This window comes from Cydia splendana, chromosome 3, assembly GCF_910591565.1.
Source record: "Cydia splendana chromosome 3, ilCydSple1.2, whole genome shotgun sequence".
Classification (NCBI taxonomy): domain Eukaryota; kingdom Metazoa; phylum Arthropoda; class Insecta; order Lepidoptera; family Tortricidae; genus Cydia; species Cydia splendana.
In genome coordinates, this window is record NC_085962.1 from 14,130,030 (window position 1) to 14,194,564 (window position 64,535).

General features: G+C 38.5%; 4 protein-coding genes and 1 non-coding gene across 5 annotated transcripts; all 5 read right to left on the reverse strand.

The window, feature by feature from the left end:
- Window positions 1-4,755: 4,755 nt before the first annotated feature.
- On the reverse strand, window positions 4,756-10,986 carry LOC134806734 (lipoprotein lipase-like). The gene is made up of 5 exons (XM_063780055.1): window positions 10,976-10,986; window positions 10,245-10,402; window positions 7,036-7,284; window positions 6,418-6,763; window positions 4,756-4,860 (listed from the first exon to the last, which is right to left on the reverse strand). Exons 1-5 carry the CDS (start codon window positions 10,984-10,986, stop codon window positions 4,809-4,811), a joined length of 816 nt encoding a protein of 271 aa, XP_063636125.1. The 3' UTR covers window positions 4,756-4,808.
- Window positions 10,987-20,303: 9,317 nt separating this feature from the next.
- On the reverse strand, window positions 20,304-26,114 carry LOC134806278 (pancreatic triacylglycerol lipase-like). The gene is made up of 6 exons (XM_063779500.1): window positions 25,987-26,114; window positions 24,512-24,602; window positions 22,631-22,779; window positions 21,961-22,206; window positions 20,910-21,261; window positions 20,304-20,462 (listed from the first exon to the last, which is right to left on the reverse strand). Exons 1-6 carry the CDS (start codon window positions 26,033-26,035, stop codon window positions 20,411-20,413), a joined length of 939 nt encoding a protein of 312 aa, XP_063635570.1. The 5' UTR covers window positions 26,036-26,114; the 3' UTR covers window positions 20,304-20,410.
- A 5,491-nt stretch (window positions 26,115-31,605) lies between these two features.
- LOC134806735 (uncharacterized) lies at window positions 31,606-33,050 on the reverse strand. The gene is made up of 2 exons (XM_063780056.1): window positions 32,898-33,050; window positions 31,606-32,430 (listed from the first exon to the last, which is right to left on the reverse strand). The coding sequence occupies exons 1-2, from the start codon at window positions 33,048-33,050 to the stop codon at window positions 31,606-31,608; spliced, it is 978 nt and encodes a 325-aa protein (XP_063636126.1).
- Window positions 33,051-37,223: 4,173 nt separating this feature from the next.
- Window positions 37,224-37,295, reverse strand: Trnaa-ggc (transfer RNA alanine (anticodon GGC)). The gene has a single exon. It is a non-coding gene; the product is annotated as a tRNA-Ala (tRNA).
- Window positions 37,296-62,393: 25,098 nt separating this feature from the next.
- Window positions 62,394-62,942, reverse strand: LOC134806736 (uncharacterized). Its single transcript, XM_063780057.1, has one exon. The coding sequence runs from the start codon at window positions 62,940-62,942 to the stop codon at window positions 62,394-62,396; it is 549 nt and encodes a 182-aa protein (XP_063636127.1).
- Between the last annotated feature and the right edge of the window lie 1,593 nt (window positions 62,943-64,535).

A 64,535-nucleotide genomic window follows, 5' to 3' on the forward strand; every position in this document is an offset into this window, starting at 1 on the left:
AGCATGGAATGTATTTCTTTCGGTTAGTTCTTTGGATAGCATTACATAATTTATGTAATCTGGTGGTAATTTCATGATTTTGAATAAATTATTTTGTTAGTACCAAAGAAGGGATGTGAAGGAACAAAAATATAATGAGTCGATGTGAGGCCAATACTTTTTTATTTTTATATGGAATTCGTAAGATATAATATTATGTTTAAATTCAAGATTTCCAAGAAAACCTATGCGACGTGCAGAGTGGACTGCTATTATAGCAAGAGATAGGGGTGATGCAGTTTTAAACAAGGCAAAACGGCACTTGTGTGTTCGGCGCATTTCCCTGTTTCCGACATATACACGACCAATAAGGGCTTACATCGACTAACTGTAAATGTTAAACCTGTCTGAACACAGTGACAACCACAGGATTTTTTTGATAAAGACCATAAGGGGCTGTCCATAAATTACGTCATCGATTTTTGACGATTTTGGACCCCCCCCCCCCCTATAATCATCCAAAAATCATGCATCAAATGACCCCATTTCCTCCTACTTCATGCTACCGTCATCCGATGTCCAGACCCCCCCCCCCCCCCTAATTTGAAATGACGTAATTTATGAATAGCCCCTAACCAATCAGTACCAGTAGCGACCTGAATGTCCCCGTGCACTATATTGCAAAGAACGAAAGTGTGAAGAGTATTATGTAGATCTAAAATACACAGTTATTTAATAAGTTGAATTTATTTCAAGGAAAATATAATAAATTTATAAATTTATTTTATGATAACTTACACGGGTTGTTACCATGAATTAATTTTATTTGAACTCCCGATCAAATTAAATTTGTTTCATTTATTACTTCGGTTTTTCTGTACAGTAATACCTATTAAAATGTACCAAAGGGACTCCATTCGTTCATTATTCTCGTTTGACGTTGTTTGACGTAAATACAAAGGTGAAGTTACGTTTAGTGCCATCGTACTTAAAGTTTTAACAGTGTTGGTAATAATGTTTACAAATTTGACACTTAATGCTTACGACAGTAAGTTCTTTTTCGTACAAAACATTTATCTTGACTCAAAATTTACGTAAGCGTTTTTATCATCAATGCAAATTTGCAGCTAATGTCATTCTGATCCACATTTTGTTGACATTTTTGTTCCGCTCTGTGTGTCTATTTCTAATATTAAGTCAGTGTATCCCTGCCATAGAGTTATATATTTGACAGAGGGAATGTCACTTAAGACAAACTGTGACACTGCAATGGCGGACGGTTTGAAAGTGTGCGTGTAGACGAGTGATAACCATGTAACACAAATTCTCCCCTAATGGTGAAACAATTATTTTCAATATCGCCCTTGTTTTCAAATATTAAAATAGGACAGTTTTACGTTAGACAATAAAAAAGTGTGTACCTAACTGATTTTATAGGTCTTGAAAAATGCGCATTGTTGCACAATTACTTTGTGCAAATATTATTTTCAATACCTAATGATATTTAACTTGTAACATATCTGGTTTTAAACAAAAAATAAATATAAGGTTAATGTACTAGTGCTCGACATGTTAATGCCCAATAGATGACAACTTGCTGTCACCTGTATTGACAATGACTTCAGTTTCAAGATGACATGTACTGGACTGTGACCGCGTCGAGCACCATGAGTATGGTTTACCTTACATAACAAATAAACGTTAACTATCAAACATTATTCATGTAAACGTCTTTAATCTCCTTATTATCGGGAAATTACCATACCGACCTAGTTTGAAATGCAAAATCAATAATTTAGCTATTTACCTAAATATCCTAAATGATCTCTTATATACATAATGATTTAATAAGAAGGGCATCAATTACCCTACTTTCGGGAAATTACCCTATTCAACTTACTGGCCACACTCCTGTTTCGCATTTATAAACAATGAAATATGGAGATTTTATGTACTTACCGTGATAATTGATAAAATTAGCTATGAAAAGTTATTCCGTCAATTTTTTTCTTTCGATCGGTACAATTCTTGCAGGGTTTAACTACGCATGCCGGCATATTTTACATTTTTCTTGGATAAATTTACTTCACTGACGTTTCGATCCGTCTGACGGCAAATTGGTGGATGAGGGCATTGAGATAACTGTCAATGTGTGTGTGTCACGCGTAAATACTAGGAAATTGGTGGATCATGGAATCACAGTTTTTGTCTTAGCAAAACTACGTCCGTAGTATTCTAGGTCCATGATCCCTGGTATATCTTATATACTACAGTGGCGACGAGGATGGCGATATAACAACCGGCAAGCAGGACGCAGCGCTGGGCAGTAATTTTGTCAGCCTATGACTATGAGATTGAGTATATCAAAAACGAGCGTGTTGAGCACATATTTACACCACCTTACCATCCTGCGTCTAATGGGGCCGGGGAAAATGCAGTAAAGACCTTAAAGAGGGTAATTAAAAAGGCTTTGACGGAATCCAAGGATGTTGATATGGCTTTACATACCTTCCTAAAACACTATAGGAATACTAACCATGCTAGTACTGGTGAAACTCCTGCCGCGGTTTTGCAGAAAAGACACCTTCGTACGAAGTTGGATGCTCTTAAGCCCGACTCAAACTTGGGAGTCCTAAACAATTCGCCTAATAGTGAGAGGTCGGGAGGTAGGACCTTTTCGGTAGGTCAAGATATTTGGTTCCGCCAATACCTTAAGGGGGAGAAGTGGCTACCGGGTAAGGTAAGTTGCTCTACTGGACCAAGCGACTATGCGGTATCCGATATAACAACCGGCAAGCACATTCATAGGCACGTCGACCAGCTGAGGAGGCGTGTAGGGACTCAACCCGTAACCCGCCCAGATACCGAGTGTCTCGCGTCGACGAGTAGGTCGCTAGCTATCAATCAATCAATCAATCAATCAATCAAAGCATTTATTTTCAGGCTACTAAGGCCCATAGATACATACCTTACAAACTAACATATATATACAATAATAAAAAACTTAAATACTAAAAAAAATATTTTCGTGACGCAGTTTCCTGTTGCGGCGTCACTAGCTCTGGTGTAGGATTCGGCAGATTCCCACGGAACCGCCGAAATATCACACCCTTCGGCCAGAAGTCCGTGCTCGCGATGGCTTCCAGCAGCGGCCGCGGCACGCGCACCACAAACGAGCTGAAGTGCACGTAATGTCGCGATCGCAGCTGGAACACTTTCAACTCGTAACGGGTCTTTTTGCGAAGATATTCCACCACATCGTCTGCCGTGGCGGAAACATGCAGGCGCGATACGTATAGCGCCGTATTCGGCGTGGCAGCCCTCAGTCCAGATGCAATATCTGGCTCCGCTGTGCCACACTGGCTCTTGCGAGGCGCCTTGCACGGCCGCCTCTCCTTCGACGCCTGCCCCCTGCCCCCTATACCCTTGCCTGACAGTACTCGCACGGGAACTGATGAAACGGTCCCGCTTAGCCCGGCACCAGCCGCGTACGCCACACCGACGGCAATCACACCATCGCCAGCTGTGCCATCAACTTCATACGGTGTCGCCACATCGGCCAACGAGCCACAGACCTATTCCGTGTCTGACACCCCCGTACCGCCCGAACCTCGCCCAGTTCGTAAATGTCGACTTGATAAGGTTGTTCGTTATAAGGAGTAGTTAGTTTAGTTGTTGTTATCCTTTTTGTTGTAGTATCTGTTAGCTTGGCTTTATGGATATGTCCATGTTATGTCTATGATCTATGTTGGAGGAACTGTAGTGTATGCGACCTCCGGCCGCAGAGCGATTTGGAATGGTTACGTCGTTTTGAAGGATATGTCATGTCAGTCAATAAATTATAAATGGTGAATATCCTGAATGCATCTCGTCTACATTATATGTCTGCTATATCTTATATACTACAATATCGATATCAAATCATTGAAAAATTTTAGCGTTCCAATGCCACGAATAGATTCGTTCAAAATAAGGCAATGCGTCACAATCACAACAAAGATAACTGTCAATATGACTTGTCGAATGTAGTTGCGTAGGTATAGTTGAATCATCGAGAGCGTGGAATTGCATATGTAGTAGTATTGTTTGTTTACAGGCATTCTATATTTGAATTTTCTATTTTCTTGTACTATCAGCATACAACCACTACAAATGCAATTCCATCTTCTCGATAATTCAACTATAGAGGTATTTGTAAAATCTCATCGCGTAATGTCACCTTAAAGTTTGACCTTAAGGGGCTTAAGGTGACATTCGGATGTCAACTGCAGCTGCTTATAGTCCGACAAGAAATTGTAGAAAATTATTGGCGGGCGGCGCCACTTCCTACGTAACTGTCACATTTTTGACGTTAAATGCTTAAACATGGGAACAATTTAGTACCTATGTGATTTTTTAGTTCAATTTTATTTAATTTCTACTATTTTATGTCGCACTATAACTGTTGCGACGTTGATGCTGTCGCTGTATCTGTCAATTTCCTTGATAAAATGCGAGGGATTACATTTTTTTTATCTTTATTTAAAGAGCTTGGTCACCCTTGTGACTATGTCGCTTTACTACACGAACAAACATCTAATGTGTCTATTGAACGTTTAAAATGTTTAAATTGCGGCAGTAATGAGGCTACGATCGTCATGTGTCAGCTGCAAACGTCGACTGTCACGGAAATTGACAGACTCTCTAAAGACTTGTAACAGGCACTTGATAAATATTTTAATTTATTTTCATCTTTATCTAATGTTGAAAAACCATAAATGAAAGACAACATTGGGCACTTAACATTTATTATAACAATTTGGAACAATGTTAATAAATCTCGAAACTTCTCAGGCGTTGTACGGGTACGCTCTGCCCGTATTGACCCGGTAAATTCCAGTTCTGCGAAAGAAAGACAATAAATTACAATTTAAACAATTTAAAGGGATCCTACTACGCAACCGCGTTTTTTTTACCACATTAGGTTTGAATAAATCCGTAAGTTCAAAATAATACCTAGGTATCTATTATGTATTTAATCAATTTCTACCTGAACATCATTTGAACTCAATTTGATATAATTTTGCCATAGGTACTCGCAGCACATCTCGCTCTATTAACTTAATCATGTTTTATTTGATTATTAGGAATTAACTAGGCACAAGATATACCCTCTTCAATGGAAAACTAAGTCACGGCATAAATAGGTAAATAGGTACCTATACAATTAGATTTTAAACTATGTTATGGTTTTGATATTGATATGATTCCATTGTTCGTGCTTAGTGGTGCGTGCGAAATGCACTGCGAGTATTGCGACCGATATATAATTTATAAGATGTCATGTATGGACCGATAGAAATGAATTACGAAAAATACCTACCTTTAATCAACCAAGTTTGTTTCTATCTCCATTAAAACCTACGTCATATCCCATTATAAGAGACTTCTCCAATGACCTAGAAACGTCTAGCCGAATAAGCGTATTCAGAAATACGAGTACCTATGCTATATAACACCAATTACGGATTCTAAATATAGGTAACGGTGAAATAAGTTATAAAATAATTAAGAAAACTGTGAAAAATAACAGGTATTAGGTATTTTTATAGACACACGTTTCCGTATCTTTTGTTTCTGTCTGTTTTACTGCTAAAGTTAACCCTTAAACAGGTAGTGTATCTATAGCTACCACATAGCAAATGTTTTTTTTGACGAGCAGAGAAAACACAACGATCAATAAATGTCATTACCGTAAAGTCTATAAAGTGGGCGATTTCCGAACACATAAAAATGGGTGGTGTCAAAACAAATTTCTTTGACATTTTAGTTGTCTTAGTAAAATATTTGCTCTTAAAGTTTGTGGTCCATATGTAACCTCTGCTCATTAGGGGCACGTACAAGTAGTCTATATGTGACCACTACACTGCAGGGAGTTTACATGACATTTAAAGGTAAGATTATTACTATTAATGAACCCTTCTAGTACAATATTCACCATTTTAAACAGGTATTTATATTTAGAAACTATTGCTTTTAGACCTTATTTAGCAGTTTACTAATGTAAACACGGATAAATGGCAGTATTTTCTTATTTACGTTGTGATTTTATTATTTCATCGATTAATATGTAAAGAAGCGACTAACCCTTAAAACTACTCTGTATGGCTAGCAGTGCAGTGGCTGTATAAGTACCACATGCCACCGTCCGTAACGGGCAGTGGGCATATAAAACTCACAGGGTTTTTTTTAATTGAAATAATTAAACTAAAAAAAAAACAGAAATTAGTTTTCTTTTAACGTTATTATCTACCGGAATCACTAACCAAAAGTAAATAATGCGTCAGGCCTGTTTTAGGGTTAAATATTGAAAGATTTTAGATTTCACATATTATTCGTTTACTGGTTCCAGATATTAATTCGAAACCTATTGATAAAATAATTTTATGAGTGGCTTACCCCTGTTTAAATAAATCATTGGTACCCAAGGAAACAGCGGGAGCACCGACACATCGGTTTCTGGTCATGTCAGTAAGAGAATCACATCCAAGGCCCACCAGGTGGCCACCCATGTCCAGTGTCGCCCCAAACAGCTGCCAGGCCCGGTCGTGGTTGCACTGGTTGTTCGAACAGCCTGGTTGACTTGTGCCAGTGTTAGCGAATATATCCACTGTACCAATCGTCTCGCTAATGCCAAAAGCCCTTGAGCCTGTGTAATCGGTGTGTATGACCTCGACGTAATTAGCGTCGGTGGCTCGTAAACGGCGGGAAAAGGAATCCCAATTTTGCCCGGCGGGAGATAAACCTGTGTAAAACGACATTTAAAATAGATAAACATAAACTTGAATTTTGATTAAAGGTAACATTTGGATTGTAACATTTGTAACTGCTGCAGCAGTGTTGCGTTCCTCACTAGTGTGCGTTATTCCAGAGGACACGTGTAGAACCTTGCGCGTAGCATTAATTTTTTTCATCCCACAGCGCGATTGTTTGAAGACGTTAATTTAGTAGTTCAGTTTACTGTATCTAATCAATGAAATAACTTTTCGTGTAGATATATCCGTATTTAATTCTTACCAGTTATTCTCTGAACTCGTGCACGCGAATCTCTGCTAACAAGTCCAGCAATGTGTGCTCCAATATCAAAGCCCACAATATGAACCAGGTTACGATCGATCTTGTTCGCAGCCTCCAGTTGGACTATCAAAGCGATGATATCGTCGGCGACAAATGGTACAGCGTTGATTGCTGTTGCATAATCCATAGAAGCAACTAAAGCATAGTCCACTAAAATCACTGTCAGCTCACGATCGCTTGATAAAAACGCTGAAAATAAGACACGGTTAATGTAGGTAGTTTAATTAACTTGCGAGAAGTGCTAATTCACCACTTGTAAGGTAAAGGACGTAACAAAGAACCTAGAAGAAGGTCAAGTGTAAGACGATCTTAGGAAAAAACATTACAAAAAGATTTACAATTACCTTATAGCGCGAGTTTTTTTTTTCAAGCAATTGTCTCTTCTAAGTATTTAATACCTACAGCAAACAAAAATACTGTTTGGAAATCCAATTAATTACCTACGTCCTTTTTCAAAAAAGGACGTAGGTAAGAAGTAGGAAGGTAGGTTTCGAGTTTTCCCCAACTAGCAAATCTATGTGCTATAAAAGTTGAGAGCACGTTTTTATTTTCGCTTTTTGGTGTTATAAACGGTGTAAAAACAGTCGAGTAAAAGTCCTGTAAGCGTTTACTCAACGCGAAAAGGCGCACTTATACAGACTAAAAGTGTTATAAAAATCGAGTAAGCGCTGTATAAGAAGCAAATCGATGCTGTAAGAGTTGAGTAAAAGTGGATAAAAGCACTTCTAGTGTTTTAATAGCAACGATAGTGCTTTTACTCGACTATTTGTTCTATAAACATTAGCAATTTACTATTACTCAGTAAAAGTGTTCTATAAAAGCAGCCGCACTGCTTTTTCTCAGCAAAAATGTTTCGTAAAGGTAGGTAGCCGGATTGCTTTTACTCGGCATTTTAAATGTGTAAGAGTGCAGTAAATGCTTTTATTCAACTAATATGTGCTAAAAACGATCTCAGGTAAGCGATTATATTTCAATTATTTAATTAAGTTTGATGCCTAATCGTCTTCACGTGTCTAATAAAACAAAAAGGTAGGTACTTAAGTATTTTTTACTGCTGTCATCCATGACATTTATTTTTACCGTGATTGTGTACATAAGTTTTTACTGTCTGTAAGTACACGTAATACAGTAAAACCCAGCGCGAAAAATACTTTATTGATAAAACCAAAGGCACTGGTTCATATATATTCATGGGCCGCCTATTTTCTTAAATTTCAATAAAAAAATATTAATAAAAATAAGTAAAAATTTGCTTACACGATCTAGTTTCTGTTATATCTCATTAATTCGACTATAAGTCGAGTAGCTGCGTTTACTGCTACACTTATAGCACATGATGTCGCCATGTTTATGGATTTATAGTCCGATGGCCGACTGCATGAAACCCTACCTGATAAAAAAATTGAAAAATCCTACTCTGTAGGGGTAGCTGACTTTTAGCAGCTTCAACTGCTCTTGGTCGGCCGTGGCTTAACTTGGCAAATTTTGCGCAAATGGCAAAAAAGTGGTACAAATATTCATCAAAAAAACAAAAGTGGTCAACTACATCCTGTGTTGGCAGGCTCCTGTGTCCGACCGAATTTGTGGTACCAAGTGAGCTACAATTTACCTCATCGAAAAATAGAATGTCACTTGTATGGTAGGATAGCTGCCATTGACTTTTTTTTTAATGCGGACGGACTGAAAACGCTGTCAGGCTAAGGTGAGGCCGACCAAGACATATGTCAACAAATTTAATGTAGGTATTACAATCAGTTGTTTTGATTCTATTTTTCGATGAGGTAAATTGTAGCTGTCACGTGGTACCACAAATTCGGTCGGACACAAGAACCTGCCAACACAGGATGTAGCTGACCAGTTTTGTTTTGCTGTCCTCAAAGGCAGCTATCCTACCATGCAAGTTTCATTCTATTATACGATGGGGTTTTTTTTTATGAATTTTTGTGCCACTATTTTGCCATTAGCGCAAAATTTTCCAAATTAAGACGCGGCCGACCAAGAACAGTTGATGCTACTACAAGTCAGCTACCCCTACAGAGTAGGATTATTCTATTTTTTTGTCAGGTAGGGTTTCATGCAGTTGGCCACCGGACTATATTGAAACGTCAACATGGCTGACTTGTGCTGTTAATGTAGTTCAAAACTCTTTAAAAGTACTCTAAGCTGAATACATTTTGAATAAAACCTGTAAATACACTTCAGCTCCTATAACAGCGGTTTGAACCCCATTACCCGAATTATGATATAAGCGCGCTGTTACAGCAGCATTGTTGCCAAATGGTTATTTGATTGCTTTTAATAGGCTTTTATAGCAACAGAGAAGAGAGTTAAGTAACAGTTGTATTAAAGCGCCTTATTCAGACAAGGAGCGGTGGTGGCCGAGTGGATATGACGTCCGACTTTCAATCCGGAGGTCGCGGGTTCAAATCCTGGCTCGTACCAATGAGTTTTTCGGAACTTATGTACGAAATATCATTTGATGTTTACCACTAGCTTTTCGGTGAAGGAAAACATCGTGAGGAAACCTGCATACATCTGCGAAGAAATTCAAAGGTGTATGTGAAGTCCCCAATCCGCATTGGGCTAGCGTGGGGACTATAGCCCAAGCCCTCTCGCGCATGAGAGGAGGCCTGTGCCCAGCAGTGGGACGTATATAGGCTGAAATGATGATGATGATGATGATTCAGACAATTAGCTAATCTATAGCTGTTATATGATTTTAATAGAACAATTATGCTGAATAAAAGTGATTTAGTAGCGCTAACTCAGCATTTATTAAAAGGTGGAATAAAAGTGCTAAAAGATAGTGCTATAAACGTTTATACGACATGATTATAGCACTAATTAGCGAAAATTGCTAAATAGTCGAGTTAACCGCTATTATACGATATATTGGTGCTTCAACAACCGTAACTCGGCTGTTATACGATTACAGGCTGAGTAAATCAATTCTTATACGACTATTTTGCTAGTTGGGATCGATTTAGGTCACAAGGAGGCAGACCTTACAACGCATTTGAACGCAAACGGTTCCTATAATATTATAGGTAATCAACTAATCATAGGTACTACAACATACATCTCCATATTGTCTAAGAAAAAATACCTATACCTTAATTTAAATAATTTAAGAAATTTGTAATTCTTACATGATCGTAGCGATTGGCCATACTCGCTGAACGCTGAACTATCCCTCCCGTGAATGACTATAGCGACGTTCTGTGACCCGTCCAGGAAATCCAGTTCATTGACGGCAGATTCTGTGTTAGCTAAATTAAGGTATTCGGTGCCATTGTCGACGAGCTCCCTGTCAATTCATGTCAGTTAAATTTCTTTTATTTATTATAGGAGAATGCCATCGGTTATCTTAAGTTATATTATCTATAAAATATAAAAGTATTTGTAACACTATTTAACGTATGGTCTTTATTAGCAGTTCTTTTGCGAAAGATTCTGGGGCCGACAAAAGCGGAAGACGGGAGGTAGAGAGTCTGGAAGAACTTAGAGATAGACCTGGTGGTTGTACCCAATATTATTGGAGAGAACAAAGCGGCTATTAGGCATCAGTGGCTCGAACACTTAGAGAGAATGGGAGAGGAATCGTGCCGTGAAGAGAGAGTACCTGGGACAACCAAATGGGAGATGCCCAATTGGACGTCTTAGGTATCGCTGGAAAGACGTAGTAGCTAAAGACCTGCTCAACCTTGTCCATAGCGACTGGCAAGAGCTTATAGCAAGACTGAAAGGCATGGCGTGATCTGGAGTCGGAGCCCAGAACTCACTTTGGGTCACCGTAGTAGAAGTAGCAGTAGTATTAGTATTAGCAGTTCCACTTCATTAAATAAATAGTGCTTTACAAGAATAAATGCATTAGTTTCACCAGGGAATCATAGTGGTTTTGAAGGCTAGAAACACCAGCACTACAAACAAACTACAGTCTATAACTGTTCAACACACTTGGCTTTGTCCACAACACAAGCCTTATTGAGCTTACTGTGGGACTAGATCGATCTGTGTAAAGTTGTCCTATAATATGTATTTTTATTTATTTATTTTATTTCCAGTTTATTTTGATCCTTTAATGAGCTTACCATGAGGATACGTAGTATCTGTTGAGAGTTCCTAAGAAACGTGATTCAACTCTTTGGTCCTGGCGTAGTGTCTCACTTTGACATCCTGATACTGAAATCATTAATATTATTCAGAGAATTTTCCGACGATTTTAGGAACATTTCAGGCGAGAAACTAATATTTTGTTCCTGTAAAGTGGTTGAGCTCAGTAAAAATTATTGAACAAAAATCCTACATGTCCTATTGAAACTTTTAAGTTACTTTTTCAGTTACATTTGTTATGTTTTATGAGGGGTATTGTTTCCCAAAAAGTTTTATGAACATCGGTGGCTCGACATAAAAAGACACATATAAATTCAATTTTTTTTAACTTACGAGATATAGCGAGTAGGATAAATACACACTTGTCACTCAACATTTTGAACGAGATAAAAACAATGTTGTTGCGATGACTTACTTCTGTACTTTTATACAAAAGAAAAGAAAGATAATCTATGATAATCCGTTAATCGGTTGTTTCAACGAAATTGTCATTGATAAAATTTGATTATATCAAACAAAATAATGGGAAGCGGTCCACATCAATCGTAATCATAATTATGATCACTGATTTGTCATGATCATAACATGGCTTTGTATAAGTACTAATACTTGTCCACTTATTTGATTTTTGATTATGTTTTATGACATAGATTAATTATTTATCTTTACAATTATGAATCATTCCACCTTCAAAAGAATTTGACACATATCAAATTCAAAACGGTGGATTGATTTCATATGAAAAGTAGTAACCTACCTACCTACATACATACATACATACTAATACGAGTACCTACAAATCGACTAATAATATAGCAGATGAATAAGGGATGGTATTAATCCGTCAATATGGTAGTAGAAATGTCACTTTTGACAGTAGCAGATCATATCCGTAACAAATCCAGATCATATTCATAACCTGTTTTACAATCAGAATACGCCTCTAGGTTTTGTAAAAAAAGTTGCAGCGTCTCTGTCTACTGTCTAAGCTCCTGCAGCGCAAGGCTCTTTCACCTAATAGTAGGTATAATTATTAATTTAAGTTAAAATTAAACCTGAATAAATTTGAGTTGGCACAGAACTTCATTTGTTTCCTTTTTCGTTCGACGTTTAAGCAAAACAAATTCAATCCTATTTTCTAACATTATTGGTTTGGTACCTAGTATGGTGACCAATATTTGTTAAGCACAGTCGATGCGGACGCCTCAACGTGACAACGACCGCTCTGTCAAGAGCGATACGACAGAGAAGAAGAAGTACAGGCGCCATCAGATATATTGGAGCGGCGGAGGTGCTCAAAAATATCTTAACACGCACTTCAACTTCTTGACAGTATCTTAGAGGCATGATCAGATATTTGTGAGCACCTTGGTCGCTCCGATATATCTGATGGCGACTGTACCTACTTAGAACCTGTAGGCTTGCAATAAACCATGTTCATCAAATTAACAATGTCCATAACTTTTGCTATTAAAAGTTTGCTTCGCTTCACTTGTTAACTTTTAACTTGTTGTTCCATTGACCATGCTTTAAAATTATCGATGTCATTCTGGATTTACTTATACTTGAAGTTGGCGATGTTTTAAAATCTTGACAAGCTTGACACACATACACAAATGTATGCTCACAGGTTACGCCTACAAGTATAGTTTGACTCAGAAATACACCGACTTTGCAATAGATGGCACTAAAAATGCCTAGCTTCATCCTGCTCAGTAACGCTATCTAGTCTATTTACAAGGAACTAATGGTACCGGCGACGATAATAGTTTTTAAGCGAGGTCAAAACCTGACTATGGAGAGAGCTCCCTATATCTACTTAATTCTCATTGCTTATACATCCCAGACATGAATGTTTTCTGTGATGTCGTATTCGGCACATCTTCAAATTAATTATGGTTTCGGAAAGGTCAAGTTCGTCCCACTTTAGTCCATTCGGTGTTTTTATTCCTATCACTATTCGACAAACTATGCATTCTTGTGGTACACTTTACGGAAAAACTATCGCACTTATAGGTTTGAAATTTAACATAGTAATATAAATGCATGTCTAGATGTGTTATCAAACATAAAAATATCATTTTATAATCCTAAAAAAATAAAATAAAGGAATAACACTTTGTATTAGGGGTCATCCATTAATTACATCACACGTTTAGGGGGAGGGAGGGGGTCAAGAAAATGTGACATGTTGTGACAAGGGGGAGGGGGGAGTCACAAACTTGTGACGTCACTTTAACTTCATCAGTAACAAAAAATATTTGAACTATTTTATTCGCTGTACGGTTAAAAAACAAGTTATTGGAACGACGTTTTTATTCGTTTAATTTTCTGTCCCAATCAGTTTTGGTTTATAAAATTACTATAGGTATTTCTTTTGTGAAAAATATTTTGATAAAATATTAAATCAATATTTGCCGATATCGTTGAAAAAATGTGACGTCACACCAGGGGGGAGGGGGTCTGCCAAATGTGACCAAGTGTGACAAGGAGGGGGGGAGGGGTCAAAAAACCTAGAAATTAGTGTGATGTAATTAATGGATGACCCCTTACTACTCGCGCCATCTGTTACAAAAATTATGAATTAAAATTCGTGCTAATGTGCTAACAACGATGAATACAAAAAAGGGTTAAAAATTTTGGATTCTGACCCATCTCGCTTCGCTCGGTTTGATTCCCAATTTAGCAATTAAGTTTCTGTGAATACGGGAACATTCGATCTTGCTGTATATTCACTGCGGAGGTCAATTTACTCGTATGTTCTGTTCTGTGACGCCGATGAACTGATCAGTCATGTTGTGTTAGCAAATTTAAATCGGGTATTTTCAGTTCGAGAAACAGTTTTAGTGTTACTATTGCTTCGAACTGCCAAAATTATAAATAAAGATAAGCATATTAGGCTGTCAACCCGACTACAACCCGACTGCAATTTGTATGGAAACTGCACGCCAACTGCACGCCAATTGCAACATCGGCGTGCAGTTCAACAAAATGACCCAGAACCCTGGCAGTACCTAGTGGAACTCAGGTTTGGTGCAACATAGACACATGCTGTTTTAGTAATTCGACACGTCTTGACGAGCACTTGGGTGAGCAGTACTATAGAGCTGATGCTGAACCCTGGCTGTACCTAGCGGAACTCAGGTTTGGTGCAACATAGACACACACTGGGTTGGACATCCGACTCGTCATGATGATCACTTGGTAGAGCAGTACTCAAGATAGCTGATGCTGAACCCTGGCAGTTCCTAGTGGAGCTCGGGTTTAATACAACATATGCACACGCTCTTTTGATCATCCTGTTGCTGAACCCTAGCTGTACCTAGTGGAACTCAGGTTTTGTGCAACATAGGCACACGCTGTTTTAGTCATTCGATACGTCTTGATGGGCATTTGGGAGAGCAGCTGATGCTAAACCCTGGCAGTACCTAGTGGAGCTCGGGTTTGGTGCAACATAGACACACGCTGTTTTGGACATCCGACTCGTCATGATCATGATGATCACTTGGTAGAGTAGTACCCAAGGTAGCTGATGCTGAACTCTGGCAGTACCTAGTGGAGCTCGGGTTTTATACAATATAGGCACACGCTGTTTTGGTCATCCGACTCGTCTTTTTGAGCACTTAGGAGATACTCACGATAGAGCTGTAGCTGAACCCTGGCAGTATTTAGTGGAACTCACGTTTGTTGCAACATAGGCACACGGCACACGCTGTTTTGGTCATCTCACTCGTCTTGATGAGCACTTAAGAGAGCAAATTATACGTAAGTTTATGTGCGGAGCAGCATGATTACTGCCAGTAGGTGTCCAGACGGGATAGTTTTACCAGGGGCGTATTGCATTTTGTTTTCTTCCTTGACTTCTGGGGCGGCGAAACGTGCCAATGCCCTGGGCGCAAAATTTCAAAATACGCCCCTGAGTTTTACGCTCAATTGTGTGGTGTGGACGCATAAATAAATTCAAGGACATTGACTCGCTGACCCAACATTATGTAGGAAAGCCAGTTGGCTTCCTTACAAAAAGTACTGGGCGACCGTGTAGGATGTAATAAGCGCTTATGAATTTTTATTGTATATTACGTGTGGATGATATTGGCAATTTGATTTTGTCGTCTGGACACGTTTTTAATGGATAAAGTAAAAGCTGTAACAGACAGGCGTACCGGACAGCGACCGGGGTCCAATTAGTAGGTATATTTCTTTCTTGCTCTCACTAATAGCTGCGTCCTTAACGGACTTATTACGTACCCACTCGATGGAACAAGCCTCGGACTGGATCAAAGTCGCGGTCCGGTACGTTTAGGTAGAAAAACTCGGCGAGCCCTTACAAAGCTCTGCTTTTTGCTAGTAATTATCACGTTCATAGGTAGGTACTTACTTACAGCACAAAATTTTGAGAAGCCCCCTTTATTTATGTATTATACCTACATGTACAATAGGTACCTATTGTATCACGTCAAGTTATGTTTCACAGACTTTTCAAAGGAATCAGTGAATAAAATACTATATTATTTGGTATAATTTCTTTATTATTTACTGACTTTCGGAAGTACTAAAGGTACCTATTTATATTCTCAAAAAATTAAATCATAATAATAATAATAAGCCCGCAGGGCAGCTTGTGGCGAGCTGTTGGGGAGTAACGACCCCACGGACCCGAGTGCTCCCGAGAGTCGGTCAGGGTCTCCGTCTCCGGCGTGTCTTCGTCGGTAGGAGTGGATCCTAAGGGGACCCGTAGGACTCTCAGCTCTGGCTTGCCTTCATTGGCCGTCCAGAGAGGAGTCGTTAGAGCTATATGCTCCAGGGGTGGAAGTGTTAAAGGGCATAACGCCGCGAGTAACTTCGGAGAAAGCGCAGCACCACCTCTCGACACCCCTGAGCCGCTCACTCCGGTGTTGCGCCTGGCCGTCTTTACGATGGCGCATCAGGTGCCCATTTAACGAGTGGCGAGTCACCGCCTGCCTCGATAACACTGTATAACACAATGTTATGGCAGGTGTCCGGAACTCTTAGCAATAGCCCAGACTTATTTTCCACCCAAATTTAAACCATAGACCAGGACTCTTTCCATTTTTCTATAATAGCTCCCAATGCCTGCTGAAACCGGTTTACGGGTATCTATTTATGTACCCGTGAACGGGTTCCAGCAGGCGTTCTACATGACATCAAAGCTCTCCAAACGGCCTCTACGTGTTGGATCTATATCCCCACGCACGCCTAATAAATGACCGGGCTTAAAAACCCGAGAGTTTGTAACGGAGATACAAATAATAATAATAATTGAAAACCACCGAAGTCTTCAGTAGTGCCATCCACATGGAGTTTGGTGTCGATAAATGTGCGGTTATGCATGTACAGTGGGGAAGGGTTGTAAATTCAACAAATTTACAACTTTCTGAGACAATATATGTCTTTCAGATCTATCTCTGAATCAGAAACCTATAAATACCTTGGTATGTCACAGTCGTTGGGTATTGAGGACGAGGGTATTAGACTGTCGGTGAAGGAGCGCTTTTTCAGTCGGCTCACAAAAGTCCTTAACAGTCTTTTGTCGGGAGGCAACAAAGTGCGCGCCTTCAACGCCTGGGTAATGCCCCTACTCACATACTCCTTTGGCATACTAAGGTGGACTCAGACCGAGCTGGACGCCCTGGATCGGAGGGTCCGATCACTGCTCACCGCACATCGCATGCTACACCCACGCTCGTCAGTTATGAGATTGTACATCCCACGGAAGTGTGGAGGCCGAGGCTTCCTAAACGCCAAGGATCTCCACAACCACGAGGTGTACAATCTCAGGAACTATTTCCTTAACAACGAGTGTGGGATGCATCGTGATGTGGTGGCAGTAGATAGGAACCTCACGCCGCTTTCCTTGGCAAACGAGAACTGGCGCAAACCTGTGGTACTAAGTACTGCGGATCGCAAGGCGGCATGGGAGAGTAAGGTGCTGCACGGGCGGTTCTACAAGGCCCTCACGGGACCCGATGTGGACCTGCTCGCGTCGGTGAACTGGTTACGATTCGGGGACCTCTTCGGAGAAACCGAGGGTTTTGCCTGTGCAATTGCGGACGAAGTGATGATGACGAACAACTATCGGAAATATATCCTGAAGGACGGTACGGTCGACATCTGTCGGGCATGCCGCCGTCCCGGAGAGTCACTCAGGCATATCATTTCCGGTTGCTCTCATCTTGCTAACGGCGAGTACTTGCACAGACATAATCTCGTAGCCAGGATTATTCACCAGCAACTTGCTCTTCTATATGACCTTGTGGACCGCGAAGTACCTTACTACAAGTACTTACCTGCGCCTGTTCTCGAGAATGGTCGTGCCACGCTCTATTGGGATCGATCTATCATCACTGACAGGACTATTGTAGCCAATAAGCCTGATATTGTGATAATAGATCGATCGCAACGTCGGGCCGTGCTCGTTGACATCACCATCCCCCATGATGAGAATCTCGTGAAGGCCGAGAAGGACAAGTCCAGTAAGTACCTAGACTTGGCTCACGAGATAACCGCCATGTGGGATGTTGATTCGACGATCATTGTCCCGATAGTCGTTTCAGTAAACGGTCTAATAGCGAAGAGTCTCGACCAACACCTTGAGAGACTCTCGCTAGGTGGTTGGATCAAGGGTCAGATGCAGAAGGTGGTGATCTTGGACACGGCGCGGATAGTCCGCCGGTTCCTCTCTCTGCAGCCCTGACCACCGGTAGCTTGGGCCTTGCCCCGCTGCTGGCGGCACCCTAGGTTAGGTTTTTTATAATGTGTTTATATTATTTTTTATTGTTTTGTAAGTGTTTTTATATTTTACTTTTATATTCATATTATAAAATAACCTAACTTAAGATGAGAAATAAATAAAGAGAATATAATAATAATATAATAAATATTATAGGGGCATTCTTACACAAATTGACTAAGCCCCACGGTAAGCTCAAGAAGGCTTGTGTTGTGGGTACTCAGACAACGATATATATAATATATAAATACTTAAATACATAGAGAAAACAACCATGACTCAGGAACAAATATCTGTATCATCATACAAATAAATGCCCTTACCAGGATTCGAACCCGGGACCATCGGCTTCATAGGCAGGGCACTACCAACTAGGCCAGACCGGTCGTCATTTAAGCACTGAAGTAAGCAAAGTACTGGGAATTTCCGGGACTTAGATCCAAGCGAAGAACCGGGATTTGAAAATTAAAATCCCGGTACTTTCGGGATTTTCGGGACTAACATTTCCAGTACAATATTTAACTGTTCTGTTATTTAGCTTGAAATATCATGTTTTTTAAAGAAACATATTTTTTATCAATGTAAGGCTGATGCTTATACTTTTACGGCAGACCACATATTAAAATCAAGACAAAAATAGTCAATGGGTTTTACATAGGGAGTTGCAGAACCGGTTTTGTTAAAAGAACCGAGATTTTCGGTTTACCAGGCAAAATGGAATCGGGGTTTCCCGGTTTTTTCGTTACTTTCGGGACTGCCTTCAAAAATCAGTTTATTTACCTCAATTTTCAGTAAATAAAAAGCGTAAAACGACCATGAAACTTTCTCTCAACATCGAGACATTAGAAAAAGTGAGTGAACACGCTTCTTTTTTTGCGATTAATATGTGTCCTCAAGCCTCACAATCATTGCCTACATTAACTGTGATATGGACTGCATCTGCATACTATAGAATAGAGTCTGTTCGAAAGGAGAAGAGTCGTGGAATGTATTGGGCTGCATACATTTCACGACTCTACTCTTTCCGAACAGACTAGTTTCCGTAAAATGGGGTGAGTTGGGTGAAATTTAACTTTCAAACCTCGATAAAATTTTATTTTTACATGTGAAAACTAAATGGTGTATATAATAAGTGGTTCGGACGTTTGTATTTTATTTTGGGTGGTTCCATTTCATAACTTTGACGATAAAGAGGAAAACCCACCTCACCCCGTAGTGCCTCGTATTTGGGGTAAGAGGGTTTTTCATACAAAGGTGATTTTGGAAGATTGTTGGATCGGTTTTTTTTTATTATGAATATTACTATAGCTCCATTTTAAATTGGAATACCTACATTATTTTTGTAGCAGTAGCCTTAAAAACCCACCTCACCCCCCTCTCAATCCTTCTCTTCCCATTCATAACCCATAGCTCCCCGCGAAACCTACTCACCCCGTTTTACGGTACTACTAAATAATTTATAATTTGGTTTAATCTTACAGTATGTGATATTTTTAGTATTTTTACTATGTTTGTTGAAAAACATCGGCAAAACCTAAATTGTGGCTCAGTTACATCATCATTAAATTTATTTTATATGTGTAAGCCGTTTCGCGCTAAAGGTTAAAAATAATCATTTTCGCATGCGTTCCAAATGGGCTGTGGCAGGGAAATCTTACCTACGTACATATAATAACAGAACTATCAATACGAAGAATCAAGAAATTATTCAGCCACAATTACCAATTGACCAAGGACCCGGGCATATCACTGTAGTAGGTATTTTAATTCATTTTACCTGGGAAGGCTTAACTATAATATAATAAATACAAACAAATTTTCAAAAAATCACATAGAGGACAATGGAGAAGTCGGTAGTTTTGTACAAATAATTAAACCATAGACCCTCTAGCTAGACCTGTTTTTACTTTGATCTCGACCAAAAATGGCGTATTCGGCATTTCTTCAAGTTAATTACGTTTTCGATAGGGTCAGACCACCACTTTAAGGCCACTCCGCGCTTATATTGTACATAATTCATAATATTAAGTAGGCACTTATAGCTCGAAACAGTAACAAGGGCCCTCTGTAAAAAGTACGTATCCACCTATCTCACAATACTCATTTCAATACGCCATGTTTGTTATTTATTTATGTTATGGCTTAGGTAAGGTGTATTCGGGTAATACCGAAAGTCGGATACTTCCGAAATTCAGATGTAAATCACCCTAAATTCCATCATAATAAGAGTCTCTTTTCGGAATTATCCGACAGTTTTATTACCCGAGTATACCTTATACAGTTCTCTAATTAAATTATGGAATGGAAAGTGGAATCGTATATGAAAAAACTACATTTTTGGTTTAATTTATTTATTCCCGTTTTTAGAAATACATACAGTTTGAAACTACCAAACCACTACTAATACCAAACTATCAATTTTAATAATAAAATTTCTGATTTCTGCAGTTTTTAAACACTGTAAGGGTAAGTGTTGCCAGTGTTGACTCGATATAGGCCAGTCCTGAAAAAAGTAAAGATTTGATTCAATAACAGTATATTTATTTAATTACACAAACGGGTCTACCGCGATATAATCTTCCCGTGACCACAGCTGGTGCAACTCAGCTGAAACGTCGGAATTAAAGGTAAAAACAATGAAATTATATCGCGGTAGACCCGTTTGTGTAATTAAATATGTGTACAAAACGCGAGAGTTTAAAGTGTTATATAACAGTATATTATCATCGTACGTACATGTAACTAGCTGGATAGCTATTACTTTAACCTCAGGCAAGTTTTAATTAATAGTATTAGAAAATAGAATTGATTTTACTTTGTTATAAAATCAAACGAAACGAACAAACAGAATCGTCTGTTCCATTTAGTAATGATTACAATATCATTGGAGGTTATTAGGACATTGAACTCCAAGAGGTTAAACCTCTGTAAATACCAAAGTTAAACTTACTGCAATTTAATAAGAGTCAATGTTCCCATTGTCGCAGGTGGTGTCAACAAGCAGCGATTGTTGCCAACTTGCGTCATCGAGTCACATCGCATAGCCACCAGGTGTCCACCAGTGTACACGGTCGCCGCGAACAACTGCCAGGCCCTGTTGTGGTGGCATGCGTTGTCGCTGTTTGAACAGCCAGGCTGCCTGGTCCCTCCGTTAGGGTAGATGTCTAAGGTACCTAGGGCATCAGCGGTACCAAACGCTCTAGTTCCGGTTATATCTGTGTGGATTACTTCGACGTAGTCTGCATCAGTCGCTCTGAGGCGCTGGGAAGTAGCACCCCAAAGGACACCAGCAGGGTCCAATGCTGCAACAACAGTTAGACCCTTTGTATCAAAATTTTCTACCATATTATTGTTGCTTATGTTATAACTGGAATTGTCACGATTAAACTGTCAACTTTTGTAATTCGATATGTCTTGCAAAATGTATTCCATGTCGCCACTTATTACTAATGGTGGCCCCACAATTACTCTTCTCTTCTTCCTCGCGTTATACCGGCATTTTTCCACAGCTCATGGGAGCCTGGGGTCCGCTTGACAAGTAATCCCAAGAATTGACGTAGGCACTAGTTTTTACGAAAGCGACTGCCATCTGACCTACCAACGCAGAGGGGAAACTAGGCTTTATTGGGATTAGTCCGGTTTCCTCACGATGTTTTCCATCACCGAAAATCAATGGTCCCACAATGACTATTATTTATAAAAAGTTATATGTACAACATTGTGTGACCGGGATAACATAAAAAAACAGTATCAATACTAAGATATTGTCCCTCATCATTCTCTTGCCCTTGTCCCATTCACTTGGGGTCGGCGCAGCATATACCACAGCAACACAACAGGTACCTAAGCTTGCTGTTATATATAACAGCAAGTGTGGAACCACCATAAAGTAGGTAGTATCTATTTAGTAGCCACATTATAATACTCATAATTTTATTGATTATGTCACAATCTATCACTTTTTCATTAAAAATAGAGGAGCGATATCCTCTCTAACGCACCTGTGATTTTTTTGGCACGAGCAGCAGCATTTCTACTCGCAATGCCTACGACGTGAGCTCCCAGGTCAAAGCCGATAAGGTGAAGCCGGTCAGGGTTCAAGTTAGCAGTGGTCAGTAGCACTATGAAGTCTCTAAGATCCGCAGCGATGTAGGGCACGGTCATCGCAGCTTGCTCGTACGGCGAAAAGGATAGATAGAACCAATCTACCAGGATGATAACCAAGTTTTCTTCCGCCATAGCGAGTGCTGAAATATGGCATTAGTTAAGGTACCCAACACTATACTAATGATTAGTATAGTGTTGGGTACCTTTTTTGAGATACGTAATAAATAATAAATGTTCATTTGATGGAAAGATAAAGATTATTGATATACAAAAAAGCATAAAGTATTTAAGAATTGCTTGTAGCTATAGCTAGATTTAAATATCAGCAAGGAAATGTGAAAGATAATTTAATCCAGAAAAATATGAAACTATTTTTTTCAGCTCATAATCTTTTAAAATATTGTGACCTTGATTAGACATTACGTAATTGCTACCTGTGTCCGATACGGTGTTAGTTAGTAATTATGACTTAGGTACAATTCGAGTTTTAGTTACTAGACCTGTTTCCAATATGATACCTGCTGATCTGGTTCTTAATTATTTATAGGCGTTCCTCGAACTTACTTAATCGGAGTTCGTTTACGAAGTCACTGTAGACGCTGCTCTCTCGCCCGTGCACGACAATGGCTACGTTTGTGTTGGTATCTAGACCAACACTGGTCAGATCAGATTTGTCTACTTCTACCATGTCTGTGCCAGCCACCAGATGTGCCCTGTTAGGTAATTATTAAAAATGTATAATTGTCTTATATTAATATGTAAGATGAAAGTGGACGAACGCCCCGAAATCGTCTTTTCATACAAAAGTTAGTCCCCATTTTCCTTCTGCATATTAACATTGAAAATATTTTGACACAATTTGATGTATATCAACCACAGCTACGAATATGCCCCTTGGTTTGATTTTTGTCGAATTTTTAATTACTATAAGTGTTAGGAGCATTTAAAAAGTATGGAATTAGTTTTTCACTCCTTAATTTTATAATAAACAATAAAACAAAATAAATCAAAGGTATTGCTATGGTTTGTAGAAATCAAATTGTATAAAATATTTTTCTATCATTTTAATATCCAGAAAGAAAGATGGCGCCTAAGTTGGTATGAAGAAGCGGTCGTCCCCTTTCCTCTTTAGCAGTCACGTTTAGCTCCTCCCTGAGTGAAAACAGGTCACTTTATCAAGGAACGTAAAGTTTCACAAAAAGTGTTAACCCTTAAACAGGCCTGACGCATTTTTTACTTTTGATTACTGATTCGGGTATGTAATAGCTTTAGAAGAAAAGTAATTTCCTGTTTTTTTTTTAGTATCACTACTTCGATAAAAAAAACCCGGGGCTTTTTATATGCCCACTGCTCGTTACCGATGGTGCTACGTGGTCCTTATATGGCCACTGCCTTGTTAGCCATACAGAGCAGTTTTAAGGGTAAGGCACGTGCAGATTACATTTGACACTTGCGTCACAAAATGCACTAACTTACAGCACTTGCTTGCCTCGCGCGGATGTCGTGGCTCGTAAGATTGACCGTTGAATAAATATTTAATTTAAAACCCAAAGGAAAATATATTACTTTTGTACTATGAGGGTTCATTTATAAGAATAAATCTTACCCTTAAATTGTATGTAAACTCCCTGCAGGGCAATGGCCACATAGAAACCACATGAACGTGCCCCAGACGCGCAGAGGGCTCATACGAACCACAAACTTTTAGAGCGAATATTTTATCAGAAAACAATAACTAAGGTAAATTATAACTTACTATACATACATTATCTAATAATATACCAAAAAAATACAATATAAAACACAGTATTATTATTTTTTCGGCGTAGCGAACTTTTATAGAGGGAGAGACGTACAAAAACTGCCATTTGTGGTCAATTTGAACTTGACAACTAAAATGTCAAAGAAATTTGTTTTGACACCTTCCATTTTTTTACGTTCGGAAATCACCCACTTTATAGACTTTACGGCAATGACATTTTGCGGTCGTTGTATTCACTCTGCTCGTAAAAAAAAAATCTTCTGTTATGTGGTAAGTAAGTACCTAAGATACACTACCTGTTTAAGGGTTAATTTATTATAAGTATGATAGCGATAGCTACATATGATAATGCAAATACAATGGTGGAGCTATAATTTCGTCAACATTCTTGAGGATTGTTTACCTGGGGCCACTTGCACCATCCCGCTAACCCGGGGTTAGCCGGTTACACCACCCCAGTGTCAAATTATGCTGGTAACCATGGTAACTCCAGGTTTAACCGGTTAACTCTGGGTTAGTAAATGGTGCAAGTGGCCCTTAGTCTCGTTTTAGTGGAAATTTATTTATTTTCGTTATTTGGTATAGTCAGCTGCATTTGTTAGTTTGCAGTCAACTATTCCTGCAGCTGCAGCTAACTTGGACTGATAGGAAAATGATCTTGCATATCTATCAATTTTACTCACCACGACGTTTGGTAGTATCTGACACTGGTTATGCGTGGAGTTCTGGAACCCACTGCTGTGTCTGCTACTGATGCGCTTTCGCATGCTGAAACTGAAATAACACTCTCATAGGAGTCTACTTTGTCGCATGTATGATTCAAGAACGACTTACGCTAGACCGGGCCGGGGCCGGGTCGGAGCTTCCGGCGCTTCGTTTTCTATGGAAAGCACCACGTGAGCCGTCATAGAAAATGACATGTCGGACGCCTGGGCCCGGGCACGGCCCGGTCTAGCGTGAGTCATCCTTCACGCAATAATATTAAGTAACCCTCTTTTAAGGTTCTGAAGTCTTTATGATAATTAGTAAGGGAGTGCCTACGAGCTACGGCAAGTTTACATGAATTACAAACAATGCAGCTATGATATGTAATGAAATGGTTTAATTCCAGAAATAATTTTCATACTGTACGTAAAATTAAACTAAAATCATACTTACATAATTTTTTAATACAAAACTAATAGGCCAGTAAAACTAAAAAATAAAAAAAATAGTATTAGCCGGTTTCGCGGTTCACCCCTACCTCGAGTTATGTATTTATTACATTTTTATATAATTAGTCGTACTCGTACTAGTTATTATTTTTCCAGCAAAAAATACGCTGATCATTTTTATTTTACTAGTAGGTACCTAAATATAATCATAATTCAGCCTATATACGTCCCACTGCTGGGCACAGGCCTCCTCTCATGCGCGAGAGGGCTTGGGCTTTAGTCCCCACGCTAGCCCAATGCGGATTGGGGACTTCACATACAACTTTGAATTTCTTCGCAGATGTATGCAGGTTTCCTCGCGATGTTTCCCTTCACCGAAAAGCTAGTGGTAAATATCAAATGATATTTCGTACATAAGTTCCGAAAAACTCATTGGTACGAGCCAGGATTTGAACCCGCGACCTCTGGATTGAAAGTCGGGCGTCATATCCACTCGGCCACCAGCGCCTAAATATACTTTTTTGTTATACCTATACCCCCTTATTCATAAAACTTTACGGGCCTGATTTAGTTAAATTATGTTTTCTCCCTTTCTTACAAATACACAAGTCAAAATGAATTAGCTAATTGAGGCTTGTAGCGCGTTTATAAATAGGGAGGATAGTATTGAAAATAATTAAACTACTACGGTAGGTTTTATCACTAAACCATACATAGGTACCTATATATTATTTTTCCAGTAATTAAATTAAAATTATTAACATAATCATAATTACACTCCATATTAAGTAGTTCATTAAATAATACAAGTTCAAATAATTTATAAACCAATGCTATTATCCCAGTCAAGACAAACTTAGAACGCCTGAGATCAATATTATTATGCATGCAATTTTCTAGGTAGGTACTCTATAATAATAGCACAAAACATTATTCTCCCTCCATTTAAGCCAAGAGATTATTTTGGGGTGTTTACAGACATGCCAAATTTAAAGCACACTTACAAATGCATGCAGCAAAAGCAGCTACAAATACCAAATTTATTCGCCACATACTTAGAAACTTCACTATTCACCAACTAACGAAAGACGCATCAACAAGTCTATTTATGCAAATGATAAAAGGATTAATATAAACTTATCTGTCTTCAATCTAATAATTGTTTTGATCTTTAATAATTATTGCTTTTATCATTAAGAGATAATGGGAAGTCACCTGAAATTATTTGCCTACTTTCTTTACGAGTGTATCGATAAGAGTAATACAATTAAATTGATAGGTATTGTAGTAGTAGGTACCTACATTATTTTTAGCACGGGGAAGTTTAAACGTACGACCTTGTGAGTCCGATTATTAATTATGCTTCCATTTATTATAGCGCCCTAGCGAAGCTCTCCGTTTCAGGTTGGACAAAAATGCTTTCGTACGTCCTTGTCCGGATGTTCTCGTATACCTACACCTCGTATTTCTCAACCGATTCTCGTGAAGTTTTGTGAGCAGGTTCACGAATTAAATAGTTTTTTGTCGATTCAGTTTGTGGAAATTTTTCAAAACGGAGTTTTGAAGGTAACGGGCGGCAACGTGGTTGATCCACAGTGACCTCATGAGACAGGTTAGACTCCTGAAAATAATATAGGTAGTCACCGAATTGGCAAAATTCAAAAATCATGTAGATAGGTATATTAGATATTACCTACTGGAAAATTATGTTTTCCGAGATAGAAGAGATTGACATGAGAGGAAGTTGAAAGTTTGTATTAATAGGTAACAAATATTTCTATGAGTGAGAGACTTGATATTTCGTAGAAAGACATTGTGCCAGACAAATGTTACGTGTTGTCATATTATTAACAATAATCAAGATTTTTTTAAATAAATACAATACAATACAATACAATTCAAATATTCTTTATTGCTCACCAATATGAAAAAGAACATGTTTAGTTTTGTTTAGTTTAGTTTATTTATGATATGATATGATAAATTACAGTATAAATTATTCTTACGCTAATCTATATGAATTTACATTATGATCGTCAATGATATACAAATCAAGCATAACTTAAACTATGGTAGACAACAGGCAGTCTTATCGCTAAAGAGCGATCTCTTCCAGACAACCTTAGGGTAGTGGAGACACGACAAAAAAAATACAAGTAATGTGAGTAGGTGACGCAGTGAGTGATAGAAGTATAAATGTTGTTATCTAACGTATTTAATATTCAAAAGTAAACAAATTGGCAAGCCTAGCTAAGGGTTGTAGAATTTTTGACATACTGCCGTATTCGAACTTCAAGATATTCACAAGAGACGACACGTACTAGATCCATTCTAGATACGTTATAGTTTAGATATCAACTAGTTCTCTTTTGCAGCGCAATTCGGGCAACCAATGTCACTTTTACATTAGATAGAGTAAGATATCTATTAAATGTGAATTGGATCTGTAAGTCATATCCTGCGGAAATCGTTCAACAGTATCTCAAGAATCGCGCAAATGTCAAATTTGACAGGTTAGATCTTAAACATATCGTTATCGTATCTTGGTGATGTCTAAAAGATGTCTAATAGATGTCTATTTCAAAATCCGCATCGGGCCCATAGCTTTAATAGTACGGTTACAGCTATCATCTCATTACATAATATTATTTTGCGTTTGTAGTGTATACCTATATTGTACCATCACCCACACTGTTAACTGTACAGTCGACGTCAAAGATATGTTTACACTTTTCGCCTTATTGCAAAGGAGTATGGTGCAAAAGTGTAAACATATCTTTGACGTCGACTGTACATCGGTGGACCTTATGCCTTTTGTAATAAAGTCCACCGATGTACAGTTAGAAGTGTTGCTGTTTGTATTGAGATGATATTTAGCTGTTACTGGGTACGACTATGTGATAAATGATAAATACTATAAATTTGAAAACCACGAGCCAGATGGTCGGACGACATTTAGTGTAGTAAATGAAGCAAGTTGTTGTATGGAGACCCATGCATTAATTTCTCAGTCGATGAAATTTAGCTGGGTTATTGTATAGTATGAGCCGAGACTAACATTATAAATATCCAAAAAAAAAACACTCCTAAGTTAGGTAAAAACACAAATCTGATTATATATTGAACCGAGTAATTCCTCAGTCCAAAATTATTTTAAAAAATAAGTTATTTGTATCAGTATGTGATACTAGAAAAAAATCTAAAAGTTTTGTCAAACATGAGAATATTTTTTATGATACTTCCTTTTTTTGACGCTCATTTTCATCGGAAAATTGCTCTGTCATTTTTTTTTCCTTATATGATCTTAGAATATAATTTGGCGCAGTGGGTAAAAAAATCCAAAAAAAATGCGTATTGAAATGTACCTATGTATTATAGAACTATTAAAAACTGAGAGTGGAAAATTATTAGATTTTCATTTTGTAGGTATAAAACGGCAATAAAATGGCATTCCAGTGAAAAAATTAGACTGAGCAATTTTCCGGTCCAAGACACGCCAAAAAATTTTATTTTATTAATACTGGTATTTCTGCTGGGATATTTTTTTGATATTTCATATATTGTTGCAATACGTTACATGAATATGTCTGGTGAAGAAAGTTTGAACGGAGCATTTTTCCGTAAAAAGATATTAACGATTTAAGACTTTAGGTATTTACTTTAATTCTATTATTATTATTCTTTGGAAATTTATACAATACTTTTTATTTATTGATACTTTATCATACTGTAAAGTTTTTTCTGGCTGAGGAATTACTGCGGGGTCCACTACCTTTATTTACTACACTAATTAGAAAGACGGCAGGGCCGACCTGGCATAGAACCGCCGTATACAGAACAACATGGAAATCCATGAAAGAGGCATATGTTCAGCAGTGGACGCAATTATGCTGAGAAGAAGAAGAAGAAGACTATAAATTTAATTGACTGAAAGAGTTTGCGTATCATTTTTATTTATTAATGGATATGAAAAAGCTGGCACATATTAAAGATTAATTTTCTTCATATTTATTTAATACTCATTCTTTTGATGTAAGGTTACATCTCTTATGGTATTGGTACCTAATTACCAAATTTGTTAGCACATTAATATAAATGGCAAAGGTTTGAATCTAGCACAAGCTTTAGCCTAAGGACATAAATGAAAGAAAGAAGAAGAAAGATTATAAATTTATTCAGGACGATTATTACACATGTATTAATAAATCTATTGTAAAACTTTTTTAAATACGATACAAATTAAAAAATAATAATACAGACAAAGAAACGTGTCCCATCGGCTTTGCCCGGAGCGGAGCGAAATCGAAAAGGAACAGATACATTTGCGAAGAGATTGCTATTTGCCTTTGAGAATAGAAACAACGATACCTAGCGCAAAAGTGGACGGGCTATGCATAAGACAACCATGCAATGATATTCTATTTACATTAAATGTAAATATTGCTACAATAACGATTCATAATTGTTTCTTTGAAATTCTTATAGCAAAGCATTGTTGGAACTAACTTAATTACAACAATGATGTTGGCGTGTGGCTTATATACCTACATAGAGTTCGTATATGTACCAACATAAACTCTGGCTATATAGAATAAGTCTTCTAAGACAGATGTCACATTTACATATAAGTCATTCTCTTGTAATCGTTTGCCTGTGCGGATGCACAATATATTTGGGAACTTTAATATGGTATTTCATTGAGTAGTCCACGGAATACCCAACATGGCAGCAGATCGTGTACTAAATTCGCTACTCTAGTTACCATTTTCCAAAAGTGTGCGCGTGTAATTTCGTAAAATTATTTTCATTTATTCGCGAGAAAACAAAAGATGGCAACTGCCATTCAAAATGTTTCAATTGAAAAATTATCCGGAATTCAAAATTATCCGTCCTGGAAATTTATGATGCGGATGGTGCTCATCCACGACGATCTTTGGGATTGTGTGGACACGGCTAAAAATGAAAAGGAAGACGCGAAGAAGCAGGAGAAGGCGCTCGCGAAAATCGCCTTGAACGTGAAGCCTTGTGTATTTGGGTCAAACAGATCACTGTGTTATGTCTTTCCTGTAGACATACACAAGAGTTAAGGGCTATAAAGGTTAATTTTCTTATTTAACCCTTATCCACGTGAAAAGGTCCTCCTTTTATTTAGAGAACTATGATAAAATCATTACTTACATGCCCACAAGCTGTTAACTATTGCCCACAGGAGAGAAAAATGTGCTGTTCGCGATAACACACTAGTTTTCTCTCCTGTGGGCAATAGTTAACAGCTTGTGGGCATGTAAGTAATGATTTTATCATAGTTCTTTAAATAAAAGGAGGACCTTTTCACGTGGATAAGGGTTAAATAAGAAAATTAACCTTTATAGCCCTTAACTCTTGTGTATGTCTACAGGAAAGACATAACACAGTGATCTGTTTGACCCATTTCCACAAATTATAAATGCCAAGGCGGCTCGCGAAGCGTGGAGCAACCTGCAGAAGGCATAATCATAATCATTTATTGTATAATATTAATATTACATGTCACTTATTTACAAAAAATATTGAATAAAATTAATTAATAATATAGGTAATAAATAATCATTAATATAATTAATTATAACAATTATACTCTAGGTATAACTCATAATTTAAGTTTTAAAAATTCGTCGATACTGTAAAATGTGTGTTCGAGAAGCCAACTTTTTAATTTACTTTTAAAACAAGCTAGAGAAGGAGCCGAGGTGATTGACACTGGCAACTTGTTATATACAGTCGGCCACATCACGCGAGTTAGCTTCCCCGATCTCGCGAGTCGTCGCTTTACCGGCAACAGCGTGTTCGGGTGACGAAGCTCGTGGGCTGAATCAGCGCGTTTTTTAAAATGGCTCATATTTTTATAAGCATAGGTGGCAATCTGTAATATTATTACTGACGGCACGGTTAGTACACCAAGCTCCTTGAAGTAGGTCCTTACGGAGGTGTCTTGAGACAGTTGCATCACCGCGCGCACGGCTCTTTTTTGGAGTCGGAATGCTCGTTGCCAGTCCGCGGCGCGCCCCCACAGCTCTGTGCCGTACTGCAGAAGCGAGTGGATGGTTGCAAAGTAGCACGTCCGTACTACATGCCTCGGCACGACTCGAGCGAGGCGGCGCAGTGCGAAGCATGCACCGCCTAGCTTCCCACATAGCTTATCTATATGGAGAGCCCAGGACAGCTTTCGGTCTACTTCGAACCCCAAGAATGTGGTAGATTGTACCTGCTCCAAACATACGCCGCCAGCTTGAACCTTTAGTGATCTCGGTGTGCGGCCACCGACTTGAAAATGGATAAAATGAGTCTTGGTTAAGTTGAGCGCTAGGCCGTTCAGGCTAAACCACCGAGATAACTGGTTCGCGGCGTCGTTGAGACAGGTCTCCAGGTCATCCACATTTGGCGCCGTTATAACACCTGCAACATCATCTGCATACATTAGAATGTCGGCTGTTGTCATTGCTTCGGGCAGATCATTCAGCAGCAGGGAAAACAAAATATTAGAAATCGACGATCCCTGGGCTACTCCTACAGATGTAGTTAGCGGATCGGACTTAGCTAATCCCCCATCCCCCACCACAACTTGGGACCGGCCACGCAACGCATCAGTGAGGAGGCAGGAGGCTATGAGCTTTGCCGCGTATGCCGTAGTGTAGCAACTTGGCGGCAATTATGTCGTGGTCGGCCACATCGAATGCTTTGGAGAGGTCACAGCATAGCATCGCAACTTGCTGTTTCCTCTCCAGGGCATCCATTACCTTATGTATGGCTTCACGCGCTAGGTCGGTAGTGCAGCGGCCGGACCTGTACGCATACTGGCGGTCAGACAATGTATTTATCTCATTTAAGAATGCTGTCAGTCGCTGACACAACCCATTTTCCAGCACCTTAGCAACGCACGGAATGATAGACACTGGCCGGTACGCATCCTCACATTCTCTTTTTCCTTTCCCTTTGAAAAGGGGAGAGACCTTACTTATTTTTAGGGATTTTGGGCATGATCCATCTCTTAGGCATAAATTATACAAGTGCGTGAGTACCGGAGATAAAGAACCGGCGACAGCATTCAACAGATCCATGGATACGCCATAAATGTCTTTACTTGTTTTATGGGGTATTCGGGACGTTATTATGGTGTAGACTTCATCACAGGTGAAAGGCATCAGTCTTATGGAGCGGTCTGCGGGGGCGCTCGTCGTGCTCAGCTGATCGCGGACTCGGTCAAGGTCAGCGCGGGGGGCTCCGCACGCCATCGCGGCACCAACGAACCTAGCATTCATAGCATCTACCGCTTCTTTTTTTGTACTATATTTTACGCCATTTGAATCCACTACAAGTTCTGTGAAGTCTACAGGTAGCCGTACATTTTTCCCCCTTTCTTTATTTACTATATGCCACATAGTTCTGCACGAGTTTTGTGTCATGGCCATCTGGGATGAGTAAAATTGCGTTTTACGTTCATGTATTGCGTGCTTATATTCGATATTCAATTTTTCTATGTAATTTATTAACGCATTATTAGATGGAAACTTACGTTCCAAGTTAAGTCAATCAAATAGTAAAGATTTAATGTTTAATATGTCTTGTGTGATCCATGAGTCGGTATTTTTCGAGCGGAAATTCCTTTTTTTTAATGGGAAACAAGTATTTATTCTATTAGATAAACTATTATTCAACTGACTTGACAAGACTTCAGCTGTATGACCATTATTTGACACAAAACTCGCCCAGTTCATACTTTCCAACGTAGATATGAAATTGACGCGATTCATTTCAGAGTAATTTCTGACTAAACGAGATGGTAAAACAGGTTTCTAAATTCATTTGTCACGTTTAAACGCACTGCGTAGTGATCACTGATATTGGTCACTACAGGAGATGCTGTTATCAGACCTACCTCCACATTAGTGTATGCGTGGTCGAGTGCCGTGGACGAGTGAGAACTAACTCGCGTGGGGAACGTAACTTCATTCCTACAGTCGTGGGCCGTCAGAACGTCCTCCAGGTTTTTAAAGTCTAAGGTTTTTTCTCCTATGCAATTAATATTCATATCACCTAAAATGATGTAATTTTTATTTAATTCAGTGACTTTATCGAGCACACATTCGAGGTGGGTCAGAAACTCCTTAGTAGTAATTAGGTTAGTACGGTATAAACAAATAATAATGATATTAAAATCTACCAAGTAAATAGCTGATAGCTCGCATACTAATTCTTTGAACATGTCAACAATTTCAGGTACATTCACAGCTTTAATACAGTTTTTAACATAAAGGCATGACCCACCATGAAGAGATTGTTTACGGCAAAAGTATGATACTAGATTGTATTTGTCTACACTAATACATTTTAAATTAACATCAGAGAGCCAGTGTTCCGTAATTGCTAACACGTCACATTTAAGATCGGTACTTAGTAGAACTTCCAACCTATCTATTTTTCTATTCTATATGAGGACCGAGGCTTGTCACGATGGCTCGGATTGCTTCGCACATTGTTCACCACCAAATTAAGCGAATGTGCGAGTATGGAGGCATACGTGAACAAGGTCATGGATATGTCGCAGTCGGATCGTATAATCCGCCGTATTACATTACGGCTAGCCGTTTTCAAAAACAGGGGCGTTTTGAAATGCGGCGGTTTAACGATTAGCCGGATTGAATGCGGCTGAATGAGAATCCGCCGGAATGTATTCTTCGGTCTTCAACACGGCTAGCCGTAATGTAATACAGCGAGTCATTAGCCGCCGCTTTGACAGTTTTTAGTTCCCATTTTTAACACCCGTGGCGCTGCCTGACAAACGCTGGGGTGTCCATCAAATCTGGAGTTCGTCGGACTGTTTCTTTTCAAAAAACATTTCTTTCACAACTTAACTAGACGGAGCCCCGCTCCTATTTCTGAGCGGTTTGCCCTTCGGGCATCTGAAGCTACCTAACGAACCTAACCTACCTACCTATTGATTTAGTGAGACGTCCGTGAAAACATTACACTTTGGGGAAAAAAGCGTAAGTAGGTTAGGTTCGTTAGGTAGCTTCAGATGCCCGAAGGGCAAACCGCCCAAAAATAGGAGCCCCGCTTGCGGGGCTCCGTCTATTTAAGTTGTGAAGGAAATGTTTTGGAAAAGAAACACATGTAGTGCGGTGGGACCATGGTAAAAATAAATTAAATTGCAAACATTGTCAAACTCCGGTTACGTAGGCGACCGAAAGAACTGGTCACTGTACAATCCAAAATAGTAGTACGATGCGGCTAAACGTTGGCCGCCTTATTGAAGAACGTATCGCAATGACAATCCGGCTAATCGTCGAACCGCCGCATTTCAAAACGCCCCTGTTTTTGATAACGGCTAGCCGTAATGTAATACGGCGGATTATACGATCTGACTACGACAGATACATCGCAACAACTGAGCGACATCGGAGCGGCTTTGGAAGATGACTTCGTGGCCGTGATTTTACTCAGCGGTTTGACAAGCGATTACGACCCGTTGATTATGGCTCTAGAAAATTCGAACACGTCACTGTCAAGCGAAAATGTCAAAGCGAAATTGCTTCTAGAAAACGCGAGGCGCGATGAGAAAAGCGAAGATGCTACGGCTTTAGCAGCTCGGAAAGCACGCAAACCAATTAAGTGCTTCAGGTGCAAAAAGAGTGGACATGTCAAGAAGGATTGTCCTGACAACTCTGACGGCAAGAAGAGTGACCGGAAAAGCCAGGCGCACCTCACAGCGTTGGCCGCAGGAGTCAAGTTGGACGTGTGGTACGTCGACAGCGGTGCGGCGCAGCATTTTTGCAATGATCGCAGTTTTTTATCAGATTTTACAACTGTAAAGCCAAAGAAGGTCTTGATTGCCAATGGTGAAGCATTACCGACAGCTGGGAAAGGAACTGCGCAAGCTGTGTTAAAGGACAATAGTGTGAGATCGATAAGTAATGTGTACTTAGTCCCTAAATTGTCTGTAAATTTCTATAAAGAAGGATTGTACGCACGACTACAGAGGCCTGATAGGATGTTTGATCTACATAGCGGTAATATGTACGCGACCGGATATCGCGCACGCTGTCAGCTCGCTCAGCCAGTTCAACGACGCGTACGACGAGACTCACTGGAAGGCGGCGAAACGCGTTCTTCGCTATCTGAAAGGTACGCTTAATCATTGTTTAACTTTTCAGAAGTCAGGGTTAGATATCGTCGCGTATGCTGACGCCGATTTTGCGTCGAATGAGGTCGATCACCGATCTTATACCGGTTACGTCTTTAAGATTGGAAATTCTACCATCTCTTGGGAGAGTAGAAAATAATGACAGTCGCTCTTTCAAGCACAGAGGCCGAATATATGTGTTTGTCAGATGCTTGTAAAGAGGCTCTTTTTTTACGCAAGTTTCTGTTCGAAATTTACGGGGTACAGTATAGGATTACGTTGTTTAATGATAATGAGTCTGCACTGAAGTTGTGCACTAATTCTATGTACCACGCCAGAACGAAGCACATTGACGTAAGACATCATTTCATCAGAGAAATCGTTGAGGAAGGTACAATTGTTTTAAAACACTTGTCTACTGATGAAATGGTGGCCGACGTTTTAACGAAATCGTTGGCAAAGGAAAAACATGATAAGTTTGTATGTAATTTATTTGTATCGCTCAATAAATGACATGATGGTTCTAAGCAGTAGGTATACTTGCAGAAGTATAATTTGTTTTGGATCCGTTTCATTGTTTAGACTATTTACTGTTTATGTGTGACGGATACTTTGATAAATTTATACTTTTGCTATGCTTTTTGCCGATGTAATGTTTTGTTATTTTTAGATAGCGGATATGTCTATGCTTAGATTATTTAATGTGTTTAATGTGTGTAATGTGATTTACATGAGTTTATATTGGTTCAAGGGCCAGTGTTGGAACTAACTTAATTACAACAATGATGTTGGCGTGTGCCTAATATACCTACATAGAGTTCGTATATGTACCAACATAAACTCTGGCTATATAGAATAAGTCTTCTAAGACAGATGTCACATTTACATATAAGTCATTCTCTTGTAATCGTTTGCCTGTGCGGATGCACAATATATTTGGGAACTTTAATATGGTATTTCATTGAGTGGTCCACGGAATACCCAACAAGCATAACATTATTTATCATGCATTCGCAGTAGGAGGTATTTTTTAATCATAAACATTTTAATGAAACATTTATTTACAATTATGACTTTCATACAGAAACTAATAAAATTGGAAATATATTAATATCTAATTCGAATAATAAATGGTTAGCCCCAGCCCCAGCCTATACTGGGTATGTCAATACTACCTATACTACTTTAGAAAAGACAGCATCCTTTTATACCTTGCATTTTTCCGCCACATAGTACTCATAGATTTGCTATAACTGTCCTTTAAGGTGTAAAACTTCCATGGCGTTAAAGGTATTTCGTAGTTATTCTCATAAAATTTTATTTCACCGAGAACACGACAAAGCTAACATGAGTATTATAGTATAGGTACTAGGTGAGCACAAGCAATACGGAAATGTACATTTTTATCAGCCATTGTATGGACATGGAATGTAAAAGTTTCATAGTACCTAATGCTATGAATGAACTCAATCGCTTCTATACCACAGAGAGTCATAGGTACATATTAAACTTTTATTATCCCTCTTTTTGCCTCGGGAGTCATAATAAGATGTAAAGTAGAGAGTATGTCGGAAGTCCTGTACATAAAAGTAATAGGATAAAGCTAGCTAAGAGCTAGCTTCCAGATAATAAAGGTTATAAAGTAATAAAGGAAGGAGGAAGTTTCGCTACTATCGCATGCATGGTGCATGCATCTTTATTGTCCCTTTATCCATCATCTTCATTCGCTTGCCCTTATCCCATTCATTTGGGGTCGGCGCAGCATGTCTTTTTCTTCAATACCTCTCCACTATCTCTCCTCTCTCTCTCTCTCTCTCTCTCTTCTATCCTGTCTTTTATCCATACATATATAAAATGTTGCAGAGGAAAATAAAGGTTACATTGGGACGGTGACTGCGGCAGCATTACTGTTTCAATGCTTCTGTCGTAGCATAGACTCGGGCGATGTCACTGTCAATTTCCATTAGGAGTTTGTTATCCCTAAAGTAAATACAATACATATACATATAATATTATGTTATTACAAAGTAAATTGTAAATACAGGGGTCAATCACAATGAAAAAATCAACGATGATCAACTCTGGCCAACGTGGGACTCGAATCCACATCCTTGGATTGCCGGTCCAATGCGTTACCAATTCCGCCAGCTGTCCATCCGTGAATCAACGCGAATTTAGTAATTGCAACTGTGACAACGGCACTAGCGACATCTGCATTCTAAGGTTTACAACCTTGATCCACAATAAAAAGGAAAAATATATTAACATTTATTGCAATGTACCTATGTCCTATGTTCTAATTAACTACGTGCTGCCAAAAATCTCTAGCGTTTCCCACCAAATTTCTCTTTATATACCTGTTTACATTAAATTTCGTGGGAATTTTCAAAACTAATACTTGAAAGGTTTACGTTATTAAGTTTCCTTCTCGGAACGCAAATTATGAATAACTTGCTAGCTTAAATTGGAGTATAAAATATTGCACATTACTGCAATCTTATGACAAAAGCCAACAAACACGAGGTTATTATCATACAAAACTATAAGTTTATTTTTAACAGAGCTCCCGAGAATTAGTCAAGATTTTCCATTACCAGTAGACGGTACTGAAGTACGCCGAAGCGAATTATTCGAGTCAATGGGTAAGAAAACGTTAAGCGCATATGAATCTTGTTCAGTCATGCATTTGTATTACTCGTATGCTCTGTGTGAATACTGTGAATTGTGTTGTCTCGTTAGGGGAATAGAAAATGTAAACTGAATTCAAAATGTGGAGTAATTTATAGTTGTATAATTATTTATAATATTATTTCTCTAATGGCGTATTCTTGTGGCACATTAATTAGGAAGCAATTATATTATTATAATTGTATACGCCTGACAATATTATTCGCATTTTCTTTGAAATTTTGTAGTTATTCAACCATAAATATCCAAGCTATGCAAGAGACCGATCGTTTACGTGTCCCAAGCTTGAACTTATGAAATTATTTTAAAATATCAGCGCTCGCTGATTGCATTTCAGCAGAGATGACGCGACCCCGTGTAATTGGTCTGAGCGGAGGTGAAACACATCTCCTTAATAACTGCGACGCTCCAATAGTGAGGGACCGTAATATCTCCTCATTGATACCGTGTTCCTGATTGTAACAGTGAAGATTGTTTTTTATTAATTTATTTGTAGATAGTGGGTAGCTTAAAAATTATTTACTTACATTATATATTTTAAATTTCTACATCGTGCCTACAAACTAGTCAAACCTTTCTTTCAATTTTTTTTTTTTTAAACACACATTTCTCACGCAGTCAATAGAACCATTGTAGTTACCAATAATTTTCTTAAATAGGTACTTTAATTCTTTTCCATTAAATGAATCGGGTTTTATAAATATTAAATAGAATTATGATCAATTATTGAAAGTTAAACGGCAATTCTAGAAAAAAATATTTAGTTGATGGTCATTTTCCTTTACGTCCCTACAAATTAAATTGCTAAAGTTATTGTTACAAGCCTGCTTCTACTATTACTACTACTTTTTAAGCTACTGAGCTTACTGTGGGGCTAGGTCGATTTGTGTAAGATTATCCCGTAATATCCATTTATTTTAATTTATTTAGTGCTATACCTCCTCCCGGAAGTACTATAATAGTTATGCCCAGTTAAATTAAGGGTTTCACCTCGGAATGAGAGATAATAAGCTGGTATACACCTTCGTTATGACGTGTTAAAGGTCCTCTTAAAAGTCGACGCATATATCGTGTGCGCGTCAGAAGTTATTCAAGGTCAAATGTCATAAAAATCGGTTTTTCGCGGATATCAAAATTTCTATAGCTCCGATGTTTTTTACATGTAGGTAAGAATTATAGAGCATACAATTTGCTACAAGTTAGGTATTAAACATTTTTTCATACCATTAGCCGTTTTCATGATATACGGCATAGAAGGCGCAGCGGCCAGCCAAACGCACTATGATGAGGTCTTCTACAAAGTTATTTAATCATCCTTTATTGATCATATCCAGATTTTAAAAGTTGTCTGTCCAGAAGAAAATATAAAATGAGGACATTCATAAAACTAGTACAAAAACTTTCCAATTTTGACCAATCAGCTCAAGTTTTTTTACAAGAAAACTGCCCAGTAGAGCAATTATACGAAAACGGAATACGCATCTTATTGGCCATTTATAATGCTCCTAAATCTGAGAACAACCTCCATCATTTTCGTTATACTCAGTTTGTTAAGTCTACAAAGCTTAATAAACCTGTACAGCTATCAAATCTTCCACTGACAACTGCAGCAGCCCATCAGCATATAAACTGTACATATTACCAGGTACAAACATGGTTAGGGAATGACTTAGAACCCCAAGAATGGGACCCGGATTTGACAATAGATGGTAAAGATGACGAGTAGGGATCTTGATTAGAGATGCCACGAATATTCGGCAACTGTGCGGTATTCGGCCTATTCGGCCACTTTGCCGAATATTCGGTATTCGGCCGAATGTTGCGTACTATTCTGCCGAATACCGAATATCTGTTGTACCAACCTAAAAAGAAAAATTACACAAAAAAATAACCAAAAACTAGGCATATTTAATATATATTTAAATGTATTCTTGGAAAGATATAAATACGAACGTTGTTACATGCATTTGTTGATTACAAAATATTTTATTTTTATCATGGGTCTGATTTGATTGACTCTAAAACTAGTCTAACTACATTAATTAATTCTGTTCAACATAAAAATATATCTTAGCAAACATTGTGCTTTGTTGGCGAACAGTTTTCATAATAATTGTGACTCAAAATGTTTGCACGTCATGCCGAATATTCGGTCGCCGAATATTCGGTATTCGGCCGAGAGTGGGGCCGAATATTCGGTATTCGGTATTCGGCCAAATTCACTATTCGGGGCATCTCTAATCTTGATCTTTGTTTCACGGTTATCGACTACTCTTCTAGACGATTGTAACAAATAAACTCAATGAGATAGAGTCATTTTATCACAGCGTTCCTATGGCCATCTACGGTCCCCATCAACAGATCAGCTTGGTAGATTTGAGTTGAATTTTGTAGCCAAGTTTCATAGTTACATACGAACATCGGGAGTTAAATAAAAGCTTGTGAAACCATTTTCGTGTATTATTAATTATTATTACTTAAAATCTACCTCTTTCCTGTAGAAATACCTAAAGGCTACGAGTATAAAGCATAATTTTCTGAATAAACCTGTGTAAAGGGGTACCCTTTTTATATTAAACTATGTAATAAAATCATTACAATATGCACGCAAGCTGTTAACTTAATGTTCACAGGAGGCGCAACTTTTGTTTCAAAATCTATTTATGACCAAAAAGTGTCATTTTAATGATTAAAAAACTTTACATAATTTAATATTCACAGAGATTACCGCTAACCTTACGTCATAGTGCGTTTGGCTGGCCGCTGCGCCTTCTATGCCGTATATCTTGAAAGCGGCTAATCGCATGAAAAAATGTTTGGTACCTAACTCGTCGCAAGTTTTATGCTCTACAATTCTTACCTACATGTAAAAAACATCGGAGCTATAGAAGTTTTGATATCTGCGAAAAACCGATTTTTATGACATTTGACCTTGAATAACTTCTGACGCGCACACGATATATGCGTCGACTTTTAAGGGAACCTTTAACACGTCATAACGAAGGTGTATACGAGTTTTCGGCTTATTATCTCTCATTCCGAGGTTGACCCCCTTTTTAGGCTTAAGATGACTGGCCACGGAGCCACGCCGTTTTGTCGACTAAATAGAATTTAGTTTTAAGTTTATAAAATAAATACATATGTATGTTAGTCTGTAAGGTATTTGTAATATGGGCCTTGTTGCCTTATTTAAATTTCTAAATAAATAAAAGAAATTATCGATGATCTCCAGAGGAATGAATACGCTCCTGAACTGTTCGGGAACGGAGACATTCCCATTACACATCGCTACGCTCATTCCGTCATACGTTAATGGAAATGGTATTTAATATTCATGAGATAAGATATTCTTAGGATGAAAATTCGGAGCTTCACTTTAGCATATGACACGACAGACATGAGAGGGCAATTAACAAATGTAACAGTCACTTGACAGTGATGTTGTTTGTGTATACTGTGAATTTCACGGACACCTTTAAATGGGTTCATTCACTTCTGTGTTTCTGCAGAATGTAATGGAAGCAATCGATTAAATTGTAGGTACATTATGGTAATGTTTATTACCCAGAAATTACGCTATTTCTTGAGATTAGACGATAGCCTAGAGAATGTGAAGTTAAAATATACTGTGCTATGATATGCGTAAACTAATGAAAAAATAATTTGATCTCTACAATATTTTGCCAACTGCTATGTAATCTTTTCAAAAAACTTCATAAGGAGTTTAAATTAGTCAAGGCAAAGATTGCTTTTCCATATCATAATGGCTAATTAAAATCTGTCCATGTTTTTACTAAAATCTAATTTCAACTTACTAAAAAATTTAATAACCAAGCCTAACGACCAGGAATCGGAACCAGTTTTTTGAAAAAACTTCGAAATAACCATATATTTCGAATTATTTTATACTCCAAATGTAGGACTCAGTTGTGTTTTTAGGTAACGACTTCGTATTATTAGATTGCCCAATTAGAAATGAAATAATTAACAAAGAACGAAAAAATACCGGTTTCGTTCCCATACTTAAAATACCGGTATCCGAACCCTGCTAAAGACATATTTATTCCAAAAATGCGTTTGATACGTCAGTACTGCCTTACGTCCCTGATCTAGGTACATGTAAACATGTCTAAATACATCACTGTGTCTAACGACCACCGTAGTGACGACAGTCCCGGAAATTACATTTTTAATCTCCTCTGTCTGCCACATATTACCTACAACACGTCCTGTGGCAGCCATTTTATAAAAGAGTGTTCATGTTGCATTGGCTTATTAAATTTTGCGGCAAACAACGCTTTATTGGGCTGCGCTTCTTATACTTGGATTTTACTTTTGACATATGTTTCAGAGCAATATTTGTTACGTGTAAACAAGGAAATTTAATGTTGCTAATAGCAAGAGGATTTAATGGTCTCCTTAAGAGCGCTCTTACAAATAAAGTCGAAATAATGCAAAATTGATGATACTAGTCGACGAAATTCAGGACTTTGCGCTCATTATTAGAAAGAATGAGTACTTGTTCCAGTAAAAGCGTCTTCTTATCTTTATAAATATCGTTGTAAATATTAGAAAAAGGACTTATTAAATTAGTAATGATTTTTTTTCTAATGGTCGTTTCCGAAAAACCCCGTGAAGCACTGAATGGCGAGCTCTTATTTGGAAATGTTGAGAATTTTACTGTGCTAAACCTGGCTATTTTGTATTACTAATACCCTGTACTTTAGGCATATCAAACTATATTTTTCCTACATACCTTTGAGAAAGAGAAAATCAAAGTAAAACGAACTCGATTTTCTCTCCGAAACAAGTGTCAATTCCTACGAAAATCTACTTAATATCGAAGTCATTTTCATACTCAAGCAATCTGCAACGTTTGCTTATACTGTTGGTATACATTAGTGTTTATGAAATTCTACTATAATTTTTTGGCAATTTTTTGAAAACTACTCTATATTACCGATGACGCGCGCTGCGCCAGCTCAGTGCCGCGGCAGAGCTTGTAGAGGCAGGACGTGTGTCGGTCGGCTCCGCACATTTTCAACGGCGACGACGAGGTTTTTTATCATTGTGTGCGGCGGGCGCCGTGTAAAACGCTATACTGTGTGCGTGTAAACCGCAACGAGAGACTTTGATCCTAGCACTGTTTTTATAGTATTATAATTTATAATTGTACAGTTTAATAAACTACCGGACAGGATTAAAAATATTTGAAACGACCTGACATTCTATATGTATTTATTTGACTCGAGATAGTACTCAGGGTCTGATGATGGAGCCGGAAGGTGGTCACCGGTACCAATCAACCATGCAACTAAACCACTTCGTGTTTAGGCTCGTTTTATTCATCTCAACAAGATCTTTGACACAAGATAGTACTCAGGGTCTGATGATGGAGCCGGAAGGTGGTCACCGGTACCAATCAACCATGCAACTAAACCACTTCGTGTTTGGGCTCATTTGATTCGGCTCAACAAGATCTTTGACTTAAGATAGTACTCAGGGTCTGATGATGGAGCCGGAAGGTGGTCACCAGTACCAATCAACAATGAAACTAAACCACTTCGTGTTTAGGCTCGTTTTATTCGTCTCAACAAGATCTTTGACTTAAGATAGTACTCAGGGTCTGATGATGGAGCCGGAAGGTGGTCACCGGTACCAATCAACCATGCAACTAAACCACTTCGTGTTTGGGCCAGGGACCGGAACCGGTTACCTTAACCGGGGTTTTTCATAGGGTTATTTTAGAAGTGGTTATAAAAACCCCTACCATAACGGTAACCGTCTGATAAGGTAACACTTTGATTCGGTAACCGTATCAGATCGAGTTAACCGCGGTTACCGGTAACCGAAATAAAAACCCAGTCGATTCAGTTACCTCATAATAAGGTTTTGAACCAGTTCAAACGATTGTAATCTTTACGCACACTTAAATTGAACTTATTATTGAATAACCGTGGTTGGCATGGGCGGTCTATTGAGTCTCCAGCACAAACATGTTTCTTTGTCGGTAACTTCGCTTATTGTCAATTCAAACAATATTGTACTTTGACTCCTTAAGCTAAAATTGAAAACATTATTGGGCGATTACAGTATTATTTTGGAGCGACAGCCGCAGCGCGGCCATTCCTTTGTTTATCTTTATACTTTTATACCTGTGTGTTCCTATTGTTTTTGTACATTTCGGAGCAATTTTAGTTTGGAATTTTTAGAAAAGGGCTTCCTGCAAGTAAACACCATCCTATCCTAGCAATATCTGTTATTGTTTAGTAATATTTTTAATGCTACTTAGATATTATTTTTTTATTTTCGTGTTCAAACTTGGTATGTACCTACAGATTAAAGACTGGTTTAAGGAAAAAATTTAACCTAACTAGTAATTTTACTGGTAGTTATAGTTTATCTTTAGATAGAGTGATTAAAAAAATCACGTTGTGATAAAGATACATGCGTTAGCGGATTGTGGTAGTGTGGTAGATATTTAACCATTGTTGATAAATGACATAATACCTAGTTATTATCAGCTTATTTTATAATAAGCAATTACTTTTAAACGTTTTCAGATGCGGTAAGTTGTGTCAGCTAAAAGTCGTAATTTACCTTGTTTTGCTTAATGCAGCGAGCAGAAAATATATATATTATCTATAGCAGTGATAACCTTATTTTAATACTTCAAATCTTTCATTAATACCAGAATTCATTATATTTATTAAGTATCTGTAACATTGGAAAGGTGAAATAATTTTGATTAAATTAAATAGATACGTACTTAGTAAGCAGTGTTGGGTATTCAAGAATAAAATCATTATTTGAATAAGAATTCCTAAGAATAAAATCATGTTGATTTATTCCCGTCAAAATTATTCAAATAAAAAATTTAATTATAATAATCTCATTCTTTGAGGGTTTATTGGAGGGTTGTGGTCATATTCTTCCACGGTGACCAACCGGCTTGGAAGATGTGTATTTTTATTGGTTGTCGAGTTTTCTGTATAATCCGTGTGAGAGAGGGGCGGTGATTGCTATAAAACAATGTTTGTGCTGTCTTGTTTTGGTGTGTTGGCTGGGTTCCTGGGGACTAAATAGTTCAGCATGCCTGGTTTGACAATTCCCTCGGATAGGCTAGATGTCCTCTTAAGCGGCTCTTGAGTCTTGTTTTTCTTGCTAGCCTGTACTTTGGGTTCTTCTTGGGATGATACGTTACTTTCAGGTGACAGTGAGAGCATCCTTTTATTGTTGTTTGTAGAGTTCGGGTTCTTGCTGCGTATAACGAGTTTGTCGTATTTAATTGTGGCTGAGTTTCCCTTCTCTTTCTCGATGCGCAATTGCTCTTGTAACTGTTTTCTTTTTTCTAGGACGTTCTGTGGGTAGTCCTCTTTTATATAATACGCGGTGTCGTTCAAAACCCTCCTTTGTTTGTACAAGTTTATTTTGAGTGGATGAAATCAACGACGGGCTAGTGGAAACTGTCCACACAGTAGGGTCTAAGTTTTTTAGACCCCGCCGTAAAGATAGACCTCAGAAATTGACCGAGCAAACCTTAAACCTCATGGCTGAACGACGCTCGCTACAGTTGCAGTCTCCCGATGACGCGGAGTCATATAGGCAGCTCAATAGACGTATATCTAAGTCCTTGCGACATGATCTGCGTCTCTTTAATACTAACCGTATTAAAGAGACTATTGAGCGAAACCAAGGCTCCAAAGTGTTCGCAAAGGACAAGTCTATTGGGCAAAGCCAGCTGACAAAGCTGAAACGGGAAGATGGCAGCATAGCGTCGAGCAAAGCGGAGGTTTTAGGTGAGATCGAGAGGTTCTATGGACAGTTATACACTTCGATCGCAAAGCCCGTTGACAGCTTGGTAGGAGATCCAAGAGCCAAGCTGTCCCGACATTATACCGAAGATATCCCGGACATCAGTCTGTACGAGATTAGGATGGCCCTGAAGCAGCTTAAGAACAACAAGGCGCCGGGCAAAGACGGAATCACTTCAGAGCTTCTGAGAGCGGGTGGAACAGCGGTACTTAAAGTCCTCCAGAAGCTCTTTAATTCCGTCTTGTCCGAGGGCATAACGCCTGAAACATGGAATAGAGGCGAGGTGGTGCTGTTCTTCAAAAAAGGTGATAACAACCTATTGAAGAACTACAGACCCATCACGCTTCTGAGCCATGTCTATAAGCTGTTTTCAAGGGTCATCACGAACCGTCTCGAACACAGACTTGATGACTTCCAGCCTCCCGAACAAGCCGGTTTCCGAAAAGGCTATAGTACCATAGACCACATCCATACGCTGCGGCAAGTTATACAGAAGACCGAAGAGTATAACTTGCCATTATGCTTAGCGTTTGTGGACTATGAGAAAGCCTTCGATTCGGTGGAAACATGGACGGTGCTTGAGTCTCTTCAGCGATGCCATATTGACTATCGGTACATCGAAGTGTTGAAATGTTTGTATAGTAACGCCACAATGTCGGTCTGAGTACAGGAGCAGAGCACGAGGGCGATTCCATTGCGAAGAGGCGTAAGGCAGGGAGACGTTATCTCTCCGAAACTGTTTACTGCCGTAATGGAAGACGCCTTCAAGCTCCTGGAATGGGAAGGACTTGGCATCAACATCAACGGCGAATACATCACTCACCTTCGGTTTGCCGACGATATCGTAGTCATGGCAAAGTCGATGGAGGAACTCAGTATGATGCTCGATGACCTCAACCGAGTTTCACAACGGATGGGCTTGAAAATGAACATGGACAAGACGAAACTTATGTCAAATGCCAATGTTGTGCCCATCCCAGTCTCTGTTGGGAACTCGGTACTCGAAGTTGTTGACTCGTACATCTACCTAGGACAAGTAGTCCAATTAGGTAGGTCCAACTTCGAGAAAGAGGTCAACCGCCGAATCCAACTCGGTTGGGCAGCGTTCGGGAAACTACGTAATGTCTTTTCGTCCGACATACCTCAGTGCCTCAAGACGAAAGTCTTTAATCAATGTGTGTTACCAGTGATGACTTACGGCTCCGAAACGTGGTCTTTCACTATCGGCCTCATCTCAAAACTCAAAGTCGCTCAACGAGCTATGGAGAGGGCTATGCTCGGAGTTTCTCTACGTGATCGAATCAGAAATGAGGAGATCCGTAGACGAACTAAAGTCACCGACATAGCCCACCGGATTAGCAAGCTGAAGTGGCAATGGGCAGGCCACATTGCACGCAGAGAAGATGGCCGATGGGGTCGAAAAGTGCTCGAGTGGAGACCACGGACTAGCAAGCGCAGCGTAGGACGTCCACCCACAAGATGGACAGACGATCTTGTTAAGGTCGCCGGAAGACGCTGGATGCGGGTCGCTTCCAACCGGCACGTATGGAGGTCCAAGGGGAGGCCTATGTTCAGCAGTGGACATCTTATGGCTGAGATGATGATGATGATGATCCCGTAATATCCATTTATTTTAATTTATTTAGTGCTATACCTCCTCCCGGAAGTACTATAATAGTTATGCCCAGTTAAATTAAGGGTTTCACCTCGGAATGAGAGATAATAAGCTGGAAACTCGTATACACCTTCGTTATGACGTGTTAAAGGTCCTCTTAAAAGTCGACGCATATATCGTGTGCACGTCAGAAGTTATTCAATGTCAAATGTCATAAAAATCGGTTTTTCGCGGATATCAAAATTTATATAGCTCCGATGTTTTTTACATGTAGGTAAGAATTATAGAGCATACAATTTGCTACAAGTTAGGTATTAAACATTTTTTCATACCATTAGCCGTTTTCAAGATATACGGCATAGAAGGCGCAGCGGCCAGCCAAACTCACTATGATGAGGTCTTCTACAAAGTTATTTAATCATCCTTTATTGATCATATCCAGATTTTAAAAGTTGTCTGTCCAGTAGAAAATATAAAATGAGGACATTCATAAAACTAGTACAAAAACTTTCCAATTTTGAACAATCAGCTCAAGTTTTTTTACAAGAAAACTGCCCAGTAGAGCAATTATACGAAAACGGAATACGCATCTTATTGGCCATTTATAATGCTCCTAAATCTGAGAACAACATCCATCATTTTCGTTATACTCAGTTTGTTAAGTCTACAAAGCTTAATAAACCTGTACAGCTATTGATAGCTATCTTCCACTGACAACTGCAGCAGCCCATCAGCATATAAACCTTACATATTACCAGGTACAAACATGGTTAGGGAATGACTTAGAACCCCAAGAATGGGGTTGGATGCTTCAAAACGAATTCCTGGAGCCAATAACAACAACATTAGCACGAGCTCCAGATGAGCTACTAAATACCATATTTTGCAATTGTAAAAAGGGGTGTGGTCGACGCTGCGGGTGCAGAAAATTGGGGTTGAAATGCTCTTTAGCTTGTGGCCAGTGCAATGGGCAAGCCTGTTTTAATGCGGCTTCATTGCAAAGCGACCCCGATGAAGAAAGTGCATTTGACCCAGATTTGACAATAGATGATAAAGATGACGAGTAGGGATCTTGATTAGAGATGCCACGAATATTCGGCAACTGTGCGGTATTCGGCCTATTCGGCCACTTTGCCGAATATTCGGTATTCGGCCGAATGTTGCGTACTATTCTGCCGAATACCGAATATCTGTTGTACCAACCTAAAAAGAAAAATTACACAAAAAAATAACCAAAAACTAGGCATATTTAATATATATTTAAATGTATTCTTGGAAAGATATAAATACGAACGTTGTTACATGCATTTGTTGATTACAAAATATTTTATTTTTATCATGGGTCTGATTTGATTGACTCTAAAACTAGTCTAACTACATTAATTAATTCTGTTCAACATAAAAATATATCTTAGCAAACATTGTGCTTTGTTGGCGAACAGTTTTCATAATAATTGTGACTCAAAATGTTTGCACGTCATGCCGAATATTCGGTCGCCGAATATTCGGTATTCGGCCGAGAGTGGGGCCGAATATTCTGTATTTGGTATTCGGCCAAATTCACTATTAGGGGCATCTCTAATCTTGATCTTTGTTTCACGGTTATCGACTACTCTTCTAGACGATTGTAACAAATAAACTCAATGAGATAGAGTCATTTTATCACAGCGTTCCTATGGCCATCTACGGTCCCCATCAACAGATCAGCTTGGTAGATTTGAGTTGAATTTTGTAGCCAAGTTTCATAGTTACATACGAACATCGGGAGTTAAATAAAAGCTTGTGAAACCATTTTCGTGTATTATTAATTATTATTACTTAAAATCTACCTCTTTCCTGTAGAAATACCTAAAGGCTACGAGTATAAAGCATAATTTTCTGAATAAACCTGTGTAAAGGGGTACCCTTTTTATATTAAACTATGTAATAAAATCATTACAATATGCACGCAAGCTGTTAACTTAATGTTCACAGGAGGCGCAACTTTTGTTTCAAAATCTATTTATGACCAAAAAGTGTCATTTTAATGATTAAAAAACTTTACATAATTTAATATTCACAGAGATTACCGCTAACCTTACGTCATAGTGCGTTTGGCTGGCCGCTGCGCCTTCTATGCCGTATATCTTGAAAGCGGCTAATCGCATGAAAAAATGTTTGGTACCTAACTCGTCGCAAGTTTTATGCTCTACAATTCTTACCTACATGTAAAAAACATCGGAGCTATAGAAGTTTTGATATCTGCGAAAAACCGATTTTTATGACATTTGACCTTGAATAACTTCTGACGCGCACACGATATATGCGTCGACTTTTAAGGGAACCTTTAACACGTCATAACGAAGGTGTATACGAGTTTTCGGCTTATTATCTCTCATTCCGAGGTTGACCCCCTTTTTAGGCTTAAGATGACTGGCCACGGAGCCACGCCGTTTTGTCGACTAAATAGAATTTAGTTTTAAGTTTATAAAATAAATACATATGTATGTTAGTCTGTAAGGTATTTGTAATATGGGCCTTGTTGCCTTATTTAAATTTCTAAATAAATAAAAGAAATTATCGATGATCTCCAGAGGAATGAATACGCTCCTGAACTGTTCGGGAACGGAGACATTCCCATTACACATCGCTACGCTCATTCCGTCATACGTTAATGGAAATGGTATTTAATATTCATGAGATAAGATATTCTTAGGATGAAAATTCGGAGCTTCACTTTAGCATATGACACGACAGACATGAGAGGGCAATTAACAAATGTAACAGTCACTTGACAGTGATGTTGTTTGTGTATACTGTGAATTTCACGGACACCTTTAAATGGGTTCATTCACTTCTGTGTTTCTGCAGAATGTAATGGAAGCAATCGATTAAATTGTAGGTACATTATGGTAATGTTTATTACCCAGAAATTACGCTATTTCTTGAGATTAGACGATAGCCTAGAGAATGTGAAGTTAAAATATACTGTGCTATGATATGCGTAAACTAATGAAAAAATAATTTGATCTCTACAATATTTTGCCAACTGCTATGTAATCTTTTCAAAAAACTTCATAAGGAGTTTAAATTAGTCAAGGCAAAGATTGCTTTTCCATATCATAATGGCTAATTAAAATCTGTCCATGTTTTTACTAAAATCTAATTTCAACTTACTAAAAAATTTAATAACCAAGCCTAACGACCAGGAATCGGAACCAGTTTTTTGAAAAAACTTCGAAATAACCATATATTTCGAATTATTTTATACTCAAAATGTAGGACTCAGTTGTGTTTTTAGGTAACGACTTCGTATTATTAGATTGCCCAATTAGAAATGAAATAATTAACAAAGAACGAAAAAATACCGGTTTCGTTCCCATACTTAAAATACCGGTATCCGAACCCTGCTAAAGACATATTTATTCCAAAAATGCGTTTGATACGTCAGTACTGCCTTACGTCCCTGATCTAGGTACATGTAAACATGTCTAAATACATCACTGTGTCTAACGACCACCGTAGTGACGACAGTCCCGGAAATTACATTTTTAATCTCCTCTGTCTGCCACATATTACCTACAACACGTCCTGTGGCAGCCATTTTATAAAAGAGTGTTCATGTTGCATTGGCTTATTAAATTTTGCGGCAAACAACGCTTTATTGGGCTGCGCTTCTTATACTTGGATTTTACTTTTGACATATGTTTCAGAGCAATATTTGTTACGTGTAAACAAGGAAATTTAATGTTGCTAATAGCAAGAGGATTTAATGGTCTCCTTAAGAGCGCTCTTACAAATAAAGTCGAAATAATGCAAAATTGATGATACTAGTCGACGAAATTCAGGACTTTGCGCTCATTATTAGAAAGAATGAGTACTTGTTCCAGTAAAAGCGTCTTCTTATCTTTATAAATATCGTTGTAAATATTAGAAAAAGGACTTATTAAATTAGTAATGATTTTTTTTCTAATGGTCGTTTCCGAAAAACCCCGTGAAGCACTGAATGGCGAGCTCTTATTTGGAAATGTTGAGAATTTTACTGTGCTAAACCTGGCTATTTTGTATTACTAATACCCTGTACTTTAGGCATATCAAACTATATTTTTCCTACATACCTTTGAGAAAGAGAAAATCAAAGTAAAACGAACTCGATTTTCTCTCCGAAACAAGTGTCAATTCCTACGAAAATCTACTTAATATCGAAGTCATTTTCATACTCAAGCAATCTGCAACGTTTGCTTATACTGTTGGTATACATTAGTGTTTATGAAATTCTACTATAATTTTTTGGCAATTTTTTGAAAACTACTCTATATTACCGATGACGCGCGCTGCGCCAGCTCAGTGCCGCGGCAGAGCTTGTAGAGGCAGGACGTGTGTCGGTCGGCTCCGCACATTTTCAACGGCGACGACGAGGTTTTTTATCATTGTGTGCGGCGGGCGCCGTGTAAAACGCTATACTGTGTGCGTGTAAACCGCAACGAGAGACTTTGATCCTAGCACTGTTTTTATAGTATTATAATTTATAATTGTACAGTTTAATAAACTACCGGACAGGATTAAAAATATTTGAAACGACCTGACATTCTATATGTATTTATTTGACTCGAGATAGTACTCAGGGTCTGATGATGGAGCCGGAAGGTGGTCACCGGTACCAATCAACCATGCAACTAAACCACTTCGTGTTTAGGCTCGTTTTATTCATCTCAACAAGATCTTTGACACAAGATAGTACTCAGGGTCTGATGATGGAGCCGGAAGGTGGTCACCGGTACCAATCAACCATGCAACTAAACCACTTCGTGTTTGGGCTCATTTGATTCGGCTCAACAAGATCTTTGACTTAAGATAGTACTCAGGGTCTGATGATGGAGCCGGAAGGTGGTCACCAGTACCAATCAACAATGAAACTAAACCACTTCGTGTTTAGGCTCGTTTTATTCGTCTCAACAAGATCTTTGACTTAAGATAGTACTCAGGGTCTGATGATGGAGCCGGAAGGTGGTCACCGGTACCAATCAACCATGCAACTAAACCACTTCGTGTTTGGGCCAGGGACCGGAACCGGTTACCTTAACCGGGGTTTTTCATAGGGTTATTTTAGAAGTGGTTATAAAAACCCCTACCATAACGGTAACCGTCTGATAAGGTAACACTTTGATTCGGTAACCGTATCAGATCGAGTTAACCGCGGTTACCGGTAACCGAAATAAAAACCCAGTCGATTCAGTTACCTCATAATAAGGTTTTGAACCAGTTCAAACGATTGTAATCTTTACGCACACTTAAATTGAACTTATTATTGAATAACCGTGGTTGGCATGGGCGGTCTATTGAGTCTCCAGCACAAACATGTTTCTTTGTCGGTAACTTCGCTTATTGTCAATTCAAACAATATTGTACTTTGACTCCTTAAGCTAAAATTGAAAACATTATTGGGCGATTACAGTATTATTTTGGAGCGACAGCCGCAGCGCGGCCATTCCTTTGTTTATCTTTATACTTTTATACCTGTGTGTTCCTATTGTTTTTGTACATTTCGGAGCAATTTTAGTTTGGAATTTTTAGAAAAGGGCTTCCTGCAAGTAAACACCATCCTATCCTAGCAATATCTGTTATTGTTTAGTAATATTTTTAATGCTACTTAGATATTATTTTTTTATTTTCGTGTTCAAACTTGGTATGTACCTACAGATTAAAGACTGGTTTAAGGAAAAAATTTAACCTAACTAGTAATTTTACTGGTAGTTATAGTTTATCTTTAGATAGAGTGATTAAAAAAATCACGTTGTGATAAAGATACATGCGTTAGCGGATTGTGGTAGTGTGGTAGATATTTAACCATTGTTGATAAATGACATAATACCTAGTTATTATCAGCTTATTTTATAATAAGCAATTACTTTTAAACGTTTTCAGATGCGGTAAGTTGTGTCAGCTAAAAGTCGTAATTTACCTTGTTTTGCTTAATGCAGCGAGCAGAAAATATATATATTATCTATAGCAGTGATAACCTTATTTTAATACTTCAAATCTTTCATTAATACCAGAATTCATTATATTTATTAAGTATCTGTAACATTGGAAAGGTGAAATAATTTTGATTAAATTAAATAGATACGTACTTAGTAAGCAGTGTTGGGTATTCAAGAATAAAATCATTATTTGAATAAGAATTCCTAAGAATAAAATCATGTTGATTTATTCCCGTCAAAATTATTCAAATAAAAAATTTAATTATAATAATCTCATTCTTTGAGGGTTTATTGGAGGGTTGTGGTCATATTCTTCCACGGTGACCAACCGGCTTGGAAGATGTGTATTTTTATTGGTTGTCGAGTTTTCTGTATAATCCGTGTGAGAGAGGGGCGGTGATTGCTATAAAACAATGTTTGTGCTGTCTTGTTTTGGTGTGTTGGCTGGGTTCCTGGGGACTAAATAGTTCAGCATGCCTGGTTTGACAATTCCCTCGGATAGGCTAGATGTCCTCTTAAGCGGCTCTTGAGTCTTGTTTTTCTTGCTAGCCTGTACTTTGGGTTCTTCTTGGGATGATACGTTACTTTCAGGTGACAGTGAGAGCATCCTTTTATTGTTGTTTGTAGAGTTCGGGTTCTTGCTGCGTATAACGAGTTTGTCGTATTTAATTGTGGCTGAGTTTCCCTTCTCTTTCTCGATGCGCAATTGCTCTTGTAACTGTTTTCTTTTTTCTAGGACGTTCTGTGGGTAGTCCTCTTTTATATAATACGCGGTGTCGTTCAAAACCCTCCTTTGTTTGTACAAGTTTATTTTGAGTGGATGAAATCAACGACGGGCTAGTGGAAACTGTCCACACAGTAGGGTCTAAGTTTTTTAGACCCCGCCGTAAAGATAGACCTCAGAAATTGACCGAGCAAACCTTAAACCTCATGGCTGAACGACGCTCGCTACAGTTGCAGTCTCCCGATGACGCGGAGTCATATAGGCAGCTCAATAGACGTATATCTAAGTCCTTGCGACATGATCTGCGTCTCTTTAATACTAACCGTATTAAAGAGACTATTGAGCGAAACCAAGGCTCCAAAGTGTTCGCAAAGGACAAGTCTATTGGGCAAAGCCAGCTGACAAAGCTGAAACGGGAAGATGGCAGCATAGCGTCGAGCAAAGCGGAGGTTTTAGGTGAGATCGAGAGGTTCTATGGACAGTTATACACTTCGATCGCAAAGCCCGTTGACAGCTTGGTAGGAGATCCAAGAGCCAAGCTGTCCCGACATTATACCGAAGATATCCCGGACATCAGTCTGTACGAGATTAGGATGGCCCTGAAGCAGCTTAAGAACAACAAGGCGCCGGGCAAAGACGGAATCACTTCAGAGCTTCTGAGAGCGGGTGGAACAGCGGTACTTAAAGTCCTCCAGAAGCTCTTTAATTCCGTCTTGTCCGAGGGCATAACGCCTGAAACATGGAATAGAGGCGAGGTGGTGCTGTTCTTCAAAAAAGGTGATAACAACCTATTGAAGAACTACAGACCCATCACGCTTCTGAGCCATGTCTATAAGCTGTTTTCAAGGGTCATCACGAACCGTCTCGAACACAGACTTGATGACTTCCAGCCTCCCGAACAAGCCGGTTTCCGAAAAGGCTATAGTACCATAGACCACATCCATACGCTGCGGCAAGTTATACAGAAGACCGAAGAGTATAACTTGCCATTATGCTTAGCGTTTGTGGACTATGAGAAAGCCTTCGATTCGGTGGAAACATGGACGGTGCTTGAGTCTCTTCAGCGATGCCATATTGACTATCGGTACATCGAAGTGTTGAAATGTTTGTATAGTAACGCCACAATGTCGGTCTGAGTACAGGAGCAGAGCACGAGGGCGATTCCATTGCGAAGAGGCGTAAGGCAGGGAGACGTTATCTCTCCGAAACTGTTTACTGCCGTAATGGAAGACGCCTTCAAGCTCCTGGAATGGGAAGGACTTGGCATCAACATCAACGGCGAATACATCACTCACCTTCGGTTTGCCGACGATATCGTAGTCATGGCAAAGTCGATGGAGGAACTCAGTATGATGCTCGATGACCTCAACCGAGTTTCACAACGGATGGGCTTGAAAATGAACATGGACAAGACGAAACTTATGTCAAATGCCAATGTTGTGCCCATCCCAGTCTCTGTTGGGAACTCGGTACTCGAAGTTGTTGACTCGTACATCTACCTAGGACAAGTAGTCCAATTAGGTAGGTCCAACTTCGAGAAAGAGGTCAACCGCCGAATCCAACTCGGTTGGGCAGCGTTCGGGAAACTACGTAATGTCTTTTCGTCCGACATACCTCAGTGCCTCAAGACGAAAGTCTTTAATCAATGTGTGTTACCAGTGATGACTTACGGCTCCGAAACGTGGTCTTTCACTATCGGCCTCATCTCAAAACTCAAAGTCGCTCAACGAGCTATGGAGAGGGCTATGCTCGGAGTTTCTCTACGTGATCGAATCAGAAATGAGGAGATCCGTAGACGAACTAAAGTCACCGACATAGCCCACCGGATTAGCAAGCTGAAGTGGCAATGGGCAGGCCACATTGCACGCAGAGAAGATGGCCGATGGGGTCGAAAAGTGCTCGAGTGGAGACCACGGACTAGCAAGCGCAGCGTAGGACGTCCACCCACAAGATGGACAGACGATCTTGTTAAGGTCGCCGGAAGACGCTGGATGCGGGTCGCTTCCAACCGGCACGTATGGAGGTCCAAGGGGAGGCCTATGTTCAGCAGTGGACATCTTATGGCTGAGATGATGATGATGATGATCCCGTAATATCCATTTATTTTAATTTATTTAGTGCTATACCTCCTCCCGGAAGTACTATAATAGTTATGCCCAGTTAAATTAAGGGTTTCACCTCGGAATGAGAGATAATAAGCTGGAAACTCGTATACACCTTCGTTATGACGTGTTAAAGGTCCTCTTAAAAGTCGACGCATATATCGTGTGCACGTCAGAAGTTATTCAATGTCAAATGTCATAAAAATCGGTTTTTCGCGGATATCAAAATTTATATAGCTCCGATGTTTTTTACATGTAGGTAAGAATTATAGAGCATACAATTTGCTACAAGTTAGGTATAAAACATTTTTTCATACCATTAGCCGTTTTCAAGATATACGGCATAGAAGGCGCAGCGGCCAGCCAAACTCACTATGATGAGGTCTTCTACAAAGTTATTTAATCATCCTTTATTGATCATATCCAGATTTTAAAAGTTGTCTGTCCAGTAGAAAATATAAAATGAGGACATTCATAAAACTAGTACAAAAACTTTCCAATTTTGAACAATCAGCTCAAGTTTTTTTACAAGAAAACTGCCCAGTAGAGCAATTATACGAAAACGGAATACGCATCTTATTGGCCATTTATAATGCTCCTAAATCTGAGAACAACATCCATCATTTTCGTTATACTCAGTTTGTTAAGTCTACAAAGCTTAATAAACCTGTACAGCTATTGATAGCTATCTTCCACTGACAACTGCAGCAGCCCATCAGCATATAAACCTTACATATTACCAGGTACAAACATGGTTAGGGAATGACTTAGAACCCCAAGAATGGGGTTGGATGCTTCAAAACGAATTCCTGGAGCCAATAACAACAACATTAGCACGAGCTCCAGATGAGCTACTAAATACCATATTTTGCAATTGTAAAAAGGGGTGTGGTCGACGCTGCGGGTGCAGAAAATTGGGGTTGAAATGCTCTTTAGCTTGTGGCCAGTGCAATGGGCAAGCCTGTTTTAATGCGGCTTCATTGCAAAGCGACCCCGATGAAGAAAGTGCATTTGACCCAGATTTGACAATAGATGATAAAGATGACGAGTAGGGATCTTGATTAGAGATGCCACGAATATTCGGCAACTGTGCGGTATTCGGCCTATTCGGCCACTTTGCCGAATATTCGGTATTCGGCCGAATGTTGCGTACTATTCTGCCGAATACCGAATATCTGTTGTACCAACCTAAAAAGAAAAATTACACAAAAAAATAACCAAAAACTAGGCATATTTAATATATATTTAAATGTATTCTTGGAAAGATATAAATACGAACGTTGTTACATGCATTTGTTGATTACAAAATATTTTATTTTTATCATGGGTCTGATTTGATTGACTCTAAAACTAGTCTAACTACATTAATTAATTCTGTTCAACATAAAAATATATCTTAGCAAACATTGTGCTTTGTTGGCGAACAGTTTTCATAATAATTGTGACTCAAAATGTTTGCACGTCATGCCGAATATTCGGTCGCCGAATATTCGGTATTCGGCCGAGAGTGGGGCCGAATATTCGGTATTCGGTATTCGGCCAAATTCACTATTAGGGGCATCTCTAATCTTGATCTTTGTTTCACGGTTATCGACTACTCTTCTAGACGATTGTAACAAATAAACTCAATGAGATAGAGTCATTTTATCACAGCGTTCCTATGGCCATCTACGGTCCCCATCAACAGATCAGCTTGGTAGATTTGAGTTGAATTTTGTAGCCAAGTTTCATAGTTACATACGAACATCGGGAGTTAAATAAAAGCTTGTGAAACCATTTTCGTGTATTATTAATTATTATTACTTAAAATCTACCTCTTTCCTGTAGAAATACCTAAAGGCTACGAGTATAAAGCATAATTTTCTGAATAAACCTGTGTAAAGGGGTACCCTTTTTATATTAAACTATGTAATAAAATCATTACAATATGCACGCAAGCTGTTAACTTAATGTTCACAGGAGGCGCAACTTTTGTTTCAAAATCTATTTATGACCAAAAAGTGTCATTTTAATGATTAAAAAACTTTACATAATTTAATATTCACAGAGATTACCGCTAACCTTACGTCATAGTGCGTTTGGCTGGCCGCTGCGCCTTCTATGCCGTATATCTTGAAAGCGGCTAATCGCATGAAAAAATGTTTGGTACCTAACTCGTCGCAAGTTTTATGCTCTACAATTCTTACCTACATGTAAAAAACATCGGAGCTATAGAAGTTTTGATATCTGCGAAAAACCGATTTTTATGACATTTGACCTTGAATAACTTCTGACGCGCACACGATATATGCGTCGACTTTTAAGGGAACCTTTAACACGTCATAACGAAGGTGTATACGAGTTTTCGGCTTATTATCTCTCATTCCGAGGTTGACCCCCTTTTTAGGCTTAAGATGACTGGCCACGGAGCCACGCCGTTTTGTCGACTAAATAGAATTTAGTTTTAAGTTTATAAAATAAATACATATGTATGTTAGTCTGTAAGGTATTTGTAATATGGGCCTTGTTGCCTTATTTAAATTTCTAAATAAATAAAAGAAATTATCGATGATCTCCAGAGGAATGAATACGCTCCTGAACTGTTCGGGAACGGAGACATTCCCATTACACATCGCTACGCTCATTCCGTCATACGTTAATGGAAATGGTATTTAATATTCATGAGATAAGATATTCTTAGGATGAAAATTCGGAGCTTCACTTTAGCATATGACACGACAGACATGAGAGGGCAATTAACAAATGTAACAGTCACTTGACAGTGATGTTGTTTGTGTATACTGTGAATTTCACGGACACCTTTAAATGGGTTCATTCACTTCTGTGTTTCTGCAGAATGTAATGGAAGCAATCGATTAAATTGTAGGTACATTATGGTAATGTTTATTACCCAGAAATTACGCTATTTCTTGAGATTAGACGATAGCCTAGAGAATGTGAAGTTAAAATATACTGTGCTATGATATGCGTAAACTAATGAAAAAATAATTTGATCTCTACAATATTTTGCCAACTGCTATGTAATCTTTTCAAAAAACTTCATAAGGAGTTTAAATTAGTCAAGGCAAAGATTGCTTTTCCATATCATAATGGCTAATTAAAATCTGTCCATGTTTTTACTAAAATCTAATTTCAACTTACTAAAAAATTTAATAACCAAGCCTAACGACCAGGAATCGGAACCAGTTTTTTGAAAAAACTTCGAAATAACCATATATTTCGAATTATTTTATACTCCAAATGTAGGACTCAGTTGTGTTTTTAGGTAACGACTTCGTATTATTAGATTGCCCAATTAGAAATGAAATAATTAACAAAGAACGAAAAAATACCGGTTTCGTTCCCATACTTAAAATACCGGTATCCGAACCCTGCTAAAGACATATTTATTCCAAAAATGCGTTTGATACGTCAGTACTGCCTTACGTCCCTGATCTAGGTACATGTAAACATGTCTAAATACATCACTGTGTCTAACGACCACCGTAGTGACGACAGTCCCGGAAATTACATTTTTAATCTCCTCTGTCTGCCACATATTACCTACAACACGTCCTGTGGCAGCCATTTTATAAAAGAGTGTTCATGTTGCATTGGCTTATTAAATTTTGCGGCAAACAACGCTTTATTGGGCTGCGCTTCTTATACTTGGATTTTACTTTTGACATATGTTTCAGAGCAATATTTGTTACGTGTAAACAAGGAAATTTAATGTTGCTAATAGCAAGAGGATTTAATGGTCTCCTTAAGAGCGCTCTTACAAATAAAGTCGAAATAATGCAAAATTGATGATACTAGTCGACGAAATTCAGGACTTTGCGCTCATTATTAGAAAGAATGAGTACTTGTTCCAGTAAAAGCGTCTTCTTATCTTTATAAATATCGTTGTAAATATTAGAAAAAGGACTTATTAAATTAGTAATGATTTTTTTTCTAATGGTCGTTTCCGAAAAACCCCGTGAAGCACTGAATGGCGAGCTCTTATTTGGAAATGTTGAGAATTTTACTGTGCTAAACCTGGCTATTTTGTATTACTAATACCCTGTACTTTAGGCATATCAAACTATATTTTTCCTACATACCTTTGAGAAAGAGAAAATCAAAGTAAAACGAACTCGATTTTCTCTCCGAAACAAGTGTCAATTCCTACGAAAATCTACTTAATATCGAAGTCATTTTCATACTCAAGCAATCTGCAACGTTTGCTTATACTGTTGGTATACATTAGTGTTTATGAAATTCTACTATAATTTTTTGGCAATTTTTTGAAAACTACTCTATATTACCGATGACGCGCGCTGCGCCAGCTCAGTGCCGCGGCAGAGCTTGTAGAGGCAGGACGTGTGTCGGTCGGCTCCGCACATTTTCAACGGCGACGACGAGGTTTTTTATCATTGTGTGCGGCGGGCGCCGTGTAAAACGCTATACTGTGTGCGTGTAAACCGCAACGAGAGACTTTGATCCTAGCACTGTTTTTATAGTATTATAATTTATAATTGTACAGTTTAATAAACTACCGGACAGGATTAAAAATATTTGAAACGACCTGACATTCTATATGTATTTATTTGACTCGAGATAGTACTCAGGGTCTGATGATGGAGCCGGAAGGTGGTCACCGGTACCAATCAACCATGCAACTAAACCACTTCGTGTTTAGGCTCGTTTTATTCATCTCAACAAGATCTTTGACACAAGATAGTACTCAGGGTCTGATGATGGAGCCGGAAGGTGGTCACCGGTACCAATCAACCATGCAACTAAACCACTTCGTGTTTGGGCTCATTTGATTCGGCTCAACAAGATCTTTGACTTAAGATAGTACTCAGGGTCTGATGATGGAGCCGGAAGGTGGTCACCAGTACCAATCAACAATGAAACTAAACCACTTCGTGTTTAGGCTCGTTTTATTCGTCTCAACAAGATCTTTGACTTAAGATAGTACTCAGGGTCTGATGATGGAGCCGGAAGGTGGTCACCGGTACCAATCAACCATGCAACTAAACCACTTCGTGTTTGGGCCAGGGACCGGAACCGGTTACCTTAACCGGGGTTTTTCATAGGGTTATTTTAGAAGTGGTTATAAAAACCCCTACCATAACGGTAACCGTCTGATAAGGTAACACTTTGATTCGGTAACCGTATCAGATCGAGTTAACCGCGGTTACCGGTAACCGAAATAAAAACCCAGTCGATTCAGTTACCTCATAATAAGGTTTTGAACCAGTTCAAACGATTGTAATCTTTACGCACACTTAAATTGAACTTATTATTGAATAACCGTGGTTGGCATGGGCGGTCTATTGAGTCTCCAGCACAAACATGTTTCTTTGTCGGTAACTTCGCTTATTGTCAATTCAAACAATATTGTACTTTGACTCCTTAAGCTAAAATTGAAAACATTATTGGGCGATTACAGTATTATTTTGGAGCGACAGCCGCAGCGCGGCCATTCCTTTGTTTATCTTTATACTTTTATACCTGTGTGTTCCTATTGTTTTTGTACATTTCGGAGCAATTTTAGTTTGGAATTTTTAGAAAAGGGCTTCCTGCAAGTAAACACCATCCTATCCTAGCAATATCTGTTATTGTTTAGTAATATTTTTAATGCTACTTAGATATTATTTTTTTATTTTCGTGTTCAAACTTGGTATGTACCTACAGATTAAAGACTGGTTTAAGGAAAAAATTTAACCTAACTAGTAATTTTACTGGTAGTTATAGTTTATCTTTAGATAGAGTGATTAAAAAAATCACGTTGTGATAAAGATACATGCGTTAGCGGATTGTGGTAGTGTGGTAGATATTTAACCATTGTTGATAAATGACATAATACCTAGTTATTATCAGCTTATTTTATAATAAGCAATTACTTTTAAACGTTTTCAGATGCGGTAAGTTGTGTCAGCTAAAAGTCGTAATTTACCTTGTTTTGCTTAATGCAGCGAGCAGAAAATATATATATTATCTATAGCAGTGATAACCTTATTTTAATACTTCAAATCTTTCATTAATACCAGAATTCATTATATTTATTAAGTATCTGTAACATTGGAAAGGTGAAATAATTTTGATTAAATTAAATAGATACGTACTTAGTAAGCAGTGTTGGGTATTCAAGAATAAAATCATTATTTGAATAAGAATTCCTAAGAATAAAATCATGTTGATTTATTCCCGTCAAAATTATTCAAATAAAAAATTTAATTATAATAATCTCATTCTTTGAGGGTTTATTGGAGGGTTGTGGTCATATTCTTCCACGGTGACCAACCGGCTTGGAAGATGTGTATTTTTATTGGTTGTCGAGTTTTCTGTATAATCCGTGTGAGAGAGGGGCGGTGATTGCTATAAAACAATGTTTGTGCTGTCTTGTTTTGGTGTGTTGGCTGGGTTCCTGGGGACTAAATAGTTCAGCATGCCTGGTTTGACAATTCCCTCGGATAGGCTAGATGTCCTCTTAAGCGGCTCTTGAGTCTTGTTTTTCTTGCTAGCCTGTACTTTGGGTTCTTCTTGGGATGATACGTTACTTTCAGGTGACAGTGAGAGCATCCTTTTATTGTTGTTTGTAGAGTTCGGGTTCTTGCTGCGTATAACGAGTTTGTCGTATTTAATTGTGGCTGAGTTTCCCTTCTCTTTCTCGATGCGCAATTGCTCTTGTAACTGTTTTCTTTTTTCTAGGACGTTCTGTGGGTAGTCCTCTTTTATATAATACGCGGTGTCGTTCAAAACCCTCCTTTGTTTGTACAAGTTTATTTTGAGACCTAAGGTCGAAAAAGTGGCGATTATTGGCCGAGCTTTTTCTCCTTTTTTTCCAATTCTCCTGGCCTCCTGAATATCCCTACACTCAAGCTGTATTGAGAAATATTCCTTAATGAACCAGCGCTGGACCCTCATATGTACCAAATGGACCGGTCCTTATGGAAAACGAAGCGTGGGACGACCTCAGCAGCGCTGGGAGGACGAAATAAAAACGGTAGCAGGAAACAACTGGCTTAAAGTGGCACACAACAGAGATAAGTGGAAGAAATTGGAGGAGACCTATACCCTGCCAAAGGGATCCCAATAAATAAAAAAAAAAAAACTAAACAGAGAGAGGACAAAAAAAAAACTATTAGATTTAAATACATATATATATATATATATATATATATACTTTTCTTTATTAGTTAGTCTCTAATGAAACAAATTTATAAATTATTAGTACTGTTACGGGAAATAAAAGGTTTTTTTATTTTTTATTTTATTTTATTTATTTTTAATCTCATTCTTAATCAAGTAAATGTAATCATGATTTTATATTCTTAATAATATTCCTGGATTAAAATATAGTCTGGTTGCCGTATAGGTAGAAGTAAATAATAATAGTTGTCTAATTTATACCTAATTTTATTCAATAAAATCTTAAGAATATAATTTACTGCCGCATTGTCTTTGTATTGGTCGATACCCGTATTGCTTTTAATCTGATAACTAAATCATCAGGTACAATTCAGCTGATCTGCTCGGATGGTGGATAGCGAAACACTTCAATGGCTCACTGTGCCTAATTTAATGTAAAAAAATAAAATACCGGCCAAGTGAGAGTTGGACTCGCGCAGGAAGGGTTCTGTACCATTACGCAAAAAACAGCAAATAAATCATGTTTGTTGTATGGGAGCCCAACTTATATATTTATAATATTCTGTTTTTAGTATTTGTTGTAATAGGGGCAACAGCAATACATAATCTGTGAAAATGTCAACTGCCTAGCTATCACGCTTCATGAGATACAGCTTAGTGACAGGCAGACGGACAGCCGAGTCTTAGTAATAGGATCCCGTTTTTACCCTTTGGGTAAGGAACCCTAAAAAATATGTTTTTAAAGGTATGATAAGGAATAGCTCGATATGGTGTATTCCTATTTCTCTCCGCCGGGCATAGATGGGAATAGGCACTTAATTTAAATCATTCCCATATGTCCCCACCTCATGTATCGCGGCGGTCACGTTGGGCAGGAACAAATGGGGAAAGTATTCATGATCTTTTGTTTTCGAATTATGTTTAGTATGTAGTTTCAGTGTCCGAGTTACTACCGAGACTCATTGTGTTTTTAAAAGTTCAGCTGATATTTAAAATTTGTACTCATTATTAGACGGAAATGAATAGGTATTATTATCGTTTGACACACCGCCTACCGCACGTGTTTAGCAAATGCTGACAAAAAATTCACCACGCCACGACTTAATCTTATTGTTATTGCCAATGAGTAATAAATGACGGTCTCAAGTGGAAACACAGCAAATAATACAATACAATTCATGCTGCGATCTGCGACATACTGCAAATCTAGTGATAAGCGTAGGACTATTTTCTTACCTGCTGTAATTTGCTATCTCATTCACTTTCCGTAGGTGTGAAAGAGATAGCATACGTAAGACCTCAAGGCTGATAAGAATAATAAACAAAATACATACTTAATTGGCAAAGGAATATACATTGAACCATCAT

Bases quoted from the DNA above. Each gene is read 5' to 3' on its own strand.
- LOC134806734 (XM_063780055.1), bottom strand. The intron at 7,285-10,244 runs GTAAGAATTACA...TCTTATTTTCAG, and splicing joins TGGCCAATCGCTACGATCAT to CGTTTTTATCAAGCGATCGT. The intron at 6,764-7,035 runs GTAAGAATTAAA...CGTTTTACACAG, and splicing joins ACGAGTTCAGAGAATAACTG to GTTTATCTCCCGCCGGGCAA.
- LOC134806278 (XM_063779500.1), bottom strand. From the start codon at position 26,035: ATGTGGCGAATAAATTTGGTATTTGTAGCTGCTTTTGCTGCATGCATT. The intron at 24,603-25,986 runs GTAAGTGTGCTT...GTGTTATTTCAG, and splicing joins TGCTTTTGCTGCATGCATTT to TTTCAGCATGCGAAAGCGCA. The intron at 21,262-21,960 runs GTGCGTTAGAGA...CTGTTGTTGCAG, and splicing joins TCGTGCCAAAAAAATCACAG to CATTGGACCCTGCTGGTGTC.
- LOC134806735 (XM_063780056.1), bottom strand. From the start codon at position 33,050: ATGAATATTAATTGCATAGGAGAAAAAACCTTAGACTTTAAAAACCTG. The intron at 32,431-32,897 runs GTAGGTCTGATA...TACTCATCCCAG, and splicing joins ACGCATACACTAATGTGGAG to ATGGCCATGACACAAAACTC.
- LOC134806736 (XM_063780057.1), bottom strand. From the start codon at position 62,942: ATGAGGGTCCAGCGCTGGTTCATTAAGGAATATTTCTCAATACAGCTT.